The 71,892-nt window shown below is 42.7% G+C and overlaps 2 protein-coding genes across 4 annotated transcripts; both read left to right on the forward strand.

Moving 5' to 3' along the window:
* Positions 1-781: 781 nt before the first annotated feature.
* On the forward strand, positions 782-22,532 carry sult6b1 (sulfotransferase family, cytosolic, 6b, member 1). The gene is made up of 7 exons (XM_075481423.1): positions 782-1,074; positions 9,266-9,378; positions 12,491-12,580; positions 17,568-17,694; positions 19,622-19,716; positions 19,804-19,960; positions 21,329-22,532. The coding sequence occupies exons 1-7, from the start codon at positions 879-881 to the stop codon at positions 21,454-21,456; spliced, it is 906 nt and encodes a 301-aa protein (XP_075337538.1). The 5' UTR covers positions 782-878; the 3' UTR covers positions 21,457-22,532.
* Positions 22,533-25,078: 2,546 nt separating this feature from the next.
* znf365 (zinc finger protein 365) lies at positions 25,079-35,675 on the forward strand. Of its 3 annotated transcripts, none has more exons than XM_075485570.1 (6): positions 25,079-25,184; positions 28,435-29,069; positions 29,563-29,872; positions 29,944-30,115; positions 31,485-31,531; positions 33,976-35,675. In XM_075485570.1, the coding sequence occupies exons 2-6, from the start codon at positions 28,445-28,447 to the stop codon at positions 34,193-34,195; spliced, it is 1,374 nt and encodes a 457-aa protein (XP_075341685.1). In that variant the 5' UTR covers positions 25,079-25,184; positions 28,435-28,444; the 3' UTR covers positions 34,196-35,675. The 3 variants fall into 3 exon arrangements, with proteins under 3 accessions (XP_075341685.1, XP_075341694.1, XP_075341704.1); XM_075485579.1 differs by having other exon boundaries at positions 28,435-28,928; XM_075485589.1 differs by lacking the exon at positions 31,485-31,531 and having other exon boundaries at positions 33,976-34,108.
* The last annotated feature ends 36,217 nt before the right edge of the window (positions 35,676-71,892 follow it).

Raw genomic sequence — 71,892 nt, forward strand, 5'->3', positions numbered from 1 at the left:
TGCTCTTCTTTTTTTAATTTTTATTTAATTAATTAATTTATTTATTTTTAATCAGGCTTCTTAAAGACTTTTTTTAAAGAAAATATTAAATAAAATATTAATCAAAATGTGTAATTCGGAAATGAACACATTAAAATGATTAAAATAGACCCACTGGTAATTAGGTTGTTTTTTTTTTTAAATAAAGAAAGGAAAAAAATTATAATAATTGTACTCCTTAACTCATCCCCCTTTAAGGACTACGGATGGAAAATAGCACTCCTGCTAAATCCGATGTAACCATCTTGTTGTTGTTGTTCATGAAATGGCAATGATTTATGGTATTGCATGCTGTCCTTTAAATAAATTCATTCATCATGATCATCATGTTCGTGCCTGAAGATAACTTTTCTCACGCAGTTTTCCCAACTTTAGAAGCTTTTTGAGGGGCCACAGTTTACAGTTTTCTGCATTAATGAGCTTTTTAGAGCTGCTGGGGAGCATCTTTACAGCTCCAGAGACCCCCCGAAGTCCTGCTTTAAAGTCGAGTTTCTCTCTGAGCCGCAGAGGAAACCACAGAAGAAGTGACTGTTATTTTCTGTGTGAGATATGGGGGTCTGCAGCTCCCATCTGGTGAACAGTCTACATGCATCAGTCACACCTCCATGAATCCACACACACATTTCCCCACGTGTGTGTGTGTGGGGGGGGGGGGGGGGGGGGGGGGGGGTGGAGGAGGGAAGAGGAGGTGCCTGGAGCCTCCTCCTTCTTTTACTACTGAACACACCCTTTCTCTTCCTCTGTGCTGCCGGTTCAGGGCAGCAGCATATGGGCGCTCAGCTCAACACGGAGCAGCTTCTCCTTTTCCTTCTTTTGTGCTTTCACACCGCCGCCTCAGGATGACTGCCAACCCTCTGCTCGACAAGATGCAGTCGAGGATGCAGATGGCCAAGGAAGTGAGCGATGAGAAGAAGCTGTACAGGTTCAACGGAGTGCTATACCCGAGTCTCATGTGCCCCGAGGAGCATTTAAAAGCCCTGGAGAGCATGGAGGCCAGAGGAGATGATGTCATGCTGGTGGCTTATCCCAAATGTGGTGAGTAATGGTGACTGAACGGGGAAATGTCTTCCTGAGCGCAACAGGAGGCAGAGTAAAACTTTTTGATGGAAGGATGCTGTGAACTCTGACCCATGAAATGACCTCACTGGACAAAAATGCCCCTCCAAAAATAAGTAAAAACACAACAAATACAAGACGTTTTTGCTTGAAATAAGCAGTAAAATCTGCCAATCGGTTTCACTTAACAAGATATTCCAGATGTATCGTCTTCAAACAAGTCCCTATATCTGGCTGAAATGGTACTTGTTAGGCAGTTGTGTCTTAAATTAAGTGTAATGAGATATTTGACTAGAAATTAGACAAATATACCTGGTAATTTAGATTTTTTTCTAGTGCAGGAAGTAGCTTGGTGCACTAGAAAAAATGCCCCTCCAAAAATAAGTAAGAAAAACAACAAATACAAGACGTTTTTGCTTGAAATAAGCAAAACAAATCTGCCAATGGAACTAGTGAAAATCGGCTTGTCAAGATATCTTGAAATAAGATGTGATATTTAGGACTTTTGAGATAAAAGTGATCTTTAAATTAGCTTAAAAACCTCTTCAAATGTCAAAGAAAGCTTGTTTCATATGATATGTGACTCAAAGCAATTTGTTTTCAAGACTTCTTCATTTAACAAGATATTCCAGATGTATTGTCTTCAAACAAGTCCCTATATGTGCCTGAAATGGTGCTTGTTAGGCAGTTGTGTCTTATATTAAGTGTAATGAGATATTTGACTAGAAATGAGACAAATATACTTGGTAATTTAGATATTTTTCCAGTGCAGGAAGCACTGGAAAAATATGTCGACTCAGCAGTTTTCTGCTGCTGAGTCGACACCTCGCTGCCTTCGTGGAGCAGCTCGTGGAGTGTGGCGTAAACAGCGGGACACGTTAAGGCAGCTGCCAGGCAGCTTATCTCGATCAGCAGCGATGAATCAAACCTCCGGCTGAGGGCCTGCAGCTCAGGTTCGCCTGCATGTTTGCTGAAGGTGGGGTGAGGACCTTTGCACATGCGGGTGCTCAGGGGTCTATTGTTGAACTTTGTCCTAATGACTGCAGCTCTCCCAGGTGTTAAACCGGTTTTCCACCAACCTTTGGAGGCTTTTCACAGAGGGAGTTACACCCTTTAGCCTGATTCTTTCTCGGCGCAACCTCGCTGTGACCCATTCTTACTAGCTGGTCGCAAATGGCGCAAACGGTCACGTGACCCAAAATTCCGCCACCCCCCCCGTTGCAAGCTAAAAAATCCTCGCGCGTCGCAAGGTCGCGCACACAACTTTTTTTCTGACTTTGCGCGAGCTCAACCGGAAACAGCTGACCAAGAGAAAGGAAACATGAACACTGCAGAGACCGCGGTGACTGAGAGGGTGCGCCTCTACAAACATCTGTACGACAAGTCTATGAAGTTACACTGGGACAACGTTTGACAAAGTTCGTCTTGTTGCAAAGGACGAACATTCCACCTTCTCTTCTGTTTTTGCCGCAGCCGCTTAGCTCTGAGATACATATACAGTTATACACCCAGAGTAAATTCATTCCGCATCAGATGTCCCAGCCTCTGCTGACGTGACACCACAGGTGGCATTGTGTATGCTTTCTTCGTATGCTTTTCAGCTTGTTTCCTCAACAGTGATGCCCGCTGGTCTGGAGAGAACTGCAAATGTGACGCATACTCGGCGCAAACTGCGCTTATGAGCTGAAGGAACTGTGAAGGGGCTGGCGCTTTCGATGACGTCATTAATGGTTCTCGAGCCAGAACAGTTGCGCGGTTGCGCCGAGGAAGAATCAGGCTTTAAAGTCATGTCTGTTGGTTTAAAAGCGACAGCTCCGCATGCACGAGCCTGCTAACAGCCATAAACTCAGAGTCTGACCTTTTACAGCCGAATAACAAGCCCTGGAACAATGTTCCTCATGCAACAACCGTTCGTACGCACAGATTTGTTCTTCAGTCGTGCGTACAAGTGATTTAAGAGAATTTGCGCATTTACCGATCTATTCGTATTTTACGTTTTCTTCAAATAAATATATACATTATACCCCATAATGATGCTGACATTATTCTGTTTGACTTAAATTATGCACTAATGGAAGGTTAATTTGAATCTGTATATAACAAGGTCAATGGGAAGCGTAACCAGCGGCTGTCTTGCTACTTTTGGATGCCTTAGCACGTCAGGCTCTTGGAAGAGAGCGTGTGTTCCGAGACCGTGTAGACAGACGAATGGCTGACATCAGGATTTAGATTGCCAAGGACTGTGCTACTGCAAATATGCAGCTTGCTGGAGCCACAACTCCAGAGAGAAACACGCCGATCAAACCCAATTCCACCACATGCCCAGGTCCTCACCACCCTTGGATTTTTGGCCACTGGAACCTTTCAGAGGGAGATTGGAGACAGATCGTGTCCCAGTCCTCTGTGAGTTGTGCGCTCCCCTTGGTCATCAAAAATCTCATCAGTTTATCACCCATGGTACATCAAATTCCCATACACCGCTGTCCAACAAGTACAAATTAAAAGGGACTTTCATGCCTTGGCTGGACTTCCAATCATAATGGGAGCACTAGGCTGCACACATATACGCATCAAAGCACCCGTGAGCTGAAGGCCAGGTGGGTATGTCTGGATACAGCGTTTATTTTCATATCAAACCATTTCTTTTTTATTTCGGTGACATTATGAACTACAGGTGACACTGAATTAACAGTATTAGCTAAAACTTCCCATTTCTTCGCTTTAGCAGGTCCTGTAATTCCACTGCTGACTCTGCTAAAAATGACAGATTCTCCTTTTTGGATATCTGAAAGCAGAACTTCAGTCTCAGAGCCCCTAAAGTTGTTCTTTTTGGATCTCTGAAGGCAGAACTTCAATCTCAGAGCCCCTAAAGTTGTTCTTTCTGGATCTCTGAAAGCAGAACTTCAGTCTCAGAGCCCCTAAAGTTGTTCTTTTTGGATCTCTGAAAGCAAAACTTCAATCTCAGAGCCCCTAAAGTTGTTCTTTCTGGATCTCTGAAAGCAGAACTTCAGTCTCAGAGCCCCTAAAGTTGTTCTTTTTGGATCTCTGAAAGCAGAACTTCAATCTCAGAGCCCCGAAAGTTGTTCTTTTTGGATCTCTGAAAGCAGAACTTCAGTCTCAGAGCCCCTAAAGTTGTTCTTTTTGGATCTCTGAAGGCAGAACTTCAGTCTCAGAGCCCCTAAAGTTGTTCTTTTTGGATCTCTGAAAGCAGAACTTCAATCTCAGAGCCCCTAAAGTTGTTCTTTCTGGATCTCTGAAAGCAGAACTTCAGTCTCAGAGCCCCTAAAGTTGTTCTTTTTGGATCTCTGAAAGCAGAACTTCAATCTCAGAGCCCCTAAAGTTGTTCTTTCTGGATCTCTGAAAGCAGAACTTCAATCTCAGAGCCCCTAAAGTTGTTCTTTTTGCTGCAAATCTACTATCCTCGTGCACGTGCACTTAAATACGCACGGGTAGCATTCATCATTTACGCAGGTCGTTTACACACTTTTTCCGAAGTTAAGAGCGTTTGTTGAATCTGACGTGGCGTGTTCGTACGAAAAAAGTGAGAGAAATTTAGATTAAAAATACAAAAATGTTCTTGCATGAGGCCCAATGTTTTCAAGCCATTTCTGAAACTCTGCCACCAACCTCCACCAATTCTGCAGAGATTTGGGTAATAACGCACATCAGAACCGCCTATTTCTTTGCCTTTTCTAACTCTCTAAAACTGTTTCAAATGATCCCACAGTCATTTGTGAGCAACTTCTCTTGGTTGGAAAAGATGGTTCTGGAAGGTGATTTCTTTCTCCAAAGCTGAACAGTTTAGGCACTAAAACCACTTTCTTTGGTCCAGGAAAAGATCTTCTTGGTTGTTTTAAGACAAATTGATTCATAACATTAATTCAGTGGCAGATGATTGCATGGAAAAACACGGTTTCATTAAGTTTAGGCAGCACGTTGCCAGCAAACACCTACCTTCCTCAGTATTACTTTGTGGTTTTACAGTGCTTGAACCATTTCCTGTTGCTCAACAGAAGCTGCATGAAACTCCTTGAGGTTTTGTCATCACATCCTGTTTTTGGTGCCAAACTAACTTCAAGTTCAAGACTAAAACCTCGAGAACCACATGCGACGATGCTGGAAAAAGCTGGAAATTCTGCGACGTGTGTGCAGAAATCTGTATTTTCGTTTCTTTTTCTTATAATATTCCCCAAGTTTGGTGGTAAATCCACACAAGGACCCGTCTCAGGTCTGGAAAACCAGCCCAACCATGAGTATGAAGTTGAGATGTTTTATACAGTTTACAAGATAATCTGAATCAGGAAAATAAACGCTGAACAGGATCCTTTCTTAACTTTACGGCTTTCTCATGTTTTCATGTTGCGTTTTCCAGAGAAATTCTTTAAAAAACCAAGAAAAGACGAAAACAAACGTTTCATCTCATTGAGGTTTGCAGCATTGGTTTCTGCAGAGCTCTCTGAAGGTCCCACCACAGCATCTCAGGCTGAGGTCTGGACTCTGATTGGACCGTTGCAACACCTTGATTCTTTTCTTTTTCACACATTCTGCTGTAGATCTGCTGCTGTGTTTGGGATCTTTATCCTGTTGATGAGCCAGTTTCAGCCCAGCTTAGCTGTCTGACAGACGGCCTTACATCTGACTCTAGAACACTTTGATATCCAGAGGAGTTCATGGTGGACTCAATGACTGCAAGGTGCCCAGGTCCTGTGGCTGCAGAACGAGCCCAGATCATCAGCCCCCCACCACCGGGCTTGACAGCTGGTGTGAGGTGTTTGTGCTGATATGCTGTGTTTGGTTTCCTCCAAACGTGCTGCTGTGCATAATGAGCAAACATCTCCACTTTGGTCTGGTCTGTCCAAAGGACATTGTTCCAGAAGTCTGGTGGTTTGTTCAGATGCAGCTTCGCAAACCTGAGCTGTGCTGCCATGTTCTCTTTAGAGAGAAGAGGCTTTCTCCTGCAGCCCTTCCACACAAGCCATACTTGTTCAGTCTGTTTCTAACTGTGCTGTCATGACCTTTAACCTTTAACATGCTGACTGAGGCCTGCAGAGTCTGAGATGTAGCTCTTGGGTTTCTGACCTTGGGTTGACCTTTAACCTTTAACATGCTAACTGAGGCCTGCAGAGTCTGAGATGTAGCTCTTGGGTTTCTGACCTTGGGTTGACCTTTAACCTTTAACATGCTAACTGAGGCCTGCAGAGTCTGAGATGTAGCTCTTGGGTTTCTGACCTTGGGTTGACCTTTAACCTTTAACATGCTAACTGAGGCCTGCAGAGTCTGAGATGTAGCTCTTGGGTTTCTGACCTTGGTAAAACCGTTTCCCTCATTGATCTTCACTTTGATTTGATAAAACCAGGATTTCTCCTTTAACTTCCTGTAACAGTTCCCTGTTCTTCACATACAACCAGCGGCGGTTCCTTCATAGGGGCGATTTGTGCGACGCACTACCAAACACGTAGGTTTTTTTTTGTTATTTTTTTAATCTAGTTGCTAAGGCGGCACTGGTTTACTGTAGGCAAACTGGTTGTATATGTCATTGTCTTATCAGATTTAGGTCGCGCCTGGTGTTGCCACGCCCATTTGGGGCGATTTCTGTCAGGGTCGAATTTGCACCAGAAATCTCCCATTGACATGAATGGTATGTCAGTTTTTTTTTCAAAAATCATGCTCCCAGTTACATTTTCTATGAGAGTTTATGTGCTCGCACAAACGACGCACAACGTGCTTTTGTCATATGTCTGTTGCGCGGGACCATGAACATTCTACGTTGTTGTTGTAACATTGTGGTTTTCAATAAAGAAAAAAAAAAGAAAAAAAAAAAACATTCTACGAAGAAGATGGTGAGTGTCGAGTGCAACAATACGGTAGTGTCTCTGAAAGAAGTACCCTTTTGTTGTTGTACTAATGCGGAAAAGGAAGTTTGGAAGAATTTTGCAGGATTTTCGAGCTAGCCTTGCGAGGCAAAGATGAAACCGAGGGCTCCCCCAACCCTGCTATTTTTCCAGGTAGTATTTGATGTAGCTAAATAACAACCTTTTGTGCTCAGTCATTGACTTGTAATGATTTAAATCTTTTATATAATGTTGACAATGATAGCAGAATGTATAATGACACATTCATTGTTAATGGTGCAGTATTATATTTAAAAAAGAGAAAAATCTCACATAAGTAAGCTGCACTTAACCATGTTTGACAACTGGTTATGCTTTTCTAAGTCATATTTTCCAAAACTTCAATAAAAACTTGACTTGGATTTATATGCTGTCAATTTAATTACATTTTTTAGAATCTTATCATTAAGAGCTCATGTGTTTACTTATTTCATAGAATTCTGGAACAATATGAGGAAAATAAATAAATAATGGTTAAGGTGTAATATCAACTGATTGGCAAATTATGCAAAAAATAACTAAAAATTATTACAATAAATTATGGTACCTAGACAAATACACCTCAGTCCTATGGACTTTTATGGTACTTATGGACATAACGGGGGGAAATTGCAGTCACTTTGGTTATTTGGCAGACCAAATAACCCCTCGACTCTGCGTTGTGTTTATTTAAGGAAGACAAGGAGTTTCTGGATGATTGGACATTTTATTTCCTGTGTGGGAACATAACAGGTTTGCATCAGTGCAATCGGTTCAGCTTCGCACAGCTCACTCTGATGCAGCTTTCACAGAATGGAAATTGCACTACCTAAAAAAAATGTCAGGAGCCGCCACTGCATAAAACTATCCGTGCAGTTTGGATAAAAAAGGCATCTAATTTGTAACAGAACAGCTGAAAAGCATTAAACCCAGACCCTGCGCTGGGACCCCTTCACTGACTTCACTTTGGAGGAATTCTTGACTCCTGAGTGAAAGTTAAGATTTATCGGAGCTTTGAAAGCACCGTGACACCCCAGCTTTGGTCTCCCACACAAAGCGACCACAGTGTGCACGTACAGGAAGCTATGGGCAGCATTCCTGCTGTTGCTGTGGTGCGTTGGAGGAATGTGACATGTTTTCTTTCGGACGACGTGTTTACATTTGAAAAGGCTTTTTGCAGGAAGATGGATGGCATCTGCAGACATTCTGTAGGGGCCTGCTGGGACAGGAGGGGCAGATCTCTATCTGTGGCTGTGGGGCTTCTGGGCCTCCAGTTGGGCCGATGAGGGGCCGATGAGGGGCCTCCTTCAAAGACATCTGAGCAACGAGATAGGGCTGATTACAGCTCGGTCAGCCTGACGCCCCCCTCACAGATGAATTAATCAAGATCAAGAATTTTAAAGGGACACTGTGTAATATATTAAGTCATTTATTAGCTCAAATCAACACATTCATTCATAAATTAGTCCTCATTGGTGTAAAATTATCTCTGTCAACAATCTCACTTGTCCTCCTGAGCGAAGAATAACTTGTCTGTATCTACATAGAGCGAGCAAGCTCTATGGAGGCTGCCATGTCCTTCCGGTCTATGAATAACGACGTGCCGAGAGGGACATAAAGTACTTCGAATCGCGTTTTCCCCATTTTGACGTCACGTTTGCACGCAGGTATAAACAGAGCCAGTCTACGCCATTAGACATTCTCTGGTATAAACCAGCCTGAACGGCCTGCACTTTTGTTCGCAATGGAAGACCATAGTTATGCCACGCCCCAGGAGAAGGGATCCTCGTCGCCAAAAAAGCGAAAAAGATAATTGAAAAAGCAACGTGAGCTTCTTGAATCTTGACACATACCGCCTGCCGTAGTTCAACAAGTTGCAACGCACATTTGAAAACGCGAGGTGCTAGAGAGCAAATTCATTCGACTTTGCAAAATAAAATTGCACCACTAGATGGGGGAAGAAATTACACAGTGTCCCTTTTCCTTTTTTAAAGAAAATATTAAATTAAATATGAATCAAAATGTATAATTTGGAAATGAAAAAAATTTAAATAATTAAAATAGACCCACTGGTAATTAGTTTTTTTTTATATATAAAGAAAGGAAAAAAAATGATAATAATTGTACTCCTTAACCCATCCCCCTTTAAGGACTACGGATGGAAAATAGCACTCCCGCTAAATCCGATGTTACCATCTTGTTGTTGTTGTTCATGAAATGGCAATGATTTATGGTATTGCATGCTGTCCTTTAACAGCTTCTGGAGTTTAAACCTGGTGACTGACCGTGTGTTTCTGCAGGTTTTAACTGGATGGTGGGAGTTTTGAGGAAGATCATTGCGGAGGCCAAGGGGTTGAAAACGGAAGCCAGGATGCCTCCACTGATCGAGTTTTTTGGACCTGATGTCTTAAAGGTACTCGCTGACGCGTGCTTGTGTTACACCTCCCCTTCCTTCAAAGGGAAACAGTGAAGAACAGACACAATGTTACTGTCGTCACGTCCAGTGTTGGAATGCAATTTTTCACAAAAACAATATTTTTTAGCAACAAAGCATCAAATAAAATGGTACAAGATATATGAATATGACTAAATTACAACTTTATATTAGTTGCCAAAATCTAAATGCAATACACATATCCAAGTGGTGTACCCTTAATACGGACAACAAACTGTATTATTACAGCAATAACATTATAGTATTAACACAAGCTGCACTGTGCATTTACAAACATTAATGAAATATTCTTATATTCAACAGTTATCTTTCCTGAGTGCTAAACATTACACATACACAGTGCATTTATGTCGACTGCACCGCTGCTCGCAGCACGTGATACAGCTAGCAAGAAAACTATGGCGAGTAAAACTTAGGTGAAGCTGCACCAATTGAAGCCAACATTGTTACTCTAAACAGATTTCACTTCAACCTTATTTCTTAAAACACAGAGAACATGAGGACAGACATAAAATATATTAATAAGCAAAGAGTTTACCTTCAAAGGGGAATGTCACGTCCAGTGTTGTAATGGACGAGCCGTAGCAACACGTTTCCCCTTCGCTAACTCGGACATAATCAAATGAGACTCGATCAGCAGGTAAGACTCTCAAAACAAACATAGAAGAAATCCCTCTAAGAAAACAATGCACAATGAAAGATGATATTCAAGTGTTGGCATTTTAAACACGTCATTGTTCTAATGCATTTTTCTATCGCTCTGTTATTGCAAGACCAGAGTAGCTGATCATGGATCACTCGAATAGCAAATCAATGTGCTAACGCTAATGCTAAGTTCTCTCCTACAAAGACACAAATCATAATGTATTCTTGCTTCTCTCCAGGCACCACCATGAATGAAAACAAAACACTTTTTAACCAAATAATATATTCTTTCTTTGTGTTCAACAGTAAACATATTTAAAAACCATTACACTCTGTGGTATTATCGTGTTTTAATCCACAGGTTAAACTTTACGTCCTCCTTTCATTTGGAGTTTTTAAAGTTTGTTTAGTTCCTGTGAGTTTCACACTTGAACTAAATCTGCTGCATCAGACACTGTCTGCTGTCTTTGTGGGAGTTTCTACGGGTGTTCAGGGAGGATGAGGCAGAGGATGTGTCGGCTGAACTGTGCAGAGCTTAAATCCGTCTGCAGCTGGATGTTCATAAGGTTGTCAGGTGGATTTAAAGGGAACCTTTGAAAGGTAAACGGGGCTTGTTGCTGGTGTTAAACCTGATGTGTGTGTGGTCAGCAGGCGGAGGAGGAAGACTCAAAGGAAAGCAGAGAAAAGAGGCGAGGGAGGTACTCAAGAGTTCTGTTAAATTGTTGGGATTATATCCAACACCTGCACTGTAACGAATCGTTGTATATTTACGGTGGATTTACAACGGTATCTTAGTGTATTTTACAATAATTGTAAAATACTGTTGAATATTCATCCCTCACTTGTAAATTAACAGTTAAATCAGTCATTTAACAATACCAGTAGATAACTGTAATTTAACAGCATGACACACTGGCATATACTGAAACCCACAATTCTCCTACTGTCATATACTGTAATCCAAAATACGTTATTATACTGTTATATAAATTAAATAAATTACGGTAGATGCACTGTAAAATTTCTAAAACACAGTTATCCTATGGTCACGAACTGTAATCCAAAAAAATAACCACAACACCTACCATTATTCTGCGGTCATATGCTGTAATCCAAAAACTACAACTACTGTTATTTATTTTAACAGAATATTACCGTTTTTTGGATTATAGTATATGACCGTAGAATAATGGTAGGTGTTGTAGTTATTTTACAGTGTAATTACCGTTATTCGTCAAACAGTATAACACAGTATTTTTGGAGTACAGTATTTTCTTTTATTCTTATTTTAGAATAGAATAGAAATAGCAAAATTCCTTATTCATCCCCCAATGTTGGAAATTCAAATTACGGTAGTCAAGTAGGTCAAAAAATTATTAATATTTACACTGATTGTAAATTAACAACAATAATAATACAAATTCGAATACAAATACTACTACTAACTAATAATAATAATAAATGACTAAATAAATTAAAACATTTTTTTTTAAAATATTTTTTATTAATTTTTATTCATATTTCATATTTAATTTTAATTCTCTTTTTGGTGGTACCAGGACAAGGAAGAATTTCCCTGCACATTGTACTGTGTATGATTGTGTATGTAACAAATAAAACTGTCTTGAATCTTGAATCTTAAAAGAATATGCTGACATTATTTAACTGAATGTGGAGGCGCCGGGTGACCAGAATCCGGCGTTCCTTAATGTCAGTTTATTAAAGAATACTGATGACTTCATGATGCCTGTTGTTGTAGTGATACGATCAAATAAGGGTAGTAAATGTCAAATTAGTACAGAGCCAATTCAAAGATAAAATACCCACAAATCATGAGAATAACTGATGTTCCATGTTCCAGCCCTGAAGTTAAAGCTGCAGTCGGCAGATTTTCAAAATTGCGAGTCTAAAGTCGGAAAATTCGAACTGATATAACTTTCAGGTCCCTCCCCCAACCTCTAACAAGCTCCGAATCGCCCCCCAAACCCCTCCCCCTCTGTGGACGAGGTTGTGCACGTGAGTTCACACCAGTGTGCGCGCACACAAGCTGGGGCAGACTCACGCTCAGCAGCGTGTGCACAAGCTGTGATTGACAGGTAGGATTCCTCCACCCTAACTTGATTGGTTAAAAACAGCCGGGAGCGCTCGTTTTTTGCAAGCATGATTACAGGCTTCAGAGGGAGCTACAGATTTCGTTATTTTTCCTAAACAGCCTATTTAATATTCTACTTCCAGAATCCCATGACAGTTCAAGCTAATATGACAAAAAAAAAGTTGCCGACCGCAGCTTTAAGGAACTAAACTCCAACATTTCTCACCGCCGACCCACCAGCTGCCAACATCTTTCTGAGTTTGTTTCCTCCTGAATAAATAAAAAAAGTATAAAAGTAACTTCTTAAAGCTAACCTCCCACCTCTGCCTTCAGGTCATGGATGAGACTCCTTCTCCGAGGTTTCTGGGGACTCACCTCCATCCTGACAACATCCCCTCCTCCTTCACTGAGAAGAAAACTAAGGTACGTTTCTCAGCAGGAGTCACATGACCATTTCCATCTCAGAGTCTGACGCTGCCGCCGGCTCTTTGGTCGTGCTCAGCTTCTTGCTTCTTGCAGGGAGTTCCCGGCTCTGGCAGCAGCTTCGATTCAATGTTTGTTAAAATTAAAGTATTTCATCTTCATCACCTTTCTGCCTTTATTCGTCTTTTTCTGAGCTCATGAAAAACATCCCGGGGTTTAGGAGAGAGGATGAGAGGAATGACCTCAGCAAAAACTAACGAAGCACAAAAACTGGAGCTCAGCTAAAGCAACGACAACAAGGAAAAGCTTGAAAATGTGAATATAGAATGTATATATATAATAGAATATATAGAATATATTCTATAATAGAATATATATCATTTTGAAGGGAACAGTCCACCCACTTCCGGCTACCTGTCGATCAGTCCGTGGGCCAGCAGCCAGTTGGCTGGTGCATCCTCAGCTTCATCCTCAGCTTCATCCTCTGCTTCATCCTCAGCTTCATCCTCAGCTTCATCCTCATCCTCATCCTCATCCTCATCCTCAGCTTCATCCTCAGCTTCATCCTCAGCTTCATCCTCATCCTCATCCTCAGCTTCATCCTCAGCTTCATCCTCTGCTTCATCCTCATCCTCATCCTCAGCTTCATCCTCAGCTTCATCCTCAGCTTCATCCTCTGCTTCATCCTCAGCTTCATCCTCAGCTTCATCCTCAGCTTCATCCTCTGCTTCATCCTCATCCTCATCCTCAGCTTCATCCTCAGCTTCATCCTCTGCTTCACCCTCAGCTTCATCCTCTGCTTCATCCTCTGCTTCATCCTCTGCTTCATCCTCAGCTTCACCCTCAGCTTCATCCTCTGCTTCATCCTCAGCTTCATCCTCTGCTTCATCCTCAGCTTCATCCTCTGCTTCATCCTCTGCTTCATCCTCAGCTTCATCCTCTGCTTCATCCTCAGCTTCATCCTCAGCTTCATCCTCTGCTTCATCCTCAGCTTCATCCTCAGCTTCATCCTCTGCTTCATCATCAGCTTCATCCTCTGATTCAGCTTCATCATCAGCTTCATCCTCAGCTTCATCCTCATCCTCTGATTCAGCTTCATCATCAGCTTCATCATCAGCTTCATCATCAGCTTCATCCTCAGCTTCATCCTTTGCTTCATCCTCAGCTTCATCCTCTGCTTCATCCTCTGCTTCATCCTTTGCTTCATCCTCATCCTCAGCTTCATCCTCTGCTTCATCCTCTGCTTCATCCTCTGCTTCATCCTCAGCTTCACCCTCAGCTTCATCCTCAGCTTCATCCTCTGCTTCATCCTCAGCTTCATCCTCTGCTTCATCCTCAGCTTCACCCTCAGCTTCATCCTCTGCTTCATCATCAGCTTCATCCTCTGCTTCAGCTTCATCATCAGCTTCACCCTCAGCTTCATCCTCAGCTTCATCCTCAGCTTCACCCTCAGCTTCATCCTCTGCTTCATCATCAGCTTCATCCTCTGATTCAGCTTCATCATCAGCTTCATCCTCAGCTTCATCCTCAGCTTCATCCTTTGCTTCATCCTCAGCTTCATCCTCTGCTTCATCATCAGCTTCATCCTCTGATTCAGCTTCATCATCAGCTTCATCCTCAGCTTCATCCTCAGCTTCATCCTTTGCTTCATCCTCAGCTTCATCCTCTGCTTCATCCTCTGCTTCATCCTTTGCTTCATCCTCTGCTTCATCCTCTGCTTCATCCTCTGATTCAGCTTCATCATCAGCTTCATCCTCAGCTTCATCCTTTGCTTCATCCTCAGCTTCATCCTCATGCTCAGCTTCATCCTCAGCTTCATCCTCTGCTTCATCCTCTGCTTCATCCTCATCCTCTGATTCAGCTTCATCATCAGCTTCATCATCAGCTTCATCATCAGCTTCATCCTCAGCTTCATCCTTTGCTTCATCCTCAGCTTCATCCTCTGCTTCATCCTCTGCTTCATCCTTTGCTTCATCCTCATCCTCAGCTTCATCCTCTGCTTCATCCTCTGCTTCATCCTCTGCTTCATCCTCAGCTTCATCCTCTGCTTCATCCTCAGCTTCATCCTCTGCTTCATCCTCTGCTTCATCCTCTGCTTCATCCTCAGCTTCATCCTCTGCTTCATCCTCAGCTTCATCCTCTGCTTCATCCTCAGCTTCATCCTCAGCTTCATCCTCTGCTTCATCATCAGCTTCATCCTCTGATTCAGCTTCATCATCAGCTTCATCCTCAGCTTCATCCTCAGCTTCATCCTCAGCTTCATCCTTTGCTTTATCCTCAGCTTCATCCTCTGCTTCATCCTCTGATTCAGCTTCATCATCAGCTTCATCCTCAGCTTCATCCTCAGCTTCATCCTTTGCTTCATCCTCAGCTTCATCCTCATCCTCAGCTTCATCCTCAGCTTCATCCTCAGCTTCATCCTCTGCTTCATCCTCAGCTTCATCCTCAGCTTCATCCTCAGCTTCATCCTCTGATTCAGCTTCATCCTCAGCTTCATCCTCTGATTCAGCTTCATCCTCAGCTTCATCCTCTGATTCAGCTTCATCCTCTGCTTCATCCTCAGCTTCATCCTCTGCTTCATCCTCAGCTTCATCCTCTGCTTCATCCTCAGCTTCATCCTCAGCTTCATCCTCAGCTTCATCCTCTGATTCAGCTTCATCCTCAGCTTCATCCTCTGCTTCATCCTCTGCTTCATCCTCTGCTTCATCCTCATCCTCTGATTCAGCTTCATCCTCAGCTTCATCCTCAGCTTCATCCTTTGCTTCATCCTCAGCTTCATCCTCTGCTTCATCCTCATCCTCTGATTCAGCTTCATCCTCAGCTTCATCCTCAGCTTCATCCTTTGCTTCATCCTCAGCTTCATCCTCTGCTTCATCCTCTGCTTCATCATCAGCTTCATCCTCAGCTTCATCCTTTGCTTCATCCTCAGCTTCATCCTCTGCTTCATCCTTTGCTTCATCATCAGCTTCATCCTCTGATTCAGCTTCATCATCAGCTTCATCCTCAGCTTCATCCTCAGCTTCATCCTTTGCTTCATCCTCAGCTTCATCCTCTGCTTCATCCTCTGCTTCATCCTTTGCTTCATCCTCTGCTTCATCCTCTGCTTCATCCTCTGATTCAGCTTCATCATCAGCTTCATCCTCAGCTTCATCCTTTGCTTCATCCTCAGCTTCATCCTCATGCTCAGCTTCATCCTCAGCTTCATCCTCTGCTTCATCCTCTGCTTCATCCTCATCCTCTGATTCAGCTTCATGATCAGCTTCATCATCAGCTTCATCATCAGCTTCATCCTCAGCTTCATCCTCTGCTTCATCCTCTGCTTCATCCTTTGCTTCATCCTCATCCTCAGCTTCATCCTCTGCTTCATCCTCTGCTTCATCCTCTGCTTCATCCTCAGCTTCATCCTCTGCTTCATCCTCAGCTTCATCCTCTGCTTCATCCTCAGCTTCATCCTCTGCTTCATCCTCAGCTTCATCCTCAGCTTCATCCTCTGCTTCATCATCAGCTTCATCCTCTGATTCAGCTTCATCATCAGCTTCATCCTCAGCTTCATCCTCTGCTTCATCATCAGCTTCATCCTCTGATTCAGCTTCATCATCAGCTTCATCCTCAGCTTCATCCTCAGCTTCATCCTCAGCTTCATCCTTTGCTTTATCCTCAGCTTCATCCTCTGCTTCATCCTCTGATTCAGCTTCATCATCAGCTTCATCCTCAGCTTCATCCTCAGCTTCATCCTTTGCTTCATCCTCAGCTTCATCCTCATCCTCAGCTTCATCCTCAGCTTCATCCTCAGCTTCATCCTCTGCTTCATCCTCAGCTTCATCCTCAGCTTCATCCTCAGCTTCATCCTCTGATTCAGCTTCATCCTCAGCTTCATCCTCAGCTTCATCCTCTGATTCAGCTTCATCCTCAGCTTCATCCTCTGATTCAGCTTCATCCTCTGCTTCATCCTCAGCTTCATCCTCTGCTTCATCCTCAGCTTCATCCTCTGCTTCATCCTCAGCTTCATCCTCAGCTTCATCCTCAGCTTCATCCTCTGATTCAGCTTCATCCTCAGCTTCATCCTCTGCTTCATCCTCTGCTTCATCCTCATCCTCTGATTCAGCTTCATCCTCAGCTTCATCCTCAGCTTCATCCTTTGCTTCATCCTCAGCTTCATCCTCTGCTTCATCCTCTGCTTCATCATCAGCTTCATCCTCAGCTTCATCCTTTGCTTCATCCTCAGCTTCATCCTCTGCTTCATCCTTTGCTTCATCATCAGCTTCATCCTCTGATTCAGCTTCATCATCAGCTTCATCCTCAGCTTCATCCTCAGCTTCATCCTTTGCTTCATCCTCAGCTTCATCCTCTGCTTCATCCTCTGCTTCATCATCAGCTTCATCCTCTGCTTCATCCTTTGCTTCATCCTCAGCTTCATCCTCTGCTTCATCCTTTGCTTTATCCTCATCCTCAGCTTCATCCTCTGCTTCATCCTCAGCTTCATCCTCTGCTTCATCCTCAGCTTCACCCTCAGCTTCACCCTCAGCTTCATCCTCTGCTTCATCCTCAGCTTCATCCTCTGCTTCATCATCAGCTTCATCCTCTGATTCAGCTTCTTCATCAGCTTCACCCTCAGCTTCATCCTTTGCTTCATCCTCTGCTTCATCCTCTGCTTCATCCTCATCCTCAGCTTCATCCTCTGCTTCATCCTCATCCTCTGATTCAGCTTCATCATCAGCTTCATCCTCTGCTTCATCCTCTGCTTCATCCTCATCCTCTGATTCAGCTTCATCCTCAGCTTCATCCTCTGCTTCATCCTCTGCTTCATCCTCATCCTCTGCTTCAGCTTCATCATCAGCTTCACCCTCAGCTTCATCCTCAGCGTCATCCTCAGCTTCATCCTCTGCATCACCCTCAGCTTCATCCTCAGCTTCATCAACTTCATCCTCTGCTTCATCCTCCTCCTGCAGAACTCTGAACACTAACTTGAGTGCTTTCTGTTGCACAGATGCTGGTGATCTTCAGGAATCCCAAAGACACGCTGGTTTCTTTCTATCATTTCTCCAACAACAATCCGGTTCTGCCCTCCGTGGAGTCCTGGGACTCCTTCTACTCCCAGTTCATGAGTGGAGACGGTGAGGAAATCCACTTTCAGGGAGGAATGATTCTGCAGGGAGTGAGACGATGATTGTTTATCAGACACACATAATTATTTCCTGTTTTATTTGGAAGGGACATTCACCTCTTTTTTTTAACTTATTCTGTCAATCACAAGAGATTTAGGAGCTTTTACTTCATAAAAATGGGAAAAAAGGCTCATTTTTAGAAATGAAATGAAAGTTTTGTTCTGCAGACGCATCAGATGAATCTTATTTTCTTTTGTTTTAGTCAGAAAATGTCCTTTCTGAAAGTTTCTCGGGTCCAAAGTTGTTGGTTATTTTGTGTTTAACCCAATGGCGCCTAAAGCACCTGCAAAAAAGGCTGCTCAATGCCTAAGCCAGTTTTTAGAAAAGGTCCCCAATGCCTGAGGGTTTTTTGAACTAAAAACAATTTATTGAAAACACCTAAGAAAAATTCTATTTTTTTTCGCTGGCTGGATTGTATTACTTTTTTTTTATCAATGTTGGACATTTGGTTCATGTAGTTTTGCTTTATGATTCGGGATAATACCCAATGCTGCTATTTATTATACTACTATTACTATACTGTTACTATACTATAACTAAATCATAATCATAATATCAGCAATAATAATGAATGATAAAAAACCCTGCAATATATCTTGCATTGTGCAGTTATACTGTATACTTCAGTGACACGACTTCTAAAAGATCATAGTTGTCATACTGCAGTAATTCGCACCGGGCTCTCTTTTTTTTTGACATAAGGCCAACGCCACTCAAATAAGAATGAGAAGTCGTCAGAATGCAGCGCAAGAATAAATAATTACCTCCAGATCATGTCGAAACGATCTCGTGCCATCACTCGGGCTACATTTGTCTGATTCAGCCACTTGCTCTGCCTCCAGTAATCCCGGCGAGTTGGTAGTTTGATTATTCCAAAAGTTAGGCAGAGACCGATGAAAGATTTCATCTCCTGCTTTGACACGGGGCTCCACTTCGAGTTGGATGGTGTGTGGCCGCGCGCCTGATCCGCATATAAGTTTGTCTGTGTCACCAACATATCCCAAACTTCATCAGTGAAAATATGCGAGAACACTAAAGGACTTGCATCTTCAGATATTGGCACCTTCAGCCCCGGTGTACGAGTAAACTTTTGTTGACGTTGACGTTGGCGAAATCCAGCGGACTGCCTCTCTTCCTCTAATAAATTCTGTTGATCATTCCCTTCCAACTCCACATCACTTCCATCACTGTCACAGTATGTCTCGTTAACCGCAGCCATTGTAGCCGAGCTGTCAAATTAGCTACAAACGCACAATTACAGAACAGGCTAATCGAAAACACCCACCTCATGTGTATTTGAACCAATTATTGTGCATTACATGCTGCATGCGTCTTGAAAATAATGATAAATGAACAATGTTGCGCTACGCAACAACCGGCGTTAGGGACAATGTTGCGCTACGCAACAACCGGCGTTAGGGGCAATGTTGCGCTACGCAACATCCGGCGTCAATGGGTTAAATGAGGTAAATGGTGTACGTTCTGCACATTCTTCAGTTTTAACACGTAAACCTGCTGTTTTACGGCCTGATAGCAGCTGACTCAGCAGGTCGCTGTGGAAATGTTGGACGGATCCTAACCTTAACCCGTAACAACTTATTTCTGGTTTACAACATAGGAAAGAACCAAAACGAGAGAATCATTTTGTGCTAAGAGTTGGTTACGATGATCAGCCAGAAGATTAACACCAGGTGAAGTTAAGCTGCTGGGATTTATGTGTGAAGGTTTTCGTCAAATTATGATGGCCAAAAGGTGTTTTATAGCATCTCCAGAAGCTCTTTTTGGAAGTTTCTGATCTGCTTACTTTGACATGTAGTGGCCATCTTTGGCCTGTAAGTGGTGACATCAGAGCTGACCGAAGGCCCTTTGTGTGCAGTTCCTTGGGGATCCTACTTTGACCACGCTCTGGCCTGGGAAAAGAAGATGGACGATCCCACCGTGATGATCATCACCTACGAGGAGTTGAAGCAGGTCTGATTGTTGGCTGAAAAGCTTTTTCTGCTGTTTCCTGAGCAAAACAGATGTGGTATCATTCTCATTCTGTTTGCTGCCCTGCAGGACCTGAGCGCAGGCATCCGTCAGATCTCCAGCTTCTTCGGCTTCAGCCTGACTGAAGCTCAGGTCCAGCAGATCGCAGGAGAGAGCACCTTCAACGCCATGAAGCAGAGCTCCGCCAACTCCCATGGCAACTTGGGAAACGTCATCTTCAGGAAAGGTGACTCAGAAGTTTCTTTTGTACCATAACATTCCAAAACATCTTTAATCTTTGTATTCACAGACCCGGTTTGGCCTAAAAACTACAGTTCCCATGAGCCACCATTGAGTTGTCGGTGTAGATTCTCAGTGATCCCAAGAGCTTGAATAAGTGTCCAGGATACAGTTATTCGCTTCATGCTTTTATTAACGTTCAGACGAGTTCAAAACAGAGCTGCTGTGGAGATGTGGTCGGCATGGGGGAACCAGCTGCCATGATGGTCCAAATGGAGATAATAAATACGGCAGCTGAATCAGTTAAAGGTTCAGGACGTAAGATTCAGCTGTCAGGGTGGTTAGTTTGTATTAGCCATAAAAACTACAGGAAGCAGGAGTTTGTAACCCCATGAGACTGATATCCATCATCCATCTAATGTCTTTAAAAAAGAGCCTGAATACATGTATCTGTTTTTTTAATCTGTCTGTTTCCTTGAATGACTTGCTGCTATCAGTTGTGTGTTTTGCCTTTAAGTGATATTTTAGACTGGAACTACTACGGTGAGAAGACAATTCAACTTGGCAGTGTTTACAGATGACTTTGGTTCTGTCGACTCCGCCGTCTGGAAGAACTTTAAAATGAAAATGGCCAAGTAAAAGTTCCGTACCCTTCTCAATGTTTGGTGGATCCACCAATTACTTTCTTTTCTGGTACCGCAGCAGACAGCAACAGACTTTTACAATAATAAAATAAATAATAAAACAGGTGTGGTCCGTGGCGTAGTGGGTTCAGCTGGCCCCAGTTCGAGTCCCGCATCGGACGGCCCTGTGCTGCGTGTTGTTCCCCCTCTCTCTGCCCCCTGCTTCCTGTCTCTCTGAACTTTCCTATCCATTAAAGGCACAAAAGCCCAAAATAAAAATATATTTTTAAAATATTTATCGCCGTTAAATAATTAACGAGTTAACGCGATAATAACGAGTTCACTCGTCCAGCCCTATTTCTAAATTGTCTTCCCAAAATGGCCGAGTAAAAGTTCCGTACCCTTCTCCATGTTTGGTGGATCCGCCGATTACTTTCTTGGTGGTTCCGCAACAGACTTTTACAAAATAAAAGCCTGTGAGCGTCAGACTTTTACAAAATAAAAGCCTGTGAGTGACAGACTTTTACAATAATAAAATAAATAATAAAACCTGCGTTAATGCGCAATAAAATATTTACCGGCGTTAAATAATTAACGAGTTTACGTGATAATAACGAGTTAACTCGCCCAGCGCTAGAATCTGTACAAAGTGCGCTCAGGAGGCGGTTCTGTCTCCTGGAGCAGAATTAGATTTGAATATAGAAGTTAAAATGTTAATATTCTATTGTGTCTGTATTTTTGTGTCCATGCAGGCGAGGTCGGAGACTGGAAGAACCATTTCACTCCGGAACAGAGCCGAGAAATGGACGAGGCCTTCAACAAACATCTGGGGGGAACCAGGCTGGGAGCCAAACTCAACTACCAGCAGCACTGTCAGTGAGGAGAGAGGAAGGGGAGGGACCTTTCTGCCCTGAGCCAAGTCCCACGAGCATCTCCACTCGGTTTGGAGTATAACATCAGCCCTTAAGTACCTTTAATCTAACCTACCTGGCAGGCTCAGCTCAGGGCCAGAAGTCCCACGAAAGCTCCAGGAAAAAAGGAAGATGGAGGAGAAAACCACAGAATGATGAAGTTTGTAATGATTGCAATCAGTAAACTTTTGTTGTGAAAGTTCTACAGTGAAAAACATCAGTTTGTGCCTTTTAAGGCCTCATGAGTCGCCATGTTGATGTTTTCCTGTCAGTTCCATTACCATGCATACATTTAACAGCATGAAATGATAAGCAAAAGGCTTAAAATGCATGAAAATTACATAAAAATGTGCCCCGAGTGTTGCTATTTGTACACGCTGCCATGAGATTACGATGAAACTGAACAAAAACTACAAGTTCATCACAATGTAGAGTTTAAAAACTGGCCCCCGGAGTAAATTGAGTTAGAAAATGTAGTTATTAGATGCTAGAAGACCTCTGATGAGTGAAACAGGTGCAGCTGCAGAGAAAAACAACAAAAAAAGACCTTTACATCCACCTTCCTAATGCTTCCTCACAGCAAGCATTAAAAGGAGAAGCAGAGCTATTTTACATATTCATCCATTTTAAAAGAGTCTAGAGAAACATTTATTCCATCTTCAGGCATGGTGGGACTATTTTGTTGGTAAAGAACATCTAAATATGTCATTTAAATGAACAGAGATGAGTTTTTTTGTCACATCTGGGTTTGATTTTCAGGGATTTTGACACATGAATGGAGCCTCATTTAGCAGGTTAAGTCTCAGAAACTCACTTTTATTCACTGATGTTTCCATCAGGATTAAAAAGGGGGAACCTCTTCATGCCGGCAGCTACTGAAACCACAATGATGCAGTTCTTTCTTCACTCTGGTTTACAACTATGGCCTTGAAATACTTTAGATGATGAATAATTAAATGTGCATAATCACCATGTGAATGTATGTAACATGCAGTACATCACTGTACAGGACCACCATGAGAAATAAAACCTTTTTTCCAGGTGACTCCATCTTCTGTGACTGAGCACAACCAGAAACATTTGATCAGTCACATTTTATTGAAAGTAGTAGGGCTGGACAAGTTAACTCGTTAATTATTTAACGCCGATAAATATTTTATAGCGAATTAACGCAGGTTTAAAAAAAAATGTTTTAAAAAAAAAACAACCAAAACGTAATTTTTTTGGGCTTATGTGCCTTTAATGGTTAGGAAAGTTCAGAGAGACAGGAAGCAGGGGGCAGAGAGAGGGGGAACAACACGCAGCACAGGGCTGTCCGGTGCGGGACTCGAACCGGAGCCAGCTGCAGCGAGGACTATAGCCTCTGTACATGGGGCGCCTGCTCAACCCACTACGCCACCGACCGCCCCTGTTTTATTATTTATTTTATTATTGTAAAAGTCTGTTGTTCACAGGCTTTTATTATTGTAGAAGTCTGTTGCTCCCAGGCTTTTATTTTGTAAAAGTCTGTTGTTCACAGGCTTTTATTATTGTAAAAGTCTGTGGCTCACAGGCTTTTATTTTGTAAAAGACTGTTGTTCACAGGCTTTTATTATTGTAGAAGTCTGTTGCTCCCAGGCTTTTATTCTGTAAAAGTCTGTTGTTCACAGGCTTTTATTATTGTAGAAGTCTGTTGCTCCCAGGCTTTTATTTTGTAAAAGTCTGTTGTTCACAGGCTTTTATTATTGTAAAAGTCTGTGCCTCACAGGCTTTTATTTTGTAAAAGTCTGTTGTTCACAGGCTTTTATTATTGTAGAAGTCTGTTGCTCCCAGGCTTTTATTCTGTAAAAGTCTGTTGTTCACAGGCTTTTATTATTGTAAAAGTCTGTGCCTCACAGGCTTTTATTTTGTAAAAGTCTGCTGTGGAACCAGAAAAGAAAGTAATCGGCAGATCCACCAAACATGGAGAAGGGTACGGAACTTTTACTCGGCCATTTTCATTTTAAAGTTCTTCCAGACGGCGGAGTCGACAGAACCAAAGTCATCTGTAAACACTGCCAAGTTGAATTGTCTTCTCACCGTAGTAGTTCCAGTCTAAAATATCACTTAAAGGCAAAACACACAACTGATAGCAGCAAGTCATTCAAGGAAACAGACAGTGGAGCGAGGCTTCTACATAAAAACTACAGAAAGATGCTGATGTTAAAAGTGTGTTTGCACAACAAATGTTATGGCACTTTCATTCATATGGCAGCACATTTAAAATTAAACTAAATGCTAAAAGCTATACACTACTTTTGGATTCATTTTTGGATTCTGCGTACAAATGCGATTAATCGTGATTAATCAGGGAAATCATGTGATTAATTAGATTAAACATTTCAATCGTTGCCCAACCCTAGAAAGTAGATTATCAACTGTTGGAAACACTATTTACTGCTTCCAACATAAGAACTTGGGTAAAATGGAAATCCTAAGATAACCACAAACTACTGGGACGGTTGATAAGCAGACTAATAACAGGTGAGCAATTTACAGGAGATAGACTGTTTGCTTTATGAACCAAGGTTTTAGCTTTTATTGTCTTTTTCTCAGCTTTTTGCCTTTTTGTCTTGACAGTCAAAGTCATGTGTTTAGGAAAGATGATAGAAAAGTTGCTAAAGATGTAGAAAAATATGATAAAGTCATCGTATAATTTGACCAAAGTCTGTTTGGAACCTCAGAAAATTTCTCAACTTTTTAATTTTTTTATTTAAAGGGGATAAAATGTCACATTTAAGGCATCAGCTGGTCCTGTGTCATGAAAAAAAAAGTAAATTTAAAATCGTATAATTTGACCAAAGTCTGTCTGGAACCTCAAAAAATGTGTCAACTTGTTTTTTATTATTATTTAAAGGGGATAAAATGTCACATTTAACTCATCAGCTGGTCCTGTGTCATGAAAAAAAAAGTAAATTTAAAATCGTATAATTTGACCAAAGTCTGTCTGGAACCTCAAAAAATGTGTCAACTTGTTTTTTATTATTATTTAAAGGGGATAAAATGTCACATTTAACTCATCAGCTGGTCCTGTGTCATGAAAAAAAAAAAGTAAATTTAAAATCGTATAATTTGACCAAAGTCTGTCTGGAACCTCAAAAAATGTGTCAACTTGTTTTTTATTATTATTTAAAGGGGATAAAATGTCACATTTAACTCATCAGCTGGTCCTGTGTCATGAAAAAAAAAAAGTAAATTTAAAATCGTATAATTTGACCAAAGTCTGTCTGGAACCTCAGAAAATGTGTCAACTTGTTTTTTTATTATTATTTAAATGGGATAAAATGTCACATTTTACACATCAGCTGGTCCTGTGTCATGAAAAAAAAAGTAAATTTAAACTCGTATAATTTGACCAAAGTCTGTCTGGAACCTCAGAAAATGTGTCAACTTGTTTTTTTTATTTAAATTGGATAAAATGTATAAAAAAAAATATTTAAACATTTTTTTAATCGTTTTTTTATCGTAGAGAAAGAACAAGAACGTTAATTAACTTCCGGTTTTACTTTAACTTTGAAGGGGCTTCCCGTATGTGGATCATTGACGCATTGCTAGCTTGCCATTGGTCCTCCGTGTCTCGTGAATGAATGACATCATGCTGGCTGCTGCGAGTCCCCGACCTGACATCCTCGCGCTGTAACGGTCGTTCTGGAGGCCGGGTTAAAGTGAGCTTCACTCGGTGAGAACAACTCGTTGGAGCCGCTGTTCCTCCTCCGGAGGGACTCGCGCCGTTCGTGTGTTTGCTAGCAGCTAACGGCTGTCCGGTAGAGCAGGTAGCGCTAACGGCTAACGTGCTGTGAGGGGGTTTGACCTGTTACGCGGCTGTTTAAACGCTGAATTAAACGCAGCCTGAGGGGGAGATCAGGAGGCTCCGGGGGGGATGAAACGGGGAAATGTTCGCTTGGCTCCGTTTGTCCTCCCAGGTTGAAGCTGTTCTGGTCACCTGCTGCCTGCCAGTCTGTTCTTTTGGCTTTTAATCGTGTTGAAATGTCACCTTTTCGTTGCTAGCCGGAAACACGTTGTTTTATACAACTACATCAATTCTACGGTAAAACGCGCTTAAATGGCGCCATTAACCTGTAGTGAGTGGGACTATTACCTGATTATTTTATCTATTTACGGTATTTCAACCAACTTTTTATGGAATGTAAAATTGAAGAAATATAGAATCAAAGACGGTTCATAATTAAATATGTGTATAAATCTATTTATTCCTTATTTCTTTAGCTGTTTCCCACCATTCATTTGTTGTGCTGATGTCCAGAATATAATCCAAATACACCAAAACAGAGTTTAATTGCATGTAAATATTGCTTCTGTGTGTAATCTTTGCTTATCTCCTATATTTCCCCTGCAATATAGCACAATTTACACACATGTATAAAGCTGGACGGACCTTTACAAGCTGTTTTATGGGTGGGGTACAAACCTGTTATTTACAGAACATTTTAAATGTCCCGATCAGCTTCATTTCTTCATTTATTTCCATTAAAAGCAGGAAAAAGCTGCAGAGATTCACTGAAACATGTTCCAACATGGCAGAACCAGAGTTCGTTCAGTTCTGAGCAGCTTTAAAGTGAATATCTGCAGATGTTTCCATGGTAACAGCTGCAGAGATTCACTGAAACATATTCCAACATGAACATAAACCCAGAATCTGAGGCAGAACCAGAGTTAGTTCAGTTCTGAGCAGCTTTAAGGTGAATATCTGCTCTGAGCTCCTTTCTCCTCCAACACAGCCTGAACCCTCTCAGACGAGCTTTCTGTCCTTTCTTTAAGGAGTCTTCAGGAACAGTTCTCCAGGCTTCTTGAAGGACATCCCAAAGCTCTTCTTTGGATGTGGGCTGCCTTTTGTTGCGTTCTCTGCCAACATGATCCCACACTGCTTCAGTAATGTTGAGCTCCGGGCTCTGGGGAGGATTCATCCCTCCATCAGACCTGCTGCCACTGATTTTCAGTCCACTTCTTGTGTCCTTTGGCACAGCTCAGCCTTTTCTCCCTGTTTCCCTTCCTTAAGAACGCCTTCTTGACAGCCACCCTTCCATGGAGCCCATTTCTGATGAGGCTTGGGCCAACAGCAGATGGATCAGCTGAAGGTCCAGATGCATCTCTCAGCTCCTGTGTCAGGTCTTTGCTGGATTTTTTCCTCTTTCTTAAGGACATCACTTTCAGATCCTGTTCATCTGCTGGAGATAGTTCTTTAGGCCTGACACTTCTTCTTTTGTCCTCCACTTGTCCAGTTTCCTCAAATGTTTTAAGGACACACTGCACACCATGCTGAGATATGCCAAGTTTTCAGCTAACAGCTCTTTGGGAATCACCTTGTTGCTGCAGAAATCCTGTTTTCTGTCTGTCAGACTGTGTTATCTTTGCTGTTTTTCACACATGCAGCTAAAGAAATGGGAACAAATCTTAATTCCAGTCTAAAACCCACAAAGAGCTTCTAGATTATTCATTTCTGGTGGCATAAAACAGTTTAATCATTTCATTTATATGAATTGTTCAATAATTAGTCATTAGATTATATGTTATTTCAAAAAGTAGTAGAATTCCAAGGCACTCATCTTCTTGACGCGTTTCGGCATGAAGCCTTCGTCAGGAAGTGAACAGTTTCTTGTGTGGTAAAACTGCATTAAAAGACATCCATTCCATTAGTATTCTCAGGTGTGTGAATGGGACCAATTAGCCAATGGCAAATCACTTGTTAACAAAGGTAATCCACAAAAAAAAAAAAAAAAAAAAAGATATCAATGGTGGTCAGCAGGGGGCCTCATTCTGCAGTCTCTACAAATATAACAAAGTATTAGATAACATCAAAGAACATAAAAAATACATGCATGTGATATACATTTAAAAATAAACATTTGTGCTTACAGAAAATGACAATATTCTAAATCATCATTTAAACCCGGATATAAAGTAGCTTTTAATTTGAAGATCCAGTAGCTCTCTCGCTGGTTTAATTGTTTTAATCTATCGCCCCCTCTCATTGTTTCTTAGATTATATGTTATATTCCTTTTTTAAGCTTTAAATTGAATCTTATTTACTTTTTCTTGATGTTGAATAACATGTAATTCTTATTATTGTCTGTTTGTTTTCCTACTTTTCTTCTTTTAGACGTGATAACATTCATTATTTTTGGATTAGGATTTTTTTTAAACTGAATTTCTTATATTAATTTGACTCTTTTGTTAACTGAAAGCAGTTTTAACGTAAATGTACAAAAAAGTTGAAACTATGAAGCTGTTTTTCACACATGCAGCTAAAGAAATGGGAACAAATGATGTGTCTCTGTGACAGGCTGCTGGGAACAAAGTGCCTAAAGATCCAGTTTAAAATGGCTTCTTTGCTAAGTTGTCTGTTCCGTGTGGACACAACACTGGTTCATCCCTTGAGTTAGGAGCCTTTTTCCTGCCTGAATGGTTCATAGCTCAGAGTTAAGTGGCTTAACAAAGAAAAAAACACATTAATCTGAACTGAAAAAGGCAGAAAATATCCAAAGAAAAGCCATCGATCGAGACCACTGTAAAATATTACAGGAAAGTCTGGCTGCTTCGAAGGAAAATGTAAAGAAATGAGATCTGGATCAGGACTTCTTCTCCATCTTTTGATTTCATGACTTTAAATTTATTTACTTTATCTGTTCCATCTAATAGATTTGACTCACTTCCTTCATTTTGTTGCATAACAACGACTTTTAGTCATAATTGACCCTTTTTTTTTTTCAGTATAAAAGCATTAACTTTCCTCACTTTTGTCCTGTGGGATCATTTGAATCTTAACTAACTGAACATCAGTGTTTTAATCTTGAACTTTTCTGCAAAAAGAACAGTTTTATTACTCATGTTTAGGTCCATTTATTTTGTCCAGTTTCCTTAAATGTTTTGGACTCAGTTTCCGGCCTCATCGCGTCTCTCTGTAATTTCAGGTGCTGAGTGATGCAGCAGAAGTTGTGTTCCAGAGGTTCTGGTTCTTTCCTTCTGGAGCGTAATGGCCAGGCCTGCGGCGCCTCCTGCGACCTCCCCTTCCGCTGCCCCCGCTGCGGCGAGTGGGAGCGTTTCCGCAGCCTGGCCTCGCTCCGCGCCCACCTGGAGTACCGCCACTCATACCGCTCGCCAGATGTAACCCCCGGCGGCTTCAGCATCACCGGCCAGCTGCCCGACCAGCTGATGGCGTCCATCCCCTGGCGCGACACGAGTCTCCCGACCCGGAGGGGGCAGCAGAGCGCGGCGAGGCCGCCTCATGTGCGCTCCCTCAGCGACAGCAGGGCCGGCGGGGACCTCCACGCTTACGGCTCTGTGAGGAGGCGCACCCAGAGCGTCGGCGTGGGGACGCAGGCGGAGGAAGAGGAGGAGGAGGAAGAAGAAGAGACAGAAGATGAAGAAGAGGAGGAGGAGGATGATGAAAGACATGAGGAGGAAGGTAAAATGTCCACCAAAAAGTCAGACACAGGCCGCCACCTCCAAGCCCACCAGCACCAGCACCTCCCGTTCCTTCCTGCGGCCCCCCCCGGCCCCCCACCGGACCAGGACCCAATTCTGGACCCGGTTCTGGACCTCGTTGGTGCGTTTAAAGGGACAGTTCGCCTCTTTTGACATGAAGCTGTATGACATCCCATACTAGCAACATAATTTATGAACATTTTCTTACCTGCTGCGTCCTGTGAGCCGAGTTACGGCCTCGTTTTGGTGTTGATGAAGGTAGTCCGGCTAGTTGGCTGGGGTTTAAAAAATAAAGCGTTTTGCTTCTTAAAACAATATGCGTTCAACAGAGTAATACATTTGCATCACAAAATGGTTCTCCAGGTAAAAGTCAGACCTCACAATCGCTTGGCCCTATTTTCTCTCCCTTCGTATCACTGCCTGCTGTGCAGACCGAGCAGTCCCCTGCTTCCGAGCAGCAAACACCGTAACAGGCGTGGCTGTCAGCAGGCCAAAAGATGTCATTTCATGTCAAAAGAGGCGAGCTATCCCTTTAAGTTTACCCGTGCCGAAGTTTGTGTGACGCCGTACGGCTGCGGTTATGTCTGCGGTAACGCCTCCTTTACTCTCCCCAGAACAGGGTTCCTACTCCGGCGTGGAGACGGCGGCGGCCTCAGCCGCTGTGCGGCGGCGGCTGGCCGGCATCCTGCGGGCGGCAGACAGCACCATGCAGCGGCGGCTGGCCCAGGTGAGCACGGAGCTGGCCCAGACCGACACGGAGCTGCTGTGTGAGCGCGCCCACTCGCAGCATCTCGCCCAGGAGAGGCAGGAAGTCGCCGACAGGGAGCGGTCGCTGAGCCGGCAGGTGGACGTGGCCGTCATGGTGATCGCCACGCTGAGGGAGCAGATAAACGCCTCGGAAAACGAGCTGGAGCGGCGCGAGAGGTGAGAACACCTGCAGCTGCCTCCGCCCTGCTGGCTGGAGCTCTGACTTCAGGCGTGTTTTTCCCACTCAGGGAGGTGATCACCATCCAGAAGTTTCTGGAGGCGGCGGCGCGGCAGGAGACCAGCGGCAAGGTTCGGATCCAGCACTTCATCGAGAACCTGCTGAGGCGCATCGCTCTGGCTGAGAGGCTGGTGGAGTATTACCAGGTCAACAGCAGCCCGCCGCAGTGCAGCCACTACAAGGTAGAGCGGCACGCAGGCGCCGCGGCCGGGTTAGCTTCAGGCGAGACACGGCAGGCAAAAACAACCTCCTCCACTCCTTCAATATGTGTTCTTTCAACCTGGTATAAAGAAAACGTTGAAAACATAAATTAGAATGTTTATTTTATTACTCTTTGTTTACTCGCGGCAGCGCGTTTCGCCCGAATTTACCAAAAAGTTAGCATTCCAACACGCCATACCGAGCTTCGTCTATTTACTGAAGTTCGTCATGACCGGTATCGTTGGAAAGCTCCGAGGCTGTGTTCGAAACCGCATACTACATGCTACATACTACATACTGCATACTGCACACTACACACTGCATATTTCCATACTACATACTCATCGATCAGACAGCATGCAGAGCGTTTACCCACAATGCATTTCGCTCATGCCCGAGCCGAAATCAGCCGGCCTGAAGCTGATTTCGCTTAAGCTCTAAACTCTGTAAACTTACTTTTAATTAAGTATGTGCACGTTTATCGTTTATATCCTGCATTTGTTTGAGCACGTACTCAGAAAATCATGCTACACGTTCACAAGCTGCAATATGAAAGTGACCTGTAGGGGGCAGTGTAGAGACAAATTTAACCGGATGGAGTGTAAAAATTCTGGGAAGTTGTGCTCGAAACTGCATACTTCCATACTACATACTGCATACTACACACTGCATACTACATACTGCACACTGATCGATCAGACCGTATGCAGAGCGTTTACCCACAATGCATTTTGCTCCTGCCCGAGCCGAAATCAGCCGGCCTGAAGCTGATTTCCCTTAAGCTCTAAACTCTGTAAACTTTAGCAACATTTGAAACATTTTCAGGCGAGAAAGTAGTCGTTTAGATCCCCAACGTGTTGAAAACCTGACAAAACACCGGCTATTTATCTTGTTCCCACGAATTTGGTGCTACTAAAGCTAGCCGCAGTGAGCAACGCACTTCCGGTTATTTTCACAAAATAAAATACCCGTTGCCTTTTATCATAGGGAAAGCCATTACGATACAATTGGTGCTTTTGTTTTGAGCACAGGAAGACATATTTTGCATGTCTTTATCCTGTTTTCATCATTATTTTGCAGATTTTGGCCTTTTGGTGGTTATTTAGCATCTCTAACGTGGTTTTCTGTAATTTCAGAAAAATTTCTTTTTAATTATAAATGTGTCCTTTTTGTACTCTTTGTGCTTATTTTGCATGTATTTGTCCTGTTGTCATCATTATTTTTTCCAGATTTTGGCCTTTTTATGGTTATTTTCTTTCTCTTTCTGGTTGTTTTGTGCATTAAGTGCTGTAAATAATGTACATTCCTGTTTCCTCGATGTAAACCTTTTCCTTCGTCTGTCCTCATCAGCACCAGCAGCAAACCCATAACGGCCATCAAAGAATGACAAAAAGCAGGTGAGTAACATCTTGGTCTTTAGCAGAAAATAAACGTTTAGAACTGAGCAGATTTTCACCCTAAATGAGGTCGTTTACTGTAATGAAGCCTCAGAGGAACCTCCTGTTTGTCTGAATCGGAGCGGCTGCTCCATCTTTCAGGAGGACTCTGGGATCGTCCCTCAGGTTGTCGCCATGTTTAATTGATGCAACACTTTTTCCACTTGTCCCCACAGAGGGATTACAGTACTCTGTGAGCAGCAGATGTTTTTCTGTTCAGAGGAGCTGGATCTTCAGGGGTTGGACTCAATAATGTTTAACACCACATTGAATAACAGTTTTATTATCAGATGATCTTTTTTATTTTATTTATTTTATTTCCTTTATTTGACAGGGACAATACAATCAGACATAGTTACAAATCAAAGCTTGTAGCTGATGTGATGCATACAGAGTATAGCAACAACTGCTAATTTACAACTCGACTGATGAGTCGGTGCTCCTCTGGCAGCTCCTCAGAGATGTTACCTGCTGGTGACATCACTGCTCTGCTCTATGTGCCAGTTTTCAGTATTTCAGCTGTGAATCACGCTCAGCTGCAAGCATCCGTCTGTTATCGTCCACTTGTCCAAGATCGGATCCTGGAGGCATTAGGTCCAGGAGGGGAAACCCAGCCCCCCTCCAGCTCCTCCTGGGGGATCCCGAGGTGTTCCCAGGTCAGATGGGATGTATAATCCCTCCAGTGAGTTCTGGTTCTGACCCGGGGCCTCCTCCCAGGAGGCATCCTAACCAGATGAACCACCTCAGCTGACTCCTTTCTATGTGGAGGAGCAGCGGCTCAACTCTGAGCTCCTCCTCCCGGATGGTGGAGCTCCTCCCCCCTGGATGGTGGAGCTCCTCCCCCTATCTCTCAGGCTGAGCCCCTCCCCCCTCTGAAGGCCGCTCGTATCCACGACCTCCTTCTTTGGGTCTCTACACAGATCTGTGCCCACAGCAGAGGGTTGGAGCAAAGCTGGAGCAGCAACCTGAAAGCTGCTCCTTCCGGCCCCCAGGCGCTCTGTGGCCCCCCCAGGTGTCGTGCTTCTCAGGATCCTTCCTGAATGGTCATCGCTCTTCCTCCAAACATCTGAAACACGTTTCCTTTAGCTGCCGTCACATGACTGTCCGACACACTTCCTGCAGCAGTCATGACTCGGAATGTCTGACTGATAACCGACTGTCTGTCTGCACCTCAGATTCAGATTTTCTTTGTTTTAACTCTGCTCTGTTGGTGAGTTCAGGAGTTCTGATGTTAGAGTTTAAAGTAGAAACACAGTCTGTGTTCGAAACCGCAAACTTCTCCTACTACTCCTACTAACTTTTTGAGTTAGTATGCGAGTTTGAGTAAGCGAGAAGTTCCCGGATGCATACTAGATTCTCCGAAATGTTGGGTATGCATCATGAGGTTACTACTCATACTCAAACTACCCAAGATGCAACGTAACGTGACGTCGCCGATCGTCATTTCCTGTCAAAACGGCAGTTTCAAGCTAGCTACAACGAGGGTAGGTTCACTTCCTGTTTTCAAAACAAAAGCACCAATTGTATCGTAATGGCTTTCCCTATGATAAAAGGCAACGGGTATTTTATTTTGTGAAAATAACCGGAAGTGCGTTGCTCACTGCGGCTAGCTTTAGTAGCGCCGAATTTGTGGGAACAAAATTGTAAATAGCTGGTATTTTGTCAGGTTTTCAACACGTTGGGGATCTAAACGACTACTTTCTCTCCTGAAAATGTTTCAAATGTTGCTAAAGTTTACAGAGTTTAGAGCTTAAGCGAAATCAGCTTCAGGCCGGCTGATTTCGGCTCGGGCAGGAGCGAAATGCATTGTGGGTAAAAGCTCTGCATACTGTCTGATCGATCAGTGTGCAGTATGTAGTATGCAGTGTGTAGTATGCAGTATGTAGTATGGAAGTATGCAGTTTCGAGCACAACTTCCCAGAATTTTTACACTCCATCCGGTTAAATTTGTCTCTACACTGCCCCTTACAGGTCACTTTCATATTGCAGCTTGTGAACGTGTAGCATGATTTTCTGAGTACGTGCTCAAACAAATGCAGGATATACACGATAAACGTGCACATACTTAATTAAAAGTAAGTATATTAACGGCCTTAGTAGGGATGGCAAATTAAAAAATAAAAGATCGCAAAATTAGATTAAATTAATATAACTTTTTAATATGTCGATCTCCGTAATCAGCACGCAACATTTTCTGTCGATTCCATCTGCGGTTTGGAACACATTCACAGTCTGACAGACTTCTAGCGGCTCTGGTCTCTCCTGTAGATGGCGGCGGTGTTCCGGGTCGCCTGTGCGGTGGCCACCGGTCGCCTCCCCGGGATCATAAACGCACTGACCTGGTGGCCACCGGTCACCTCCCCGGGATTATAAACGCACTGACCACCTTCTCCTGACGTTTCCAGGTCGGCGGGAGGCCAGCTGTTCTCGTCCGGCCTCCCTGACAGCAGAACGCAGACGTCCTCCCAGTTCGGCGGCCGTCCTCTGTTCTCCAGAGCGGGCGGCGACCGCGAGAGGGAGCGCCGGGAGCGCCTGGCGCAGTCGTCCAGGCTGTTCTGTCGCCCCGAGCACAGAGACGATATCTGGAACCACCAGCGCCGCCGGTCCGCCGGCTATGAGGCCTAGAACTGTAGAGAAACCGCAGAGAGGAGGAGGCGGCGGCGGCGCTGCACGCTCGGTCACATCAGGGATCCAAACATCAACTCATGAAGACGATTCAAAGCAATACGCTCTGCTCAGCCTGAGCAGGAGAGGACTGAGCTGTCTGAGCTTTGCTTCCATCAACGGTTGGTGTTACTCATGTGTTTACACATTCAGACATTTTGATAAGAGATAAGAAGCAGGAGCAGGTTAGCCTGAACAATAGTTCCTCACAGTCACTGTTAACCGGGTTTAGGAGCAGAAAGCAATAAGAAATATTGCCGCACAAGCTTAATGAGTCTTTCATTTATCAAAGGTCCAACCTTCACACTCCGGCCCGGCTGCCCAGAACCTTTGGATCTGCTGTGTCCGCAGCTCCGTCTGTGCTTTCAAACAGTTACTGTCCCGTTGCACACGGCTGAACTCACCTTTATGGGGTAACCCTGCCAGAGCTTTTACTTTGAAAGGATCTCGGTTAGCGTCCTCAGGTCCAAAAAACGAACGCCTCGGGAGAAGGTTGAGACAAAGAAGTAGTGAATCGGTGTGAAAAGGCAGCACAAAGAGCATTTAGTCCCATTAAAAACTCAGTTTAACATTTCTTTCTCATGTTTTATCTAGGACTGGGGAACGATTCAAATGTTTAATCTAATTAATCACATGATTTCCCTGATTAATCGCATTTGTACGCAAAATCCAAAAATGAATCCAAAAGTAGCGTTTAGCATTTAGTTTTATTTGAAATGTGCTGCCATATGAATGAAAGTGCCATAACATTTGTTGTGCAAACACACTTTTAACATCAGCATCTTTCTGTAGTTTTTATGTAGAAGCCTCGCTCCACTGTCTGTTTCCTTGAATGACTTGCTGCTATCAGTTGTGTGTTTTGCCTTTAAGTGATATTTTAGACTGGAACTACTACGGTGAGAAGACTATTCAACTCGGCTGTAAATGCAGGAGTTTTTTTTTTTTTTTTTTTTTTTTTTTTTTTTTTTTTACATTTATTTTGAAATACGTGCTTTTATGTTGAAACAAGTAAAACAGGAAGTAGCGCACCTGTAGCGGTGATGTTATCTGCTAGTTTATCTTTATTTTATTCCTCCATGATTCGTGGTGTTTGCTGTAACTGTGTGAATGTGATGCAGAGGAGAAGTGGAAGTTAAAGAATCCTAGTTCTGACTGTGCAGATTGCCTCTGGGGAATGACGTTGGTTGAGAAGCAGCTAAAGTGGCCAGTGTTACTTTGATTATTTATTGGTACCAGCCACATTGCTAATAATGCTATTTCTTTAATGATTACAACAACTAATGTTTCCTTTTACTTTGTTTACTTGAACATTTAGTTCTACGGTGTTGATGTGGCGTTAATAAACATCTGTGAAAAGAACCGGAGTCTCGCATCCAATCAGTGGGCGGCATATAAAAACAGCCGAGTAAAAGTAAAAGTACCCTTCTCCATGTTTGGTGGATCCGCCGATTTTTTTTTTTTTTTTTTTCTGGTTCCACAGCAGACAACAACAGACTTTTACAAAATAAAAGCCTGTGAGCAACAGACTTTTACAATAATAAAATAAATAATAATAAAACCTGCGTTAATGTGCGTTAAAATGTTTATTGGCGTTATCGGCGCGAGTTAACGCGATAATAACAAGTTAACTCGCCCAGCCCTAGTTTTATTTGATAGAATCAGCTGAAATGCAAAGTTTGCTTCTTGCGGTCGAGGACAAACGTGAGAAACTAACTTGGCGGACTGTAAAGGAGCGTGTTGGGTGGTACCAGCGTTGCATTCAGGCTCTAACTGGGTTTGTAAAGCACAGAGAGGAGCTGGATGACACCAGACCAGGATTCAGGATTCGGGCTTCAGGCTTCAGGCTTCCTCCCACAGTCGCCTCAGCGTGGAGGGGAAGTGGAGACGTGTTGAGGTCCCGCCTCCCTTTCCAGCTCAAATTAAGCAGAGCTGCTTCTATCCTGAGTGTGTCGGACCGTAGTCCAGGAGTTTATTATTATCAACACAAGCCTGATAGCTTTTCTGCTGCTAAAGCTGCGTCGACGTCACTTCTGGGAGCTGGGAGCTTCAAAGTAAGATGAGGGTTGATCTACTACTGTAGACAACAAAGTATATGCTATATTCTACATGGTTTTTTATGAATTTTTATGTTGTAGAGTTGTGAATTTATTTTGTCAATGGAGAAATTGAGCAGCCTTGCTTTGTTGTCTACAGTAGTAGATCAACCCTCATCTTACTTTGAAGCTCCCAGCTCCCTGAAGTGACGTCGACGTAGCTTTAGCAGCAGAAAAGCTATCAGGCTTGTGTTGATAATAATAAACTCCTGGACTATTTTCAAACTTCCAAATGCATCGTTTTGTGAGTACAGACCATATTTGTACTACTGTAGAAGTTTGGTGTCATGGCATGTGATTTTAGTGTGGTAATTTTGGAGATACTGCCAGGTCCCATTAACGCTTGTACGAAGCTATTCGGGATAACTCAGTAACTCAGCTGATGTTCAGCCAAGATCGAAAAAACTTCGGGTGGGCTACTTGGCTGGATGTCACGGTTCAAATGACCCCAGGTTGAATCTACTCCGAACTATCACTTTCACGCTAGCACAACCCCTGGTCGAGCTGTGTAAAAAAAGTAGCGGAAGATAAAATTGCACAAAGTAAAATGTCCATTTCAAATCAGCTGGCCAGCAATTTCAAGTAAATCACTGTCCTTTTAATGTACCCTAAATGGCAGACTGCATTTACTACAGCATGCTCAAAATTCACTATTTAAGAGTGTTTTTATCAAAATTTTCTGGCTTGGTTACAGGCTTCTTGCTTACCAATACCATATAGGGAGCACCAGGGGGGTCACGGCCACAGAAGGGGGCCATGGCCCCCAGTTTGGGAACCATTGTGAACACTATACAATAATCTGCATACATGTATATAGTTGTTGGCATGAGTCTAAAAAGTTCAGGCTCAGGATTTTTTTTTTGCTTTAATCCCTGGATTTTTTGTTTGCTAATTAATGTAAAATATGAAAAGGAAACAGAAAACTTTAGATTTATTTGTCACCAAAAAAAGGGGTCCAATGTTGCCCCAGCGGCGGAGAAAGGAGGACCAGGTAGTGAAGGCGCGATTCAGGCTGTTAACAAGGCTGTCCACTTCAGCACCTCTGCCGCTAATGCTAACAGGGAGACGGAGACGAGTCCATTATTATGTTAGCGGGGTGTGAGTGAGACTGCATTTGCACACAGATAAGCTACATAGCAGACTTTTGTGGTGATTATTTGCTGGGCATGTATATTTATTAATTGATACTGTAATCATGTGACTATAGAGAGCTTGCCATATCTTAGCTTTGGCTAAATTGACGCCACTGCTTCACAGATATTTATTTGGACCGTCCTGCTGACCCAAATACTCACTTTGTGTGACAAATAGGGATGAATCCGCCGCTTAAAATAGTCCCCGAAACACGCAGTTGTTTGAGGGATCGGTTGACTCGTTTTTCTCGCCGGCTTTTAGAAACCACAGGACCAGATCTTCCATTTCGTTTAAAGGCAGCCGTGCACACGCAGCAGCGGTTCGGCCCAAGTCTGGAGGACGCCACGCACACACCGAATGTACTCTGAGTCGAAGCGAGGTGCCGTGTTCTGAGACCCGACCCGAACTGGCGCTCATTCACAGAGAAAGGGGCGGAGACTCTTCATCCAAAGTGACTTACGGCGCTCGCGCCGGCCCGTTCGATAGAACCCTCCCCCTCTTTGCGTCGTTGTGTGCCACCTGTTTACATTTTTGCACCCATCCTCTGATAAGAATGTAAATGTAACAGGCAGTTTTTTGGTGTAACACGTATCTTTGCTGTCGTCGGTTTAGGTTGTGTTCAGTAGATATTTCATATGCAGAGTTATTACGTGTCGTCGTGTGGAAGTAGTAGTTGGGCGGGACCGCGTTCCTCACACAGCAGTTTTCTATTTAACAGGGTCGCTCTTAGAAGGCCTGAAGAGAAAGGGTTATAGACAAAGATTTAAAGTTAGCTTCAGACATGTTAGAATTAGCTTGTGGTCTGAGAGTAAAACCGATGAGGGTTAGCTTGTATTTCAGCGGCTCTACGCTCCAATCCTCTATTCCCAGAGAGCGATCGGACCTCTGAATGAAGCACTGATGATGTAGGACCGGCTGCTGTCCGTTTAAAAACCCCCACAAAGATGTTTCATCGTTGGTTTGGAGCTCGTGACTTCCAACAATCAATGATGTGATGCGGGAAGTTTTTCTGGTTTAAGGCGTTTAATCCTCTTTGAAACGGCATCAACAGAAAAATGTGCGATTTTTAAACTAAACCTGAAGAAAAGCTGCTGTTTGTAATGATGTACCAGCACCTGGAACACCTCTCTGTGGTCTCTGACATCAGCATGCTGAAACAGTTGAACACTTTAAGGGTTTTTATGCATGTTTCAGATGTGAAACCTTCCCTTTCTTCTTTGAGCCATTCCATGAGTGTGTTGGTGATACATGATGCACGATTCAAAGATAAAGTTCCTCGGGTAGGCGTAATAACCCCATGTTTTGGGGATCAGACGGATGGATAACTCAATAATCAAGAAGTTTGATCACCAATGATTCGAACGAAAGACTGAGAACAAGAGTTGAAACACAGCAGCAAACAGGCAGGCTGAACAGGTGGACTTCCATCCAAAAAACAAGCGAAACACCAACCAGGAGAGTTGCTGGTAAACGAAGGCCGAACCAGAATCAAACACCAAAACGAGGCTGGAACTCGGCTCACAGGACGCAGCAGGGGGTAAGAAGATGTTCATAAATGATGTTGCTGATATGGGATGTCATACAGCTTCAAAAGAGGCGAACTATCCCTTTAACATCACAAACCAGCTACACCTAGGGATGGGAATTGTTAAGAATTTAGCAATTCCGGTTCAATTATCGATATCACTTATCGATACTGCTCCTTATCGGTTCTCTTATCGATTCTCATCCGGCTATATATGGAACAAATATAGTACAAATGGCTTTGGTTCTCTTAGAGAACAGGTTCTCGGTTCCCATCCCTAGGTGCCACACCTGAGCCATGAACATGGAAGAGACGGGAGCATCTCTGCAAAGGTTTCAGATACTAAATGACTAGCTTAAACCAGGCTTAACTCATATATAATGTTGGTTATTTTAGGTTTAAAGCTGCAGTCTGCAACTCTTTTTCAAGCATAATGCCTGGAACTGTCCGGGGATTCTGAAAGTAGTACATTAAATACCCCAATACAAAAAAAAAAAAGAGTTCTCTAGGTCCCCTATATGTCCGGCTAGGTCCCTCCAAAGCCAGCAGGTTTGTTTACAAAATTGCAGACCGGACCGGTAAAAGGTAACCAATCAGGTTACGAGCTGGGCTCTGCTGCCTGTCAATCACCAATTGTGCACGCGCGATACAAGGTAGGCTGTCCCCACGCTTATTTATCTGGACTATTGAACTTCATCACGGGCTAGTCTACTTACTGTGTCTTCCATGATCGCAAATGACAGGTGAGTTGATGAATGAGGAGTCGTGTAAGCGCATCTGGCGTGCACGTCTACGTGCACGAGTTCTCATGTGTTTTGATGGGGCGGGACAGGAAGTTGAATAACTTTTTATTTTTCGGTTAAAAAATAAGCATTTCTTGCATTTTGCGAGATAGATAGATCATGTAAACTCTTAAAATGCCAAAAATTAGGACTTTACGTATGACAACAACAAATCCTGCAGACTGCAGCTTTAAGCTGGATGATCTTCCATGGAGTCACAGAAACCTGAGCCCTGATGTTTGGCTGCAGTTTCAGTCCCACGAAGCTGTTGAAAATCTCTTAAATCTCCGTCGGGGTTCTTACTCGGACAGCAGCAGCGTCGGTGCTTCGGGTCCAAACTGCTTAACAAGCATGAAGCAGGCTGCTATTACCACTACGTTACAACTATTACTACTACATATGTAGCTATTGTGTTACCGTGACAGCATGCTTCATATGTAGCAAGAAAAGCAAAGTATTTATAAAATCCTGTTATCTTGTAAGTGTACTTTTGTAGCAGAGCGAGGTCTATTTTAAACGTGTCTGACGGAGAGTTGCACTAATCCAGCCGCGAGCACTTCGCTGTTGGACGAGCGTCTGGCTGACAATCAGCTGGCTTCGTGCACGGGTTTGAGAAGAAGTGGGTTTTTAAATGTTTTTATTTAGCGAAATGTTTAAAAAAAAAACAGGCTCCGAGGGAGCGAAAATAAAGCTGAGTCTGTGGAGAAGTAGGTTCTCTTGTTGTGTAATGGTGTTAGTTCGGTATGCTTGAGTGTCTGCAGGGAGTTCGTCTGCAGAAATAATCTCTAGTTTTGTGCCTTCACTCAAGAACTCTGTTGTCTGTGAAACACTGTGTGAAATGCAATACTGTGAAGAACTGGAGCTCTTTCTGTGTGTGTGATACCCGTCAAAGATTAAAGAACTACCGTGACATAAAACCCACTGTCTTTCTGCCTTTTTCTTGTTAATGCCTTCTCCTTCCTTTGAAAAGATGATTCCAACTTTTTTCCAACTATTTTCTGGGATTCTCCTTTTGAACCCAAGTTTCCTTCCTCATTTAACGAGCCGTTCTGATTTTAATTTCTAAAGTATGTCACTCCTTAAGTTGACTCCGCCCCTTCTGCTAAGCCCCTCCCACTCAGATCCATCCTGCTGGACGGATGAAGCCAGCTTCTGGTGGAAATGTTCTGCTGTCAGCTGCACTGAGGAGCATGCATCTTCCATCCAGCAGCAGGGCGTCTGAAGTCACCTGCAGGTGTAAAACTCCTTCCTGTTCCTGGGAGCATATATCAGGGCGTCTGAAGTGTAAAACTCCTTCTTCCTGTTCCTAGGAGCATATATCAGGGCGTCTGAGGTGTAAAACTCCTTCCTGTTCCTGGGAGCATATATCAGGGCGTCTGAGGTGTAAAACTCCTTCTTCCTGTTCCTGGGAGCATATATCAGGGCGTCTGAGGTGTAAAACTCCTCCTTGCTGTTCCTGGGAGCATATATCAGGGCGTATGAAGTGTAAAACTCCTTCCTGTTCCTGGGAGCATATATCAGGGCGTCTGAGGTGTAAAACTCCTCCTTGCTGTTCCTGGGAGCATATATCAGGGCGTCTGAAGTGTAAAACTCCTTCCTGTTCCTAGGAGCATATATCAGGGCGTATGAAGTGTAAAACTCCTCCTTGCTGTTCCTGGGAGCATATATCAGGGCGTCTGAGGTGTAAAACTCCTTCCTGTTCCTGGGAGCATATATCAGGGCGTCTGAAGTGTAAAACTCCTTCTTCCTGTTCCTAGGAGCATATATCAGGGCGTATGAAGTGTAAAACTCCCTCTTCCTGTTCCTGGGAGCATATATCAGGGCGTCTGAGGTGTAAAACTCCTTCCTAGTCCTAGGAGCATATATCAGGGCGTCTGAGGTGTAAAACTCCTTCCTGTTCCTAGGAGCATATATCAGGGCGTCTGAGGTATAAAACTCCCTTCTTCCTGTTCCTAGGAGCATATATCAGGGCGTCTGAGGTGTAAAACTCCTCCTGTTCCTAGGAGCATATATCAGGGCGGCTGAAGTGTAAAACTCCTTCCTGTTCCTAGGAGCATATATCAGGGCGTCTGAGGTGTAAAACTCCTTCTTCCTGTTCCTAGGAGCATATATCAGGGCGTATGAAGTGTAAAACTCCCTCTTCCTGTTCCTGGGAGCATATATCAGGGCGTCTGAGGTGTAAAACTCCTTCCTAGTCCTAGGAGCATATATCAGGGCGTCTGAGGTGTAAAACTCCTTCTTCCTGTTCCTAGGAGCATATATCAGGGCGTCTGAGGTGTAAAACTCCTTCTTCCTGTTCCTAGGAGCATATATCAGGGCGTCTGAGGTATAAAACTCCCTTCTTCCTGTTCCTGGGAGCATATATCAGGGCATCTGAAGTGTAAAACTCCCTTCTTCCTGTTCCTGGGAGCATATATCAGGGTGTCCGAAGTGTAAAACTCCTTCCTGTTCCTAGGAGCATATATCAGGGCGTCTGAGGTGTAAAACTCCCTTCTTCCTGTTCCTGGGAGCATATATCAGGGCATCTGAAGTGTAAAACTCCCTTCTTCCTGTTCCTGGGAGCATATATCAGGGCGTCTGAAGTGTAAAACTCCTTGCTGTTCCTGGGAGCATATATCAGGGCGTCTGAGGTGTAAAACTCCTTCCTGTTCCTGGGAGCATATATCAGGGCGTCTGAGGTCACCAGCAGGTGTAAAAAACCCCAAAAACACAACCCTGGTATTTATTTAGTTCCCCTTTGTTTGAAAGTTCCTCATTTAGCGAGCGTTCTGATTTTCATTTCTAAAGTATGTCACTCCTTAAGTTGACTCCGCCTCCCCTGCTAAGCCCCGCCCACTCACATCCACCCTGCTGGACGGATGAAACCAGCTTCTGGTGGAAATGTTCTGCTGTCAGCTGCACTGAGGAGCATGCATCTTCCATCCAGCAGCAGCCTCAGAGGATATCAGAGCCCAGTGGATGAACTCTATCTGAGGCTAATGTTCCAGCAGAGTTAGCTGAAGCTAACCTGCTAAACTGTTTCCCTTTGGGATCAACAGAGGAACTATCTGTATCTGTATGTAGAGCTGGAGGGTTGGTGGTCTGACTGCAGGAACAGCTAAACATTAGACGTCGAATGGACGTTGAGATGATGTCTGTATTGCGTCCGTTGGTCCATGACAAATTGTGGACCTCAGAACGACGTGCAAACTCGGTCCACTATTTGGACGTCTAATCATGACATTTGTATGTCTAAAACAGGTGCAGGAAATTGACAGGATTTAGGTAATTTATTATTAGTAGTAGTAATAGTATAGGCTATATATATAAAATAAATGTAAAATACCAACATTGTTCTTACCAACATGATTAATGTGATTATTATTAGTAGTAGTAGTAGTATGAAGATGATTATTTGTGATTAGACATTATTTTTTAATAAAAGTGATATTTTTGTTTCCTGTTTTTCTTCCTTTCTTTTTTTTACGTGTCCTGTCCGGCTGTGTGGCACTCAGAATTATCATCTTAATGTCAAGGTAAGGCCCAACAGGTTTGCTTTCACAAGCGGAGCATTTTGGCTTTCGCCATGATGTTCCCCTTGGTATATAAAACTTTATTAGAAATTGCTTTGGGTTTATTTCGATTGTAATGGATACAAAGATGAGAAAGAAGAAAAAAAAAGAGAAAGGGGAAAAGAGAGATGGAGGAAAAGGTTTGAAGAGAAAAAAAGGGAGATAAAAGTGGAGGAGAAAAAGAAAATAAAAAAAGCATAGAGATGAAACAAGTCAACACCCTTGAAATCTGCCTTGGGACCTGCGGAAAGAGAAAACAAAACAAAGAATCCACAACAACAAAAAGCATATGCAATATATAATAATAATTATAATTTCAATGGAAAGTACACAAAGCCAAGAGGGTATTTAGTGACCACCGCAGCCCAACTGAAGGTGTATCTGACAGACACCTGAATCTAGATATCTGTGTGTATGTGCATCTATATGTATCTATCAGGTTTCTCCTTAAGAATATTTGGTAGTGAGTGTGGGGACCCAGATCCAACCCCCCAGGACATGAGGACGGCACGAGGAAGAGCGGAGGCACAGACACCCAGCGGCCCCCCAAGCCCGGAGACTGGGGGCCCCCCGCAGGGACAACCGGACCCCACCCAAGAGGGCAGCAGAGGCAAGTCCCAGGCGACACCCGGCAGCCATGATACAGAAGCCCCAGGGGGCCGCAGCGATGAGCCCACAGGCACCGCTGGCAACCCGCTACGCCAGAGCAGATCCGGCCATGGACAGAGAGACCCGAGCCCCGAGGGCGCACCACCCCCCAGCCGAGGCCCGACCGAGCCCAGGCACCCAGGCCCCAGCAAGCAGCCACCAGGGCAAGCCGGCACCCAGCCCAAGACAAGAGCCACCCACGCACCGGCGGGCAGAGGCACCAACCACCGGTGGGGGGTGTGACGGGGGGAAACAGGCCCCACATTTTAACGAGGGGCCCAAGATGATCCAGGAGAGGTGGCAGCCCAGAACCCAACCTGACAGATAAACAGCCATACACAAACACAATCACACATTCCCACCCACATACAGAAACTCACATCCACTCGTCCAACATAAATACAGACAAAAAAAGGACATAACACACCTACTCATGTGGGAGAGCAGAGTCATGACATTTGTCCTAATTACACAGTGTGCCTGTTGTCCGGGTTATGAAGGTTAGAATAAGCTTTGTTTACGATAATGGCGAAAGCCAGGCGCCTTAGAGAGATTGGGTTTGAGCCACGTACGCATTCGAATGATACAGAAGGGTAAAAAAGATTGGCACAAACTGAGGTCAGAGGGAATTCCCGGGCATTCTGAAATGCACGTCTCTGTGACGGTCTGTTCAATAAATTCCCCATAAGAGGCTGACCATGGCACGTCCGACTCCTTTTACTCCACAACATAATGGTGACCCCGACTTCGTGAATTTGGTGTCTGGAGCCCCCGCGGAGCGAGTCCTCTGTGCCCCGGCAGCCGAGATCAGTCGTAACCGCCGGCAGGTAGGAGATTTTTTTCCTAAAAACGGCAGATGTCTGCTGTTTGGGTGTACAGTGTGACGGCTCTTAGGAGTTTTTCCCCAAATTAAAAGAACACAGGAGAGGATGCTGGACCTGCCTGGTGAGTCTCTTATGGTTTCCTCTGCGTAGGGGGGCTGCTGAAATTATTTAAAGAAAACTGTTGAGCACAGAGGTGCTGAGTGTTTGAATTGAGATAAAAATTGGGCAAACAGCAGCTTGTGAGATGTGTTTGTGAAGAAAGCCAGCCGTGCTGGGTTATATAGGGTAAAGTGTTCTTTGAAGGACTAGTCGCTCAGCCCTGGCAGGAATAAATCGATGAGTTGAAAGCTGGAATTATGGATACGCTTTCGGAGCGGGCAGGGTGTCGTCCGAGTACGTAAATCACTCGTTCATGGTGATGTCTTGATGCCAACGGTCAACCTTTAATGCATTGGAGCGGGGATTACCCACGGATTAAGGCCCACACTAGCTATTAATTATATGTGAAAATTATTTTCACTAGTCAAGGAGTAGACGAATGCTGATGATTGATTGACTTGCGAACAGAAAAGTTTGAAGATGGAATCAATAAGTATTTCAAGAAAACTCTGAAAAAAGTTATTCCAGTTCTATAGGGGCATGTTTTAATATATGTGTTTACCGTATATCATTTTATATCTGCTTAGAACTCTTTTGAGTTATCTGAGACCTCAGTTTAGAAACGGAGAGAATCTGAACCTCAGTCTTTGGGATGATATTGGGACACTTTCCTCAAACAGGATCATTGGGCCTCATGCAAGAACATTTTCGTATTTTTAATTCTAAATTTTTCGTACTTTTTTCGTAAGAAGGTCTCGTACGAACACGCCACGTCAGATTCAACAAACGCTCTTATCTTCGGAAAAAGTGTGTAAACCACCTGCGTAAATGATGAATCCCACCTGTGCGTATTTAAGTGCACGTGCACGAGGATAGTAAATTTGCATACGCCACGCCTAAAATGATACCATATAAGGCAGTGCTTCCTCGCTCCTGTGCCAGGAAGTGATAAGTGTTGAGTCATGAGAATGGCATCAAGAAGCAAAAAGAACAACTTTAGGGGTTCTGAGATTGAAGTATCAGCAGTGGAACTACAGGACCTGCTAAAGCGAAGAAATGGGAAGTAAATACGAGTGCTGTTTATTGTCACCTGTAGTTCGTAATGTCACCGAAATAAAGAAGAAATGGTTTGATATAGAGCTTAAATCGGGCCTAAAAAATCTAACCCGACCCTTTCCGAGCCCGGCCCGCCCCGGCACATTACCTGTAATTATGAGCCCGAGACCGCTTTAAACCCGACCATTTCTTAATATGTGGGCCGTTATAGCTGACGTTGTCAACTACAATTTTGAGTTGTTTGAAGTGAACAACTCGCTCTCAGGGGTATGCTTGGAGAAGTAACAAAAGAGGACATTGAAGGCTGACTATCATCCTTCTTAAGCAGGTAAGTTTGCCCCTTCACAGTGACATAAACATCTGCAGTCGGATACTTTCTTTGGTCACCATGGACACAGCAAATTGTAACGGTCTCACTGCTGCAAACAATATATACAGCTCCTTCAGCCTTAGGTAGAGCTCTTTTGGAGTTTGTTCAGGCTCCACCTGAAGTGAGCGGAATCTTTGCCTGTAGGTTTCACTGTTAACATCATACTTCTGCAAAATAGCCAGTTTAACTTGGTCATAATTCATAGACAAATCAACATCCATGTGCACAAAAGCGCTTCTAGCTTTGCCTGTTAGCAGAGGTATTAAGTGAAAAGCCCAGTCTGTTCTTGGCCACCTGCAGGCAGAAGCCATTCTTTCAAAAGTAATGAGAAAATGTTCAATATCATCTTCTTCACTAAGTTTTTGTAATTTAGGTGCATAAGAAACATGTGAATGTTCATTAAGTTCACCTAATTGACTGTGTTGAGGTGAAGCTGCTACTCCAAGATCTGGTGGTTGTGTCGGCCGCACTGGTGAAGTGGTGTGAGGAGCAGGGGAAGTGGTTTGGGGTTGAGTCTCCCTTTTCCACAAGCTGAACTGTTTTTGAAGTTCCTCAAATTTCTTCTCTTGCTTAGCAGCTTCTCTGGTCCAATAGTCCTCCTTGGCCTTCTGTTGCCCCATATGGGCTCTGAGAAGCTTAGCCAAGTCTGCTACTGTTGTTTCACTCTCACCTTCCTCTTCCATGTCAAACACTCCACCAACAGCTCCACTTTCATCAACAACATCTCCTTCATCTGGCTCAGAACTGGCTCCTCCTCTTCCCCTTCCAGGCATTTTTTTTTGGCAACTTTTCCTCTTAAAAAAGAAAAAAAACTCAAGAGGCAGTTACTGAGGGAAAAAAAACAAATACCAATGTCCTTCAGGTATCCCACTTCTGACACCAACTGTGAGGGACCATACTGAATTAAGGACAAAGGTATTCAAAAATTAGGAACAATTTCAGTTTCATAGTTCCAAAAGTAAATAAATCCAAAAAAGTCAAATATGAGTAACAATTAAATCATACAAAAACATATTTGGGCCCAACTAAAATGAGGTCAACTAATTTAACACTAACACAACCAAAAACTGACCTGCCAACAAAGAACCAAAGGCTGCTTAAATAGGGACGGAGTAACCCAAATCTGCCATGCATTGCTGACGTGAAAGGAGAGAATTGGGGGGAATCTGAGAAAAAGGTACGACAAATGCTTTCTAAAGACTTGGGCTTAGATGGAGCAAATATGGACATAGAGCGTGTCCAGAGACTTGGTCAGTACCATGAGGGGGGAAGGCCAAGGAAAATTGTTGTCAAACTTCTTCGCATTAAAGACAGAGAGCTGATTCTTTCTTCTGCCAAGAAATTAAAGGGCACTAAGATCTATCTTAATGAAGATTTCTCTGAAGCTGTGCAACAGAGGAGGAGAGAGCTGTGGCCGAAGTTGAAAGCTGCCAGAGAGAGTGGTGATAAAGCTAGCTTGAAGTATGACAAACTGATTATTATCCCCAGGGCTGGACAAAGTCAGTCACTGGCCTAATGAGCTTTAAAGTTCAATTTTATTTTTTATGTTTTTCTGAGTGTAGTACTTGTGTACATGCATGTCTGTGTGCTGGACTAAGAAGTCTGACCTAGTCTATTTGATAATGACAAAACAACTTAAGGTACAAGATGCTAAAATTGATTATACATATTATGATAATCTTTGATTTATGCATTTATTTATTTACCATCAACTAAGATGACCAGTATTAATAAACAACCTAAAGGTTTAATCCTTGCACATATTAATATATGTAGTCTAAGGAATAAAATTCATGACCTTTCTCTATTTTTGCTATTAAATAAAATAGACATACTTATGATCTCTGAAACCCATCTGGATAGTCTCATAGCCAATTCAGAGGTTGCTATAGGGGGCTTTTCAATATATAGACATGATAGAAACAGGTTTGGAGGTGGCGTGGCAATTTACATACGTGATCATTTTCCTGTGAAAGTAAGACATGACTTAATGGTTGATGATGTTGAAGTATTATGGTTACAGGTACAACTGCCATATTTAAAACCAATAGTTCTGGGCTGTTGTTATAGGCCGCCTAGTGCCAGGATAGAGTATCTAAATGGTTTATGTAATATGCTGGACAAAGTGACTGAGGAAAACAGAGAGCTATATTGGTTGGGTGATCTAAATATTGATTGGCTTTCTAAAAATTGTCCTCTGAAGAATAAGTTTAAATCTATGACTGACACCTGTGGTTTATCTCAATTAATGAATCAACCCACAAGAACTTCTAGTAATAGTACAGGATTTTCAACTTCAAAATGTATAGATCATATTTACACTAACAATCCTGATAGGTGTTCAACACCCGTTTCTGTAACAGTTGGCTTTAGTGACCACAACTGTGTTGCTGTCTCCAGGAGAACAAAGCTACCTAAGGCCTGTCCTAAAATTATTTTGAAAAGAACTTAATGAGGAGAGGTTTCTAAATGAACTGAATAATATTAAATGGGATTTGGTATGTGCTACTGATGATGTTGATACCTCCCTTAATTTATTTATGGATCTTTTTATGAGAGTTGTTAATAATCATGCCCCGTTAAAGAAATTTACAGTTAAAGCCAAAAGCGCTCCTTGGGTTGATGCTGAATTAAAGAGATTGATGACTCAAAGGGACCTGGCTAAAAAGTTTGCATGTCATTCTGGCTCTCCTGAAGACAGATCACTTTACTGTACTTTAAGGAATCATGTGACTAAAGTAAACAGAGTGAAAAAGAAACTATATTTTCAAAAAAGAATCTCTGATAGTGGTACAGACAGCAAGAGATTGTGGAATGTACTCAATGAAATCATGGGGAAAAAATCTACCTGTACTTCTTTTGTTGAATCGAATGGAGTTTATTTAACTAAGCCATCGCAGATCGCAAATTATTTCAATGATTTTTTTGTTAACAAGGTTTCTAAACTAAGAGAGAAAATGGATTATACCGTTGGTTCCAACTCTGATGAGCTGATAAAAAAATTTATTATGAAGGATAAACTGTGTAATTTTAAATTTTATCAGGTTAATAATGCGAAGGTGGAAATGTTGATGAAATCTTTGACGGTTGGTGGGTCTGCTGGCACAGACAACTTGGATAGTAAGCTGTTGAAATTATCAGCCGTACATGTTTCTAAACCAATCTGTCACATATTCAACAGATGTATGATAAGTGGTGTGTACCCAAAACTTTGGAAGGAGGGCAAGATCATTCCTTTATCCAAGGATACAAAATTAACTTTCTGTGGTTCAAATAGTAGGCCTATTAGCATTTTGCCTATTTTGAGTAAATTATTGGAAAAGATTGTATTTGAGCAAGTGCAAGATTATTTTTCTCACAAGGATTTAACCACTAAGTTTCAACATGCTTATAGGTCTGGTCATTCCACCTGTACTGCAATGACACAAATGTCGGATAGCTGGTTATCATCAATTGATAATTCAATGCTTGTGGGTACAATATTACTTGACTTCAGTGCTGCCTTTGATATGATCGACCATGACATTTTGATTTCCAAACTTATTAGTTATGGTTTTACTTCCTCTGCAACCAAGTGGTTTACAAGCTATCTGTCTGAGAGGTCACAGAGAGTTTATTTTAATGGTGCATTATCTAGTAGTAAATCCTTGGACTGTGGGGTTCCTCAAGGAAGCTGCCTCGGACCTCTTTTATATTCAATCTTTACTAATGATATGCCATATGTACTCAGCAAGGCTGCATTGACTATGTTTGCTGATGATTCTACTCTTTATTATGCAGCCCCTACATATTCAGAACTTAATCAGGTTCTGTCTTGTGAGATCAGCAAATTATATAACTGGATCAAAACTAATAAACTTATTTTAAATATATCAAAAACAACGAGTATAATATTTGGTTCCAAGTATAGATTATCACATAATCCTAAATTGAATATACAAGTAAATGGTAAGACTATACAGCAAGTAAAAAGGGTGAAGCTTCTCGGACTTTGGCTTGATTGCACATTGTCATGGTCTGATCACATCAATAAAGTGGTTGCCAAAATGGGCAGAGCTGTTGCCATAACGCGTAAATGTGCTCCATTCGTCAATTCACAGTTGTTTAGTCGTGTTGTTCGTACATTGGTTTTATGTCATTTAGATTACTGTTCAGTTGTATGGTCTGCTGCATCAAATTGTCTTCTTAGTAAACTACAGGTGGCTCAAAACAAGGCTGCAAGACTGGTTCTTGGTTGTTCATCAAGAACTAGTGTTGCAGTGATGCATGAACGTCTTGCTTGGCAGATGGTCAAGCATAGACTATCGGCTAATATATTAATATACTTTCACAGAATTATAAATACTCACACTCCTAAATTTCTTCATGATAACATAATTTATTGCTCAAATACACACTCACATTATACTAGAGGGGCAAGTAGTGGACAGATCACTTTACAACTGCCTAAGTCTGAATCCATGAAGAGGACTGTTTTCTATCGGTCAGCTGTGCTATGGAATAATCTTCCAGTGGTGGTTCGTGAAATCAAAGGGAAAATTGTCTTTAAAAAGAGACTAAAAATATATTTGTTCTCATCTTGATGATGTAATATAGCAAGGTTATGTTAGGGCATAAATGAAGCGCATGTTGTTTTTCATTATTTTATTGTTTGTATTTTAATGTATACTTTCGGTATTGCTGTTTTTGTGCTTTGTATGTTTTGTCTGGACCCCAGGAAGACTAGCTGTCGTTTTGGCGTCAGCTAATGGGGATCCTTTTAAATAAACAAATAAACAAATAAACATGAGGGAGCATAATAAAGGGGAAAAGTTACAAAATTACCTACAGCAAAATATAAAACAAATAAAGCAAAACTAACTTTAACTTAGCACAAATAATAAGTGAATGTTAAAGTGACAAAATTAAGAAACTAAGGCCAAAGTTAACAAAGAAAGTTCCCCTCCCCAGTCTTTTAGAAAGAGTGGCATATTCCAGGCCTCCTCTTCCAGCTGATCTCAATTTGCAGCACACGATGTGGTGGTGGTAAGAGCATCCACCACACCTTCTCTGGGCCATAGTGCAGTTTGCCCCCCACTGTATGGAGACACACTCACCTGGCCTTCAGCTCAGTGCGCTCCATGACAGGGGCACAGGTGTTTTGATGTGTATATGTGTGCAGTCTATTGCTCCAATTATGATTGGCAGTCCAGCCACGAGATGAAAGTCCCTCTTAAGCTGGGCATACACTGTGCGATTTTTGGCCCGATTTAGACACGATTTTCACTCGTGCGACTATTTTGGAGATCGGGCCGAGTTTTGGCTCAATTGTGCGTCTCGCACCGTGTAGTATACATGGGGTAACGACAAACGATTAAGCCCTCCCGACCACCTCCCGATCGATCGGATGAAAATCAAACTTGTTTGAAATCCTGGTCGCTCCTCGTGAGGCTCTCGCACAGTTGAAGCAGCTGGACGAGCCGATTTACCTCATCCTGTCACACTACGCATGCGCAAACAAAGGCACGGAAGAGAAAATTGTCAACAGAAGAAGAAAAAGACAACAGAACAGCATGGCAGCGACCGGCGACCGAGTCCGACGTGTCGTGTCTTGTGAGCAGCCAGATCGCATCAGACCATCGGGTCGTACAGTGTGAGAACAGGAATCGTGAGCTGTGACGTTTTAACCCTTGCGATTCACTCGAACAGTATGAGCAGCAGCTGAATCACGCGATTGAAAAAAATCGCACAGTGTATGCCCAGCTTAAATTTGTACTTGTTGGACAGCGGTGTATGGGAATTTGATGTATCATGGGTGATAAACTGATGAGAGCTTTGATGACCAAGGGGAGCGCACGACTCACAGAGGACTGGGACACGATCTGTCTCCAATCTCCCTCTGAAAGGTTCCAGTGGCCAAAAATCTAAGGGTGGTGAGGACCTGGACGTGGGGTGGAATTGGGTTTGATCGGCGTGTTTCTCTCTGGAGTTGTGGCTCTAGCAAGCTGCTTATTTGCAGCAGCACAGTCCTTGGGAATCTGAATCGCGATGTCAGCCATTAGTCCGAAAGTAGAAAATCAGCCGCTGGTTACGCTCCCCATTGACCTTGTTATATATAGAGTCAAATTAACCTTCGATTAGTGCATAATTTAAGTCAAACAGAATAATTTCAGCATCATTATGGTGTAAATGTATATATTTATCTATGTTTGCTTCAAAGTAATTAAATATAGAATCCATTAGTCAAGCAAACTTGATCTGAATAACAGCGGACTATTTTACGAATCTCCTACGACAGCTCTGGATCACTCGTAAATTCTGTTCGTACCTGAAAGAAAACGTAAAATAGTTGATCGTGTTCCACTGACTCAGATGAGATTTATGGGATATTGCACACAGTGGGTGTCAGAGTATATTATTACATTTTTTTTCTGAATTTGATCAGAAAGCTACAAATATTTTGAACTGTAACCTTAATGGGTCTTTAAAGAAGCATTTTAAAGTTTGTGACTGTGTCCATGTTAATTCACATTTGTCACTTTTAAAAAGAATGCAGGGAAAACAGAAAAGTGCATCATTAGGTTAGAGCTTAGATCATAGATAAACCTGCAGAGTGAAGCACACACCAGGTGGGCTACACTCAGACTGTGATTCATCCCTTGGTGCTAAGCCAAAACACTACAAATCGCCTCCCTCAGATGTGGGAAGACGGTTATCAGGCAGAACCCAACACCTGGAGACCCACAATGACTCCGAGTGGCCTGCACTATCACACAGGAATGTCGCTACCCCGATACCTAAGAAAAAGCAACGATGGACCGAGACCACCACCAAAACCAGGAGCAAATTGCCACAAGACACAGGAATTCTGCTAGAGAACAGATTTGCTCCACTTTCTCAAAATCCTGACTCTCCAAAAGAACGCTCAAATCCCAAAACCGGAGAAAGGTATGAGGCTAAATTATATGCTACAAGGCCACAGAAAGAGCTAACCACTGGGCCTCAAACTCTGATAGTGGGTGACGGAGCTGTGAATGAGATAAAACGTTTTTGCAGCAAGAAAAAGACCAAAATACTCTGTTTTAGTAACGACATGGTGTCTGATATCTGAAACAAGATCCTGGACATTGTTGCTGAGCATCCGACACTGAAATCTCTCATCATACACACAGGAGCCCTTGATGTTGTGAAGCAACAATCGGAGGTATTAAAACAAGACTTTATGGACCTGGTAAACTAAGTTCGATGCACAAGTACAGAGGTGTTTTTCAGTGGACCTCTACCAACAGTTTGGAAAGGAGATGAGAGATTCAGCAGACTGATGATGCTAAACAGATGGCTCAAAGACATGTGTGCTGCTCATTCAATGAACTTTATTGACAATTTCAACATCTTTTGGGGACGCAGGCACCTCTTTAAGGCAGATGGATTTCACCCCAAAAAGTCAGGAGTACAGTTGCTAAGCTCCAACATTTTTTACTCTCTACGTCACACACCAGCAGCCCCTATCAAGGACGAGACAGGACAAAACGATCCAAAACGACAGATAGGACTATGCTCTGGTGAGGGCGCTGAGACAAGGACTGACCATGGAGGACAGCAGATCCAGAAAGAACCTGCAACGTCATCATCCTCACCCCAAGATAAGGAGTCTTCACCAGCCCCAACAGCTCAACAAGCGGAGTCTTCACCAGCCCCGGCAGTCCAACATGCGGAGTCTCCCCCAGCCCCATTGGGAAAGCCCCAGCCTTCGCCCCCCCGGACCCCACCCAGCCCCCAGCTCTCTCCACTCAGTCTGGACTCCTCACTTCTGGATTTCCCGGACAGGATGAAGAGCTTTCTCAATATTGGAATACAATTGACACCACGCCAAAATCCCATATTCTTCCCCCCTAACATCCCACCTCATCCAGCCCCTCCCATTCCACCACGTCCATCACGTTGGAAACAACCCTCAAACAAAAGTCACCAAGCTCCCCCACCTCCTCTGAATCATCATATCTGTGAGTCTGACTGATATGTGCCGGGTCCAGGCTGTAATACTGATATCAAGAATGCTCTTCCCCAGATAAAGTCAGGGCCCTATGGAGTTCAGACAGCCTTTTCAATCCCTGTGATGACAGGTAACAGAAAAGTGGTCAAAGTGGTGAGAAATAAAAAAGGTTCGGTTAAATCTACCAATCTATTGAATATAGTGTGTCAACCCCGAAACACACCAGTATCACCTGTTGTCTCCACGAGATTAGCCCTTCTCAATATCAGATCACTAGCCAACAAATCCCTCTTAGTAAATGACATGATCATGACCTATAATCTATACTTTTTATTTCTTAGTGAAACATGGCTGACTGAATGTAGCTGTGATACCATTCTCAATGAGGCAGCACCAACAAATTTCAGTTTTATCAATAAGTGTCGAAGTGGTAAGAAGGGCGGGGGAGTTGCCGCCATTTTTAAATCAGTCTTTCAGTGCAGAGAAATTTTACTTGGTGATTTTAGCTCTTTTGAATATCTCTGTTTTTTAGTAAGGGGGATCCAAAAGTTATCTTACTATACTTGTCAGTTATCTGCACTGACTATAACTTTTTTATCATAACTGGGGATTTTAACATTCACATGGACAATAACATGGACACTAATGCCAAAGAACTCTGCTCTCTACTTGACACTTTTGGCCTCCTTCAACATGTGAATGGGCCCACACATACTCGAGGCCACACACTGGATCTGGTTATCTCTAAAGGTGTTGACATTTCTTCTGTTGATATCAAGGACTTGGCGCTCTCTGATCATTTCTGTGTGTTCTCTGACTTACAGTTAACTCCAAACATTCAGTTAACCCGTGTGTCTGTTAGAAAAAGGTACATAAATGAGAATACCAGTGCTAAGTTTATGGAAGTTATAGCTATGTCATCAACTGCGAGTGCAGAGACAGTTGATGAACTCTTAGATAACTTTAACTTGAAAATCTCAAATGTCATGGATACTGTTGCACCTGTTAAAAATAAGATGATCTTGAGCAGAAAGCGAACACCATGGAGGAACACTATGATGGTAAAGGCCTTGAATACAGAATGCAGGAAAACAGAGAAAAACTAAACTTCAAATTCACCATGACCTCTACAAACAAAGTCTTTGTAATTTTAACCACGGGTTACTCCGGGCTAGACAGCAACACTTATCTGAAATGATTAATAAGAACATCAACAACACTCGTGCTCTGTTTGCTATGGTTAATAAGCTGACAACCCCCCCAAAACAGATAGTTTCAGAACTCTGTTCCACAGAAAAATGCAATGAATTTGCTTGTTTTTTCAATGAAAAAATTAAATCTATAAGGCTAAATATCAACATAAATGAGCAAAATAATAAAATGACGCAATCCTTAAAACCACCTAGGAATCAATTAACTATGATGTCAGAATTCAATACAGTTGACCAAAAAACCATAGAAGAAACAGTCCAGCATCTTAAACCATCGACATCCTGTCTTGACACAAGGCCATCTGACTTCTTTAAAACTATTGTAAGCTCTGTCCAAACAGATTTGCAGCAAATAATAAACTGCTGACTTCAATCAGGCACGTTTCCTAAACCCTTAAAAGTAGCTGCCATCAAGCCACTCCTAAAAAAGACAACATTGGATGCTTCCATTTTAACCAACTACAGACCCATCTCAAATCTTCCTTTTATAGCCAAGATTGTTGAGAAAGTGGTTTTTAATCAACTTAGTAACTTCTTGAACTCCAGTGAACTCCTTGACAAATTTCAGTCAGGCTTCCGACCTCACCACAGTACAGAAACAGCTCTTATTAGAGTGTTAAAGGTAGGGTAGGAGATCCTGGATTTTGAGTCCAGCGAAGCTGCATTTTGAAAATACACAGGTAAAAAGTCCCAACCCTTTTCTTCACTTTCCCCCCGAAGGCACGCCTCTAGAGTACATGAACGTGCACGACAGCAAGCATCGATCGTTGCCGTATTTAGTATTTAGTATTTAGTATATGATAACTATATGTTTAATAATGCTAGGTGCTAGCCAAGCTGGCTCTAGTTTAGCTTCCTGCCAAGCTTCTGGACGCGTAATTCATTCACGGAGCAGGGTACGCGCACGGGGGGAAGGAGGGGGAGGGAGGAGCAGATTGCAGTTTGATAGACGGCATCACTATCCAATCATTGTGAACGGTCCGTTCACAATGATTGGATAGTGTTTTTCCTAGATTATACGTTCTAGAGGCCACTAAAACTTTTCATATTTGTGTCAAAACTTTTAATTAATTGGTTGCAATGGGGGTGTAAAGAGTATTTCAAGCAATATGTAAACTACCCTACCCCACCTTTAAGTTTGACGTTTGATATCGATGAAACATTTTTCTTTGGTGCTCCGTAAAACCTCAATTTCTGATCAACTTCAGAGGAGTTTCTCATTTCTGCTTCTTTAACACTGACAGATCAGCTCACCAAACATTTAAAAAGGAATGCCTCTAAATGTCCTCTATCAGGTGTCTCCTTTTTCTACAGTTTTATTTCAGATGTTACACACATTAGCCTGTTCTCAGTCATGTAGAAAAGCAGTTCTCCTCTTATGGGAATAATCTTTATCACATTGAGGTGTGCCTTCGGGGGGAAAGTGAAGAAAAGGGTTGGGACTTTTTACCTGTGTATTTTCAAAATGCAGCTTCGCTGGACTCAAAATCCAGGATCTCCTACCCTACCTTTAACACTCTAATAAGAGCCGTTTCTGTACTGTGGTGAGGTCGGAAGCCTGACTGAAATTTGTCAAGGAGTCCACTGGAGTTCAAGAAGTTACTGAGTTGATTAAAAACCACTTTCTCAACAATCTTGGCTATAAAAGGAAGATTTGAGATGGGTCTGTAGTTGGTTAAAATGGAAGCATCCAATGTTGTCTTTTTTAGGAGTGGCTTGATGGCAGCTACTTTTAAGGGTTTAGGAAACGTGCCTGATTGAAGTCAGCAGTTTATTATTTGCTGCAAATCTGTTTGGACAGAGCTTACAATAGTTTTAAAGAAGTCAGATGGCCTTGTGTCAAGACAGGATGTCGATGGTTTAAGATGCTGGACTGTTTCCTCTATGGTTTTTTGGTCAACTGTATTGAATTCTGACATCATAGTTAATTGATTCCTAGGTGGTTTTAAGGATTGCGTCATTTTATTATTTTGCTCATTTACATTTGTTAGAAGATCCAGAGCAAAAATATCAGAATATTTGATGTAGCTATAGGCAAGTTTTTGACCCGTTTCCGCTCTACTTCCTAAACTCCTCCCGTCGATGCTTTCCACTTCCGTTCTGGCGGGCTCCGGTTTGTTTTGCTAGCTTAACCTGAGAAGTCCACTGATCAGAATGCCTCACGAGGTTTAGAATCTTGCCTTGTGTCCCTGTTAGTATATGTTTAACAGTTAATATTGTAAATTATTATTATAGTGAAGTAATTGTGTGGGGTTGTTTTGTATTTCACTTTTTAATACCTGTTAGGATTAAATACATGATCTTTCTAGTTGAAGCCATTTGTTTCATTTCCTCAAAACAATGAATTAATCCAGTGTTATTAATGTAAAGTATGAGTTTACTGTGAATGAACTGTGTTAAAAAGAAATTGTAACACTCTAAAGAAGATAGGGCACTCATGATCGTAGTTCAGTGCAATAATGAAATTAAATTACATCAACCTTTATTTTCAATTTTGTACAACAATATATTCAACATTATATTACATTATGTAAACAAGAGACATCTGTTGGCACCCTTGGGCACCTACAAAGGGCAGTTTATTTTGGTTTTAAAATGCTGAGATATTTACTGCAGAGCTGTAACCTTCCCTCAACAAAATCATCAACGATTTTCGGGAGCATGTGGGAAAAGTAAAATGTACGCAGCCTTGTGATATGCTCCTGAACAAAGCCTTGGTCGTAGGGTACTTCTATTTCTCGGTGCTCAGTTTTGTTTGTTATGTTGGGCCACGTCGTCACGTTATCCTCCCAGTCCTGCACCGAATTCGGGTGGGGGATAGTAACTCCATCTCCAGTTAACGTATTTAAACTCTGTTCCCATTGTAAGGACATTATTAGCTATACGATCTGCGAGTGGGCTGTCAAAGCTAGCATCATCTGTTTACATTGGCAAACGCTGTGCAATCTACTTCCGGCGGAAATGAAGTGCATTTGTGGAGGGTAATGGCGCCGCCCAGGGTTTGTCGCGTAAAATTGCCTATAGAGTAATACAGAGTTGCGACACGGTTTGATGTCGCCGCAAGGGCTGTCAGGTGGTCCATGTGAGCCTCCGTAGTTCCAAACGTCACAGCGCTGTCAGTCAGTTTGAACGGGTCTCAGCGGGACGGAGCACAAAAACTACAACTTTAACTTTTACCATGCAATTTTCGGTAAATATTGACCAATAAAGTGCATTGATCACTTCATTGAGGATGTGTTTTATCAACCTTTTTCTTTTTTGGAGCGGCAGAGACACATTTATCAGCGTTTTGAATGGTAGAGGGTGCCCCTACCTCGTCCTCCTTCATACTGAATCATGCCAGTGGTCCAGCTTACCTTCAGATCTACATCCTCCAACAGAGCATGATATTACTGTCTGTTCCTCCTGTTGTCCCAAACACTCCATCTGTAGAAGATGTCCTTCAGTCTGTCTGTTCTCTCTGGTGTCAGATGGAAAATGAGCTGAATGGCAAAGCTGGGCTGAATAAATTATTTTAAAGAAGCTTTAAATGACTTGGAGGGAAATATGTGGCTGTAGATGCTTTGACTGATGAGCCGGGATCAATTCTTCTTTTCTGTAGAAGACCTAATTATTCTGTATATCTCATGTGAACTGAATACATGTGAAACAAACATCTGTAACCCTGTTTATTGGGCTTCAAGCAAGAAAACTATTGTAAAATATGAATAAATTGATTAAAATATGAATTTGATCACTTTTTTTCTGGTTAAAACCAAAGTAAATTACAAAATAAATGTGTCAGTTGTGCAAAAAAAAAACAGATTTAAACCAAACATTTCATTATAAAATATCATCATGGAAAATGTAAAACAAGCCTTAAAGGGGACATATTATGCAAAACTCACTTTTTGCGGGTGTTTGTTAGCCTGGCTGACGCGTCCACAATCTCGATGAGATGATGGTCTGGGAACTAGGTGTGCATTTTCTCGTATTTGAGGCGTGGTTTACGAATGCCTAGAGCCGTTTATTGGGCGCTACAAATGTCTATCAAATGACGTCTGGTTCTTCCCATGCTGCTTTGCGCGCGATTCATAGCCAATTGTATCACTTATACCAGATGACGACAGAAATTCGACGAGGAAGAAGAAAAAAAAAGTAAAATAAAAGTAAACTTGCACTCTAAGCTACTTAAATTGACAACAAAGTAGGCCTATATGCTATATTCTACATTAATTTTTATGTTGTAGAGTTGTGAATTTATTTTAATAATGGAGAAATTGAGCAGCCTTGCTTTGTTGTCTACAGTAGTAGATCAACCCTCATCTTACATTGAAGCTCCCAGATCAAGGAAGTGACGTCGACGCAGCTTTAGCAGCAGAAAAGCTATCAGGCTTGTGTTGATAATAATAAACTCCTGGACTATGTACAAACTTCCAAATGCATCGTTTTGTGAGTACAGACCATATTTGTACTACTGTAGAAGTTTGGTGTCATGGCATGTGATTTTAGTGTGGTAATTTTGGAGATACTGCCAGAGATACCTTGTACTAAGGTATTCGGGATAACTCAGTAACTCGGCTGATGTTCAGCCAATATCGGAAAAACTTTGGGTGGGCTACTTGGCTGGATGTCACGGTTCAAATGACCCTAGGGTGAATCTACTCCGAAACACTTTCTAAGGCTGCATCGAACGATAACGTTGTGTCCGCTGTCATGTTGGATTAACACTCTACAAGCTTCGGTGTAGCGCATAGACGTCGTCATCGTCTTGCTGCCCCCCCCCCCCGTTCTATGATTGGTTCCCAAACTCTGGCAAAAATAAGGGCGGTGGTTTCCAGGCTGACTTTGCAGTGAGAATGAAATCGAGCGCAAAGCAGCATGGGAATTCCCAGGCTAAGTGTTTGTCTTCATATTTGAAAAAAACCATCCATCCATTTTCTGTAGGTCAGTAGAAAGACTTTGGTGTCAAGAAAAAAATGCTGCTGTGAGCCATTTGGATGGTTCCCCTATTGTGACGTCACAACAGGGGAATTTGCATTTACCTGTCGAGTCCCTACCCACTACATTAGTTGAAGATCCGCCATCTTGTATAGAGCATCGAGCATACGAGCGCAATGGCTGCATGGATGGATAGATGGATGGATGGATACTTTATTGATCCCGAAGGAAATTCAAGCATCCAGTAGCAAGACATAATAAAGCAATACAAATGTTTATACAATTCTAAACACTTTAAAAACAATCTAAGACTTAAAAAAAACAGTTTAAAAATACACTCTCAGAAAATAAAATACAGAATTGTACATTTAGGGGTATGATGGCTTGTCACTGGGGCAGTACCCTCAGAAGGTATAGTTTTGTACCCTTATACTGAAGTAGCCTAACACAGACTGTCTATTGTACCCCAGCATGTAGAAAAAAAAGGTACATTTTTCCCTCAGTGCAGCCATGACGTTTGGACTAAAATGCGTTCACACATCTTCCAACACAACAGACATTTGAAAGAGTTTCACAGCTTGAAGTTGATCCTCGTGCCCTTTTAGTGTTGGAACAGCCTTAACTTTCAGCTTCAGTCATGAGCATCATACAGCTATCTGGGAAGTACAGGGAACAACTCCAAACCTTTTTCAGACTGCGTTAAAGATTTCTGGGTCTTTGGGGAAGATGATAAGGGTCAACTTTCCCTCGTAACCAAACACACATTTTCTTCAAAAAATATCAGTGTAGCAAGAACAGGAAAAGCATGAGAGAAGTTAACATCTGACCTTTAATGAACTGCAGAACAATGAAATACAGACGAGTGTAAAGCTCGACTTCACATCAAACTGAAATGAAATATTGCTTCTTCAGATGTTTACATAAATAAACAAAGCTGGTGCAAAGCTACTTTGTGGATCTTAACTTTAAACAAAACAAATATGTTCAGTATAACAGAATAAACATGTTTCTACTTTCAAACAGACTGCATTTTGTTCTGTCCATCAAATCACAATTTATGCCATGTTTGTCTTGAACGTCGGGAGATCCGTCCCCAGTTAAAGCAATCCCAACCAATTATAAAGCACTTTCAATCGTTCTTCAAACATGTGCTCCCCACAGAACATTCAGTACTAAAGTCCTAACAAGAGAAGGTGGTAATCCACAAAGAAGATTTTTAATCTGAACAAATGCAAGGCTTCTGATTGGTAGTTCCTGTTGCTGCTCTCAGGTGAATGTTTGCTTATCTGCCGTAAAAATTGTTGTTGATTTAAGCCAATCATTTATCTCCTGTGTGACTACGTTGGTGTTTCTTTAGACTACTTAATGTAGTGAAAGCTGCCCCACAGTGACCACAGATGAAAGGTTTCTCTCCTGTGTGAATACGTTGGTGTGTCTTTCGATAAGATAATATAGTGAAAGCTGCCCCACACTGGCCACAGCTGTAAGGCTTCTCTCCTGTGTGAATACGTTGGTGCGTCTTTAGACTACCTAATCTAGTGAAAGCTGCCCCACACTGACCACAGCTGTAAGGCTTCTCTCCTGTGTGAATACGTTGGTGCGTCTTTAGACTACCTAATTGAGTGAAAGCGGCCCCACACTGACCACAGCTGAAAGGCTTCTCTCCTGTGTGAATACGTTGGTGTCTCTTTAGACTACCTAATCTAGTGAAAGCTGCCCCACACTGACCACAGCTGAAAGGTTTCTCTCCTGAGTGAATACGTTGGTGTGTCTTTAGATTAGCTAATGCAGTGAAAGCTGCCCCACACTGGTCACAGCTGTAAGGCTTATCTCCTGTATGAATATGTTGGTGTGTCTTTAGACTACCTAATGTAGTGAAAGCTGCCCCACATTGACCACAGCTGAACGGCTTCTCTCCTGAGTGAATACGTTGGTGTGTCTTTAGATTAGCTAATGCAGTGAAAGCTGCCCCACACTGGTCACAGCTGTATGGCTTCTCTCCAGTATGAAGCTTCTGATGATACCTCAGATTTGATCGTTTGATAACTTTCCCACAGTCCTTACAGCAGTGCCATCTGGATCCCTCTTGGGCTCCATGTTTCTGCAATGACAGAGAGGAAGAACACTTAGATCCTTTTGAAGTTCACACAAAAGATTTCTCTACGCTAACCTACGCTAACCAACATATTCTAACTGGACCTGGACAGGCCGAGCCACACAGGTCTCAATATCACAGATCAAACGTGAACGCTGAGGGTGCGTTTATAAGTGCCCTCAGCTATCAGCACTGTGCTCTGATGTGTTCTGCACACATTCAGCTTTTTGCTCTTTTACTAATTATTTTTGTCATAATGAAACTCTGAAAAGGAACTTGAGCTACAATATTTCTAAATGATGGAAGGAACCAGAGTCTTGTCCAAGTTGTTCACTTAAACACCATGTTGAGGTTGGGCTGAAAAAGGTTGATGACCACTGGTTTAAAGGAATAAAAGTAACAGTGGTGGTAATACATGACATTCTTTACACTAACCTTCTGTTCCAGCTTACAACTCAGAGGTCTGCAGCCATTCAGCTCAACAGCCATCAGGGAAACACAGTCCGTTTGAACTCAACCTTTGTTTCTCTTTGATAAAACAACTCTACAAACCTGTCATCTAACCATTAAAGACCCAGAATATTACCACCACCAGGTTCAATTCATGTAACCCAGAGACTTTAAACACAAATAATGAAGATTAGCTCCTGAACCTCTCAAATCTGCAGACTGAGAGCCAGAAAACGTCCCACCACAACAATCTGCCCGCTGATTTTCTTCCAGCAGATCATTCAGCCTGCAGCACATGTTGAGTCTGAGCACATCTGGATCTGCAGCTCAGAGAGAGGAGATGAAACCAGGAAACACTTTGCTGTTTTTAACCAGGAAAAACACAAACTGAGCTAATGGAACATTTATTAAGTGACTCTAATATTGATATACTTGGAATATCTGAAAGTTGGTTGACACATTCATCATCATCTACAGCAGCTACCAGCATTCCAGGATATAATGTATTTAGAAAGGCTAGAGAAGCAGGGCGAGGTGGGGGAGTATTAATCTATGTCAGAGAGAAGTTTCAACGTAGGGCTGGGCGATTTTGAGAAAAACAATAATCTCGATTAGTGTTTGCTGTATCTCGATATACGATATATATCTCGATATCTATGCAGGAAAAAATAATATAAAAAAAAAAAAAAAAAAAAAAAATCGCACCAAATTCAGCAAAGTTTTTTTTTATTGAAGTGCAAACAGGTAGGCAGCCAAGTGCCTAGAGGTAGGTACTAGTAACAAAGTGCTTGTGCACCATTTTTAACATTATCAAACCAAGGAAGAAATATATTGCCTTATTGTAATTATAAACATAAAATCTGAGGGTAGACAGTTATATAGTGGAGCGCAGTGTGTGGTGGATTGAAGCAGCAAACATTCAGTGTAAGAGTGTTAAAAAACTACTTTATTTGATTCACAGCTGCTAGTGTTTTGACCTTCGACAACCCAACTACAAATTTTTTTTTTTTTTTTTTTTTACGACAAACTTGCGACTAGTTAACTTTATAAAGAAGGCGTAATCGCGTGTTTGCTATGGGACGGGACGGGACAACATTGTATTCAAAATATAAACTATTTTTATAGGACTTTTTAATGTGTGATTTTATAAAGGTGCACGTGATACCAACCTTTCGTGAATTTCTCCAGCCGTCTTTCGGTTGAGCCAGAGCTTTAGAGCTAATCTAACGCGACGCTGAGCTAGCAAGCTTCCAGGGAAGCACGGAGGGGAGGGGCTGTGTGTGTGTGTAGGCTATGCGAGAGACGCGAGGGACAGAGAGACGGAGGCAGAGCAGGGAAAGGAAATGCATGCAGCTTAACGAATACGAGTATTTTTTTTAAATAGCATTAAAAAAATAATAATAACGAAACGCCATATGTGGCAGCCGGTGTTGAATCTGTGGCGCACCGCCACGAATTAGTATATGTGTGGGAAACACTGGGAGCGGACAGCTCCACAGCACAGAAGGAAAATCAGAGTGGCGAAATCTTGTTCATTTAGGTTCTACAGCATTAACTCGAGAAATTCGATATGTCAAAATCTTTCTCGATCTCATAAAACATCTCGAGAAATCGTAAAACTCGATTAATCACCCAGTCCTATTTCAACGTGAACTAATAATGTGGCCTAAAGACATTAATGCTGAGTGTATTGGTCTAAATGCATCACTCTGCTCTGCAATGTCTTTTACTGCGATTTGTGTGGATCCACCTCAGCAAAGGATGTGTTTTATGATCATCTTCAGACAATCTTAAATCACTGCAACTCGAAAAAGGAAATCATCCTACTCGCTGATTTTAACATCAACTGGAACATCAAGTCAGGAAAAAAAATTAAACAGCTGATGGATGAGTACAATTTGACACAAAAAACCCACCAGAGGTCACCAGTTTTACTTCATACCCAAAAGCCAGCAACACTTCCTGAATGAGGAAATCCAAAATCTAGAAGGTCTAATATTCTGGAAAATAACGACATTGAGGCTAGCTCAGATAACTTTATTAAAAAAGTCAATGATATTATAACGCACTTCACAAAAAAAAAAAAAAGGTAAGTCCAAGCAACATAGAAATAATCTGTTCTGGTTGAACAATGAAATTATAAAATAAATGAAAAATAGAGATAAAGTCTTAAGGATGACCCGTAAGGTGAAAGCAGATTCTATATTGAGGCCATAAATGGGGCAAATGGTAATTAAAAGCTAATATGGACTTACTAGTGACCTTTTAAAGACCAATAAACAAGCTCTTGCTGACCCAGTTGCACATCTTGTAAATCTATCCATAAAACAAGGAACGGTACCATCGACATGGAAGATTGCTCGGGTCAGCCCCGTCTTTAAGGCTGACAAAATCTATCGACCCATAAGTATTTTTCCTAGAATTTCCAAAGTAGCGGAGAAATGGGTTACCACAGAACTGACTGAACACTGAAATAATGGCCATGCCACTCTTCATCCAATGCAGTTTGGATTTAGGAAATTTCATTAATCAGAGACAGCTCCCTGTTATTTCCCAGAAAACTTAAAGAGCTTGTTGGATCAGGGTGGCTTTGTAGCTGCTGTATTTCTTCATTTAAAGCGTGCTTTTGACACCATTCACTGCACGAAAAGAGGGATTTGTGTCACTGTGGACGGCAGTGAACTTCCGCGAATTTGCCTAATTTTCGGACGCATCTGGGCGCTTGCAGGCAGACAAACTTTAAGTTTGTTGAGCGAGAAAATCGTCGGAAACGAACCCGACTCGCGGCGGGCTCTCACAGCGGGGTGCTAATGGCTCAGCGATTAGCACCCCGCTGTGAGAGTGCCTGGACCTCTCACTGGCCTCGCTGGTATTGGACAAAAAAGGCACGTGATTACATAAAAAAGCTCCTGCAAAGCTGTCCGCCCATTGGCCAATAAGGTTAATATATGCATACTTTATATGGGCATATCATTCAGTAATTATGATTAATAATTGTGATTATGATTACTAATATTCCTGGGATGTTTGTGTACTTCATATATTCACGTCATTCTTATAAGCTGCACTATGACTAGGCTAATGCAGGCATGAATGACGTGATTCTATTGAGAATGAAAAAGAAAACTTTTTTTTTTTTTTTAAAGCGCTTTTATTGCCACACCACACAATGTACATAGCTTACATTGTAATAAGAACCATGTTGATAATAAAGAATTGAAAACTATATACACACACTGCTGTAGCCTACAATATACACAATAAGCCTAAACGCCGCCGTTTGGAATCCGCATTCTCCGCATTACTCCGGTCCCTGCAGGGTCTGCGGAGTTGTCAGACGTCCTCATCCTGGATCAGAAGCTGGCTTCTGGGAGCTGTTGGAATAACCAATAAATAATCCATGCACAGTATATTGACAACTTGTCTATAAAGTAACGAAAGTCATATTGACAGCGTATATGTTCTTACTCTCTTTCACTCTTCTGTGGTGAGACTGTGAGTATTTCGGGTTGGCTTCAAGACGCGCCTGTAGCACAGCACACAGGTCCGTCACGCAGCTAAAAACAAACAAACAAGAGGAATGAATAAAATGACCAGTGCTTAAAAGTATCAGTACCAGCCGTGGTAAAAGTCAGCGCCGCTCACCCTCGATAGTGTCCCCGTCTGCCTCTCTGAAGTTCGGACTGTTTGCCACCGCCTCCTTCAAGCGACTCGTTACATCCATATTGTGAGGTGACAGTAGCCTGTAAAAACAAAAGGCCTATGGTTTATAAAAAAAAAAAACTGCATTAACGTAACATCGGGTCCAACTCAACTAGATATTGGGAGAACATTCACTTATTCTTACCCTTGACCTGGATTATAATGCCACGGTGAGTTATGCAGGCGGCGAACTGCTTCCTATAAATTGAAAACACGAAATTCATTTTTTTTAAATAAAGCAACTCACACTGGTTTTCACGTGATGGACACAATTAAGTTGAGTTTAGCCTAAAGCCACAGTCAATAACCTACTCTTACCGCGGTTTTCGGATTCTGTATCCGCCTTCTCTTGCGCTCTTCAACTTCTCTGGAATGTAACTCCAGTCCGTTCTCGACGGCCATCTTGCCTCCAACCTAGCGAATCTCTGGTCCATTCCCTCCAGCACCCTCTCCACGACCGTATCCACAGTGCTGGCCACCATACGAGACATCCCGGTCATAGCATTCAACAGGACTTTCATTTTATCTGCCTGTAAGCAAGTGAGTAAGTAAGTTTAATATACAGCACATTTAAAATCAGCGAGAACTGTCCCAAGTGCTGTACAGTGTCAACAAGACTAAAATTAAACAATCAAATGGTCATGTGCAAGTAGAAAAAAAACACACAAACCTGTAGACCCGCAGAGAGTTGCTGGGGAGTTGAAAGCAAGTTGTCTTCCAGCCCATTGTATTCCGCATACCAGGGCAGTTTTCACAGCACGGGACCTCAGCGATTTCTGTCTGCCTTTCTGCCGCCAGATCTGCTCCTTAAACTTTTTGTTTACACTGCACGACACAATGTTTCTCATACGTGATTGAACGAGAGCTTATGCGAGCCGTTAAGCTCCACCAATCATATGCGTATACGTCATTACACGGAATACTCGCGAGACAACCTCCCGTCCTTTTGCTATTTAATGTTGTCTGACCACAGCTGGCAATTTGCACTGTGTTGACACAAAAATGGACTCTGCAAGGACAAAGAAAAGACCTCGGCGATATTGTGACCATTGTGACACCGAATTAAGCCATACACAATAAAACACTGAGCGCACTGCACATTATGTATACAGGCCAGATTTCTATATTTTTATTTCTATTTTATTTAAGAAACCTTTTAGAATATTGCTGTTGCATGCTTATTTTATCTTTATCTTATCTTTATTATTATACATTTGGACATCCAGTGCGGGCAACAAAGAAAATAATTTCTTTGTTCAGGGAAACACGTTTCTAACTGCACACATGACAATAAACCTTTGAAACCTTGAATCCTTGAATTTTGCCCACAAAAAGCGGTTACAAAAGAGGTGTTTGGGAGAAAAAAAACCAGATATGCATCACCTGTCACCAGCAGACAGCGTGCACCTCTTCTTTTTCAAGACAACACAGCAACAAACTTGGCTGGAGTTGGAGGTGATGGTGAACATGTAGAAACAGGCCTGCCCACCCCCCACCTCACCTCACCCCACCCCACTTGAAAATGACTGTGGCACCTCCTGACCTGATCACTGGCATTTACATATTAAAGGCTCTCCTAAGTAGGGGAGGGGAGGGGGGCATGGGGGAGCAGTTGCCAGGTCAATTTGCGACAATTTGAGCCAAGTTTTCACTTTTACCACCGCAAATGCAGGGGCTCAACGTATGCGGACATGTAAGGGGCCACATACATCCGCAAATCCCTCTTTTCATGCAGTGATTAATCATGATGTACTTATTGGTAGACGTGGGAGGGACCGCTGGCAAGCTGCTGCCGTGCCTCCACGCTGTATTCGTTATTTTTATTTTAAGTCTAGTTTTAACGTTGGATTTTAAACCCATCTGCTAGAATCGGCTTGCTTGAGAAGGTCCAGAATGCGGGACCCAGCACTCTGCGACACCGAATCAGTAGCCAACAGTCTCTACCCGTTTGCTGCCACTGCCTCGCCACTCGATAACCAGCAGCTAGCTAGTCCCGTACAGGGCTCACCTGTACGGGACTCCTGTGGCTGGATAAGTCTGTACTGGTGCGCCCCTCGAAGCACACCGGTTTGGGCCGGTCTGTTGCCAGCCGGCTCTCCTGGGAGCCCGCCTGCTCCTGTGGATTGCTGTCAGTGCGGGGGACGCCGCCTCCCTGTAACACCGACGGTGTCCACCTGCCGGCCGGCTAGCCTGCTGCTAATCCCCAACGCCGCCCCCCGTTTCCAGCGAAGCTACAACCAGCACGCCCCACTCCTCTGCCTCCGCTGCGCTGGCTCTGTGGCTTCACCATCCACCATTGGATTACGTTGCTGCCGATCTCACACCATGTGGATTTTTAATCTGTTCCTCTGGATTGCGCTGTGTTTGGCTCTGGCGAGCGCATCTCCGACCCCCCCACCCCAGCTTGTATCCCATCACTAAATTCTCAAACGACCAAGATACATCCACCGAGGCTCTGGACGGAACTTTCACTACACTCAACACAACAGCAATACAAACATTCGCTCCTTCTGGTCTACTAGGCTCCGCCCCCTTCCCAGCACTGTACGCGTTGCCACATGCTGCATGTATACCAAGAGTGACCTACGCTACCTGAGCGCCGGAAATCATTATTTCTCTATGGAGGGTGAGTGAACTGGGCGACCAGAGTGGATTCGCCAGGGGCGAAGAGAACTGAGCGACCAGAGCGGATTCCAGCGATTAAACTCAAGCTAGTATTATGGCAATGAGCTATGACGCGGTTCGGCGAAAACCAATGACAATCCACAGATTGTAGGGGTCCGACAATATGCGGGGTTCGCGGAAACAGACGTGTAAACTTTGGTTCCTATCCAAACAATAGTCGTTTAATCCTGAGACTGTTGCAATTGCCGTGTCAAGTGCTTCAATACAATAGTGTAGTAACCCCACGCATACCTTTCTCACTGCAATTAAGTTTTATTTTGGATTTTATTTTGAATTTAGTTTCTTTTTCACAGCTGCCTCTGCTATTCCTGCTCTTCTCAGGTGTACCTAATGTAGTTTTACATATTTTGTAACGTGATGTATATCTTGTATAACAAATTGTAAATAACAACATGTTTATTCGTGTCCCTGCCCTCTCTGGTTCTGCTCCTATTTCAACTTTTCAAATAGTGCCCTCTGCTGGATGAAATCATACCTCTCGCACAGGAAACAGGCAGTTCAAATTGGTGATTTGCAATCTTCATACCTCACTTCTTCGGCTGGAGTACCACAGGGCTCAATTTTGGGTCCTGTTTTATTCAGCCTAAATGTCCATAACTTACCACATATAAAGATACAACCATATGCTGACGACACTACATTATACTGTCATACCAATTCAATTCAAGAAGCTGCTGGAATTCTCTCAGGAGCCACGGTGCCAGTGTCCCATTGGCTCCAAAACTGTTGTTTACATTTGAATAAAAAAATAAACATTCTTTATGTTTTACTACCGGCAGCCAACAGAGGGACAGCAACCATCAGTCATGGTGGATGCAGAGACACTTGATGTGGTTCAACACTTTAAGTACCTCGGGGTAATCTTTGATTCTAATCTCAATCTTAAGCAACACGTTAAAAAAAGTCATAAATACAATAAAATTGAACTTATCAAATTTCAAACATGCGAGACCCTTCCTGACTATGGAGTCAGCGAAGACTTCTACGCATGCAGTGATACTTCCTCGTATTTCCTACTGTTATACAACATGGTCACATACATCAGTGCAAAATCTTGGACTTTGATAGCCATCAGCTGTTTTTGGATGTCTGTCTCATCTTTAAGGTTTCCAAAGGATTAGCCCCTCCACTATTACAGGATTTCATAAAGACAGAATCCTCTAGAGTAAACACCGGAGCACTAGAGGAGACTGATGTGCAATGATGCAGGACTAAGTTTGGCCAAATGGTGGAGTCCATCAGAGGAACAGTTTTGGAACACACTGCCAACTCGTGTTAGAAACTGGGACAATTCCACCACCTTTAAAAAGACCCTTAAACAGTGGTTGAAAACAGCCAGAGCTGCTCTCATGGGTCACCTCTCCGTCTTTTCCCTTTTGTGTACGGACTCTTAACTTTGATGTGAATCTTTCTAAATATTTTCTGTTTGTTTGTCTTTAGTTTTTTTGTCATGGTGTATTGTCTATATGTTTTTATGATACCTGCCTGAGGACAATGGATGAAATTTAGCAACTGTGCCAACTCTGGCATATTTACATGGATGCTTTGCTGATATGTTGATTAATGTGCAGTGTCCTAACCAAATAAATAAAAAATAAAATAAAAACGTCCTCCACACTGACCTGTGGCCCGGGGGACCCAGAGGATGAGCGGGCTCGTTTCCTGGTGGAGGGGTTCTGCTCCTGGTTCTGCTCCTGGTTCTGCTCCTGGTTCAGCTCCTGGTTCAGCTCCTGGTTCAGCTCCTGGTTCAATTCCTGGTTCAATTCCTGGTTCTGCTCCTGCTTCAGTTCCCGGTTCAGTTCCCGGTTCAGTTCCTGGTACTGCTCCTGCTTCAGCTCCTGCTTCAGCTCCTGGTTCTGCTCCTGGTTCTGCTCCTGCTTCAGCTCCTGCTTCAGCTCCTGGTTCTGCTCCTGGTTCTGCTCCTGGTTCTGCTCTTGCTTCAGTTCCTGGTTCTGCTCTTGCTTCAGTTCCTGCTTCAGCTCCTGCTTCAGCTCCTGGTTCTGCTGCTCCAGCTGCTCCATTCTGGTTCTCCGACTGATGGACTCTGCAACAGTCAGCACATATGATAAGATCCAGCTGTGGCGTGCAGCGTGTTAAACCACACCCACTTTTCTTCTTCTCTTGATAACCTTTCTGCACAGTTTTTAACCATCCAGTCACATTCCATTAAACTCATTATTTTGGTTCTTATTTAAATCCCTGTGAACTTTAAAATGCTTCTTTAAAGGCCCACTATGGTCAAGGGTCAAAATATTTGTAGCTTTTTTTTTATCAAATTCAGGAAAAAAATGTAATAATATACTCTGTAGACCAGGGGTGTCAAACTCATTTTGGTTCAGGGGCCGCATACAACCCATGTGATCTCAAGTGGGCCGCACTAGTAACATTACAAAAAAAACTTAAACCTTAATTTACACCGGAATTGAAGGATGTTAAATGCTGGGGAGTTATAGTTGTAATGAATGCTGCAAAGATTTGTTACACAATGTATTCAGTACCACTTAATTTAAACAAGAGTTTTTATTGTTCTGAACTGTCTTT

Source organism: Odontesthes bonariensis, chromosome 2 (assembly GCF_027942865.1).
Source record: "Odontesthes bonariensis isolate fOdoBon6 chromosome 2, fOdoBon6.hap1, whole genome shotgun sequence".
Taxonomy (NCBI): Eukaryota; Metazoa; Chordata; class Actinopteri; order Atheriniformes; family Atherinopsidae; genus Odontesthes; species Odontesthes bonariensis.

What these genes read in the sequence shown, in the direction of transcription:
- znf365 (XM_075485570.1), top strand. Translation starts at nt 28,445, where the DNA reads ATGCAGCAGAAGTTGTGTTCCAGAGGTTCTGGTTCTTTCCTTCTGGAG. An exon ending in GAGCTGGAGCGGCGCGAGAG is followed by an intron (nt 29,873 to 29,943) that starts GTGAGAACACCT and finishes TTTCCCACTCAG; the next exon opens with GGAGGTGATCACCATCCAGA. An exon ending in CAAAGAATGACAAAAAGCAG is followed by an intron (nt 31,532 to 33,975) that starts GTGAGTAACATC and finishes TGACGTTTCCAG; the next exon opens with GTCGGCGGGAGGCCAGCTGT.
- sult6b1 (XM_075481423.1), top strand. Translation starts at nt 879, where the DNA reads ATGACTGCCAACCCTCTGCTCGACAAGATGCAGTCGAGGATGCAGATG. An exon ending in TCACTGAGAAGAAAACTAAG is followed by an intron (nt 12,581 to 17,567) that starts GTACGTTTCTCA and finishes TCTGTTGCACAG; the next exon opens with ATGCTGGTGATCTTCAGGAA. An exon ending in AAACGTCATCTTCAGGAAAG is followed by an intron (nt 19,961 to 21,328) that starts GTGACTCAGAAG and finishes GTGTCCATGCAG; the next exon opens with GCGAGGTCGGAGACTGGAAG.